The sequence below is a fragment of the Silene latifolia genome, unplaced genomic scaffold, assembly GCF_048544455.1.
Source record: "Silene latifolia isolate original U9 population unplaced genomic scaffold, ASM4854445v1 scaffold_259, whole genome shotgun sequence".
NCBI lineage: Eukaryota > Viridiplantae > Streptophyta > Magnoliopsida > Caryophyllales > Caryophyllaceae > Silene > Silene latifolia.
The window spans coordinates 62,630-132,225 of NW_027413203.1; the positions used below are offsets into that span (position 1 = coordinate 62,630).

At 38.1% G+C, this 69,596-nt stretch overlaps 3 protein-coding genes across 6 annotated transcripts; 1 reads left to right on the plus strand and 2 right to left on the minus strand.

The window, feature by feature from the left end:
* Positions 1 to 17,192: 17,192 nt before the first annotated feature.
* Positions 17,193 to 43,552, plus strand: LOC141639033 (uncharacterized). Of its 4 annotated transcripts, none has more exons than XM_074448215.1 (6): positions 17,193 to 17,624; positions 35,479 to 35,564; positions 39,461 to 41,407; positions 41,895 to 42,116; positions 42,493 to 42,617; positions 42,722 to 43,552. In XM_074448215.1, exons 2-6 carry the CDS (start codon positions 35,479 to 35,481, stop codon positions 43,300 to 43,302), a joined length of 2,961 nt encoding a protein of 986 aa, XP_074304316.1. In that variant the 5' UTR covers positions 17,193 to 17,624; the 3' UTR covers positions 43,303 to 43,552. The 4 variants fall into 4 exon arrangements, with proteins under 4 accessions (XP_074304316.1, XP_074304318.1, XP_074304314.1 ...); XM_074448213.1 differs by lacking the exon at positions 17,193 to 17,624 and adding an exon at positions 33,686 to 33,799; XM_074448217.1 differs by lacking the exon at positions 41,895 to 42,116 and having other exon boundaries at positions 17,440 to 17,624.
* Positions 20,520 to 30,646, minus strand: LOC141639034 (uncharacterized). The gene is made up of 2 exons (XM_074448218.1): positions 30,331 to 30,646; positions 20,520 to 21,895 (listed from the first exon to the last, which is right to left on the minus strand). The coding sequence occupies exons 1-2, from the start codon at positions 30,644 to 30,646 to the stop codon at positions 20,520 to 20,522; spliced, it is 1,692 nt and encodes a 563-aa protein (XP_074304319.1).
* Positions 43,553 to 43,979: 427 nt separating the features above from the next.
* LOC141639032 (ABC transporter C family member 3-like) lies at positions 43,980 to 59,882 on the minus strand. Its single transcript, XM_074448212.1, has 10 exons — positions 58,470 to 59,882; positions 58,297 to 58,383; positions 46,334 to 46,942; positions 46,081 to 46,245; positions 45,717 to 46,008; positions 45,408 to 45,622; positions 45,007 to 45,312; positions 44,857 to 44,920; positions 44,523 to 44,762; positions 43,980 to 44,422 (listed from the first exon to the last, which is right to left on the minus strand). Exons 1-10 carry the CDS (start codon positions 59,865 to 59,867, stop codon positions 44,307 to 44,309), a joined length of 3,492 nt encoding a protein of 1,163 aa, XP_074304313.1. The 5' UTR covers positions 59,868 to 59,882; the 3' UTR covers positions 43,980 to 44,306.
* Positions 59,883 to 69,596: the final 9,714 nt, after the last annotated feature.

Genomic DNA, 69,596 nt, shown 5'->3' on the forward strand with positions numbered 1-69,596 from the left:
CAGTCGTGTAGGATGGGTAAAACAAGTCCTTTCGGTCCAAGTTAACTAGTAGCTCCTTTCGGCCTATGCTACTAGTCCCTAGGTCTCACTAATACTAACTTTCGTCCTGAAAAGTGATTCCTAAAGCCTAAATTATATTATCTCTCGATCTCAGCAATTTAGTCGTCTCAACTCGTTAATTAATGCCCTTCTCTATCTTTCGATCTACGGGCTGGTCAAAACTAAACATCTAACAAGTCTCCTCTCGGTCTCATTGTTAAATATTGCACTTAACGAATTATACAGTGCTAATCAGACACGAAGTCAGTCGATCGACTAGCTACCCCAGTCGATCGACTAACCGGCTCAGTCGATCGACCAGTTAAGCCAGTTGATCGACCAAGACCTAATGCGGGTTCACCTATTCTAATGCCATCTACGCCATAGATCCCCTACATCTTAGCAAGAGGTGTTTAGCTAGACATAATGGAATTAATAACGAAAACTAATTTGATAAAAAGCATAGAGAATTGCATAATTGAAATATTGAATGAATAAACTCGCATAAAACTATAACTAGGGCTTTGGGATTCTATCTAGCAAGAATTAATACTACGAAACGATTAAAACAGTACTGAAATTAAAGATTAGAATTACCGATGCAAAGGAACAAGATGAATCCGAAAGCAAATAAGGTACGAACGTTATTGAGAATTCTAAACTACGAATAATGAATATATGATAGGAACTGAATTAAACTAAGCTAATGAATGATGAATAATGAATAGGAAAGGAGTTACGTTATATAGGAATGTCACGTAAAACCCTTATTCCTAAACCTAATTATAATGGGCTTCCTCGTCTTTTAATTTGCGCGTCAGCTCGTGGGATGGTCGATCGACCACTGAGGCCAGTCGATCGACTGACTCTTGATGAACAGTAGCTTCTGTTAGTCTTGCTCTGGTCGATCGACCATGTAGGTCAGTCGATCGACCAAGGGTGCTGTACAGTAATGCATTCTGACGAATTCTGCAGCGCGCAACGATCTTAAAAGAGCTGTCATTTCTTCCTTACTTGGTCAAATCAGGCGTTCTACATAGCGTTGGAAAGCTAAGAGGATAAGCTTTCACCTCCAATTGGAATCACTCGATTATCAGCTCTAGAACTCGATATATTGCCATCTGAAGCAGGCTGCAATATCGTGAAGTGCTTCTTTGCTTGTTAAATTCGTATGCACCCATGCTTTTGCTATCTTTAGGCCTTGAAACGCGCACCAAGCTCATTCCTCGAGTCAATACCTTATGTCAAATCCTATGCTAAACACTTGGGAATGGATTCGGCTCATTTTCCGCTGGATTCTTCACATTTTTGCAATTTTATACAAAAACACGAAAGTAGACGGAAATAGGGAAAATAGTAGCATAAACTACATAATTGAGCTCTGAAATGCGTGTAAAATAGGGTGTAAAACATCATATAAATGACACGCATCAGCTCCGGCATTGATTAACCCAAACGGCATAACCGTGTAGCAATAAGTTCTCCATTGAGTGACAAAGGCGGTCTTATGCATGTCCTATAAGGCCATCTTGATCTGGTTATATCCTGCGTATCCATCCATGAAGGATAGTAATACGTGATCCGTCGTATTATCCACTAATATGTCGATATGTGGTAGAGGAAAGTCATCCTTAGGACTTGCTTTGTTTAAGTCTCTAAAGTCAACACAAACACGGATTCTCTCATCCTTTTTGGGTACGGGTACTATGTTAGCTACCCAGTCTGAGTACTCGGAAAATTTGATGAACCCGGCTTTGAATTGTTTATCGACTTCTTCTTTGATCTTGAGAGCCCATTCTGTCCTCATTCGACGAAGCTTCTGTTTCACGGGTTTGAAACCTGGTTTGATTGGGATTCTATACTCTGCAATGTCCTTGTCGATCCCTGGCATATCTTTGTAGGACCAAACAAAAACTTCTTTGAACTCGTGTAGGAGGTCGATGAAATTGGCCCTTTCGGTGGGGCTCAGGGTTATCCCTATCCTAAGTTCTTTGGGTTCTAGTTCAGTTCCTACGTTGATGGGTTCAGTATTCTCTATCACTGGTCCCCCTTCTCCCTCTTGTAGTATTTCTTTGGCTATGTAGGGAGGTATTTCAATTGAGTTTGGGTCTGGGTCATTCTCATTATCATTGTAAACAGAATTGCATTCAAGATAACACGAAGAGTAAGCAGAACCCAATTTATTCATATTAAGATTTGAGAAAAGTTGAAACAAAGACGCCATCTGATATGTGGTCAGTGGCGGTAAAGGGACAGCGGTTGGGATATTTCCCGAACTACTGTTACTATTTGACACTAAGCTAGGAGAAATGAGGGGAGTGGGAATGATGACAGGAGGAGACTCTCTAGGAACTTCTCTAGACTCCGACTCTGACTCTGACTCGAATTCATCATCTTTTGGTTCTCCTTTGAACATCTCTCCTTCTCCAGTAGTGAGCTTGAAGAGTCTTCCTTGATTGTTTGTCCACTTGATCGATTTTCTCCATCCTTTTTGCTGATTGGTGTTGGTTTCCATGTCCAGTGTGGTAATGATCTCATCTATGATGCTTTCGGCGCTTTTGATTAAGGGAAGATCTTGGAGGTAGACATCTTCCTCGCTATCCGTCCATATCCCATTGATCACCTCTTCTTTTGGGGAAATAAGATCTGAGCAATCTAAGGTAGATTCGTCACTTGTACTCACTAGAATTCCAAGAGGATTCTGAGTGTTGTTAGGTTTACCTCCAGGTGGTATTGGTAGGCGACCGTCTTCAATCATATCTTGAAGTACATTTTTCAATTTGTAGCATTTCTCTGTATCATGTCCCTTACCTCTATGATATTCGCAGTACGAATTCTTATCCCAGAATTTGGACTTCTTTTCTGGTTCGGGTGTAGGGCCTATGGGTTGAAGCTTGTCGAGTTTCATCAACCTTTTAAGAGCGTTGGAATATGTGTCCCTTAGATTTGTGAATTTCCTTGGAGGGGCACTCTTCTTAGATGGCTCGAGGAGGTTAACTTCATTAGTCTTTCTAGTAGAGCCGTAGGAACGACTTGTTGAGCCTTGATATCCACGACCTATCATTTTGGACAAGAGCCCTTTACGGATGTCATCTTCGATCGTTGTCCCTAGTACGGTCAAATCTTTGAAAGTCTTGATATTTTGATACCTCAAATGATTTGCATAGATATGCTTTAGGTTGTCCACGAATTTCTCCACGAGGGTAGCCTCATCCGGACGTTCAACAAGTTGAGTACTAGTCTTACTCCACCGGCTTAGGAAATCGGTGAAACCTTCTTTGTCATTTTGGGTAATAACCTCTAAAGTGTGCATGTTGACTTGGATTTCAGCATTATCCGCATATTGTTTAGCAAACTCGATTGCGGCATCGTCCCAGGTAGCGATTTTCTCGTGTTCTAGCGAATAGAACCATTGTTTTGGGATGGTGTCAAGAGATGAAGGAAAGATCCTTAAAAACATCTCGGGTTTAATGCCTTTGATAGACATGTAATCCTTGAAGGCACGGATATGGTTCAAAGGGTTTTCATGCCCCTTGAATTTAGGGATATCCGTCATGTTGAAGTTGGTTGGCAACTTGGAACTCACAGCCTCATACTTGCGATTATTCTCCCTATAAACATCATCCCCTTTGAGATACATCAATTGTTCCTCCAAGTATTGGAGTCGTTTCTCAGCTGCAGTCATACCTATGGGAGGGTTCTCGTCACTGAAGTTGTTCACGAGGTCATCAGCGATCTCACTTTCTCGAGGAGGCATCCTCGTTTCCACGGCATATATTCGGCCCTCAATGGTGTCAAGGCAATCATACACTTGGTCTTGAGTAACTTGGAGATGAGCTAGCGCGGCTAGGATTTGATCATTACCATTCTGGAGTTGGTTGAAGTTCACGTCGCTTGTTTCAGGCATCTTGGAAACTGAATAAGAGACTGACGACGAATCAAAACAGGATCGACCATTCTAGCACACTTACTTGAAATGAAATGTTTTGACTCGTGAAGTGGGAGTGTGCCACTTGTGTCAAGTGAGTTTGGAGAAAATGACAAAGTTTGAAAAATATTGGTCCTAGTCAACTTTAGTGTAGTTGTAGGAGTGGACTCGAAGTGAGGTTTTGAAATGGGTTTTGAAGCCCGAATTTTGACTCGATAATTGGACAGAGTTTCAACTTGTTTTGCGCTAATATTAGGCCCAAGTTTCGAAATTTTACATTTTAAAGAAGGATTTTGAATTTACAAAAATCGTCATGGTTTTGTTTAGAAATTGGTGATCACGTATGGTACAAACAATATACAAGCATTATAACGGGATGCTGAGTGCATTTAAATGGGTTTTGGTTTAAAGGGTGGGTTGCCATACCGAACAATCAAACCCGAGGTATGTGGAGAGGCTCGTGCCAAACAAGAGTAAGGCCGATTCCTAGTCCATTTCCTCAAGTAGTGAAGGTCCTTGATACAAACAAGAGTAAGTACCATGGTATGGATGACGTCAATCGCTATCCATCCTTAGGCCCAAATAAGAATTAGGACCGTTTAGACGGGACGATTGGTTGGGTTGGGCCTAGGAAGGCCGAATAAACGATCTAGGAAGACCGAGTTATGAAAACCGACAATTGTCTTGTACAAACTATTCCCTAACCTTGTTCAAGTTTCACCCTTTTGGCTACACGTAAGTGTATTATCCCCAACGGAGTCGCCAAACTGTGGACGCGGGCCCACGGGGGCGCTTGGGGGAGAACAAGCGTTTGCATTTGTGGAGTCGCCACCAATTTATTGTGGAAAATTGGAAACCGTTCGAATACCTTGCGCCATGTCAAGACACAAAGTAGTGACATAAACACCAAGAACTCGTTACCCTTAGCATTCTATCTGGAGTAAGGGGTGAGGGTACGTATTAGGAAGCTCTTTTGATCGAACACCTAATCCCGCCCGTCTCGATAGCGGCCTCTACTAATGATTAGGGAAGTTATTTATTCTCGATATATTGTCGATTATATGCATGCAATGCAACATCCAACGTTTTAATCCTAACATGCGAAGAATTAGCTAAGTCGGTGAACACGTAATTTAATCATACAATTGGGTCAAAGTTGGAGATTTAAGTTCAATTACATGTGAAGGCATACAATACAATACAAGAAATATATTAAATACAATAACGAAAATAAATTACAATAATTACATCGGATTTATTGATTTATGTCGAAAATATTTTTAAAACGGATAATTTGAGAAAGAATAAACAAACAAATTAACGAACAGGAATTAGGGTGATAATACGATTAATAGTTAATTAAATACGTAATTAATAAACTAAGTCAAGGCAAAACGGGAGTTCAGAGATAGAAATCAGCCAGGAACAGGCGCAGCAGAGCTGCATCCTTTGGAAGAGGCGCAGCGGTTGCTGCGTCTGTTCCTTGGCTCAGTCCTGGCTGTGAAGCCGGAATTGCAAGTTATTAACATTCATTAGTTAATTTAGTGATTGATTAATATTATTTACTCGGATGAAAGTGATTAGCAGATTATTTACATATGATTAATGGTCATGAAAGCGATAAACATGGACAAGACTAATTAGAATGAATTATTTACGAGATTAACAAGGATTAATTAACAAATTAATGAACTAACTAATTAATTAGATTAAACAGGTTATTAATGATGAATTAAAGATGGACATGATAAATAACAGGTGGGAATATGTCAATGATGAATTCCAGAGACTCAATATTGATGAATCGAACCTCCAAAACCGAATTTGATCTTAATGACGAAAACCCGCAAATATGAATTACTTGGGATTTAAGTCGGGAATTTTAATGATGAATTAAATACTAATAACGATGAATATATTACATGTTAGAATTATTATGCTTAAATTGCGTCAATGAACAATGAACAATTGAAAAAGAAATAAAACAATCGAATCATCAAAGGACGAAGGAAGAAGGAAGGAAGCAGGAACTGTGCCAGCCTCATGAAGAGGCGCAGCAGGTGCTGCGTCCCTTCGAAGAGGCGCAGCAGTTGCTGCGTCCTTTCTCGACGTCTGTCTTCTGGTAATCCGTAAAAAGGGTTTAAAGCTTAGTTTTAGAAATCGGTTTTAGAAATACTTTCGACATAAACCTTACAATATGATTACAAAAATAAAGAACAATAATAAAATAGGGATTATACACCCTCAGACTTACATGTTTGACGAAACGAGATTGACTAAGTTAACGTTTAGTGATGCTCGACTCGAATGTAGACGAAAGTGCCCTCGTAAGAGGAATTAAAGAGATTAATTAAAGTTGATTATGGTGGAGTTGGTCAAATTGGTCGATCATGCAAAACGAGGCTGGTACTCAGAAGGATCCGAGCTTACGTGGTCGAAAGTTCAAGCACGTAGACGCCAAGAAGTAAAAACGTGGTCTAGAATGCAAAGGGAGAAGAGAAGGGCGGACACTCGCATGTGAAATATGTGAGACCGAAGGTCTCTATTTATACTAATCACACGGAGAAAGTAGGGTTTTCGGAGAAACTTTGGAAGTGAATCTCGAAAAGATATGAAAAGATATGAAAAATACGCAGAAAAGGACTTGGGAAGAGGCGCAGCAGGCACTGCGTCTCTTGGAAGAGGCGCATCACCTGCTGCGTCCTTTCCTAAGTGGTTTCCTCCTGCGGAAGAAAGATTTCTGTGTTTTGATTATGGAATAACGGATTTATCTTGTTTTCCTTAATATTTTGTGTGAATATTACGGGAAATTATTTGCCAAAGATTAAAAGATTGTAAAATATGGAATAGAAATATCCGGAACATTCCAGAACATTCTGACTCGGTTTCAGAAAATGAAGACGGTTTTATGACCCGGACTCCAAATGTACTCTAATTATTGTCAAAACGACCGTATCGGCACGTAGATGACAATTAAGAGGTAGACACAAGTGTTTGAGCAATCACTTGACGATAAACTTACGAACTGTCACAAATCGTTCCGCGTACCAAACATGCGGCCCAATCATCACCGGGTGGTTTGCGGGAGGTGCAGAAATGAGGTATCTACAGGACTCTTGATAAAGACTTGAATCACAATTCACCTCATAGTAAATATATAGAATCCGTCTTATAATGTTTACTATATAGTATCAAGTCTGATATTGACTGAAAAATATAGAGAAAGTTCATAGTAAATATATAGAATCCGTCTTATAATGTCTACTATATAGTATCAAGTCTGATATTGACTTAAAAATATAGAGAAAGTTCATAAAGGGGTAGAATTTGTGAAAAATACCAAACAATAATTTTAAACATTGTCCAACCTTTGTTCCCCTTTTAAAAAATTGCCGGCATTCAAAAATATGAATCTCTCCCATAAAATTGTTCTACATGTAATACTCCATAATAAATGAGCATAGCTGTTGGGGTCTTTAGAAGACAAACCTTATTTTATATAGACTGTTAGCCTATTACTACCAAAACTACCAAAACTAATTGTATTTATATTTCCCGCCATTAAAATACAAATAATTATAATAAATATTTATTGAATTAAATGTTAACGAACCTAACTCAACCAAAGAAAGTATACATATTTCCTGCGGCTAAATACAAACATTCGAAGAAACCGTAATTTGAAGACTAAAGAACCCGATCTCGTCCTCTTGGGCAGTGGAATCTCCAAAAAAGAACATTTTTTTCCTTTTTGTCGTCCGAAAATTACTAATATCGCCTTTGTAAATTACGAAATTGCCCTTCTATAATTAACACCTTTACAAAATCACCCTTTTACATTAATCAGCCTAAAAGTATAGTAATTCATCAAACATACGGTTATCTTCCTCTTCTCCCATCATACTTTTAAATTTGCATAAGTATTAATCATTCCCATCCTATCTAAAAAATTACTTGGACCTTGAGAATTTACAACAATAACAATTAAATATGCAATTTGTGAAAACTCGATTGGATTAGTGGAAATCAATGGAATATGCAAATTCCTTTAATTCAACGTCAACAATTAAGTGCAGTGAACTCTGAAAAATTGTTCGTGCGGCGTACCTGGTTGGCTGTAAGACGACAACACAACGACGATTTCAGCTTAGCAATACTCGACACAGCCTTCGGCGCAGAAGACGGTAGCCAGTTTGGATAGTTTGTGGATTGTACTTTGTCGTGTTGATTGCACGACACTGCTGTGGGTTTGTCATGTTGGTCACACGACCCTGCCATGGGTGTGTCTTGTTGGTCATGCGACACTACCATGGGTGTGTCGTGTGTGTCACGCAACATAGCCATGGGTGTTTCATATTGGCCGCATGACATAAGCATGGTTCTATCATCTTCGCTCCAAGGATAGCGATATATATGTTTCCTTTAGTCGATCTTCTCATATGTTTCCTGAAATACAAACAAAGATTGTTGAGTAAACAACTAAACATACACCAAATAAATAAATATAAATAATAAACAATAAACAAACAAAATAAATAAAGAAACTGTAAACGATATATATTTTTTTAGGGTTGGAAGCAGCATATTGATCTATATATAGTAGTATAAAGTTTGATTGTTTGAAGCTAAAAAACCAATGTGATTAGTTTTTGTTTTAGATTAGGATTCCATATTAGTAATTTATATTGCTCCATATCTTATTTTAATAATTATTAGTTTAAATATTATCTCTTATTTCATTGGTCGAAAGTCGTTTAAGAAACTTGGACTCTCTGTAATCGCTCGAAAAAAGCTTCCTTTAATAATATAGATAGATATTGATTTATGTTGATTGATCTGCCTTTAATTACTCCTAAAATAATGGAGAATATTTTTGTTATTAGCTAGCGTTAGGGTTGTGTACACACCTTTGTAAAGAATATGGTTTTTCAATATATAGGCCCTGTTTGGCAAACGACATAAGCAGATTCATAATAGCGGATAACGTTAGCAGAATGCGGTTAGTATATTTTAATAACAGGTTTGACTATCAAATTAAATTAGCAGATTAAGAAAAAGTATTTGGTAATTAGCATATTAGAGGATTATTAGAGTGCTTTCATGTATAAATTGAATATGCTAATACAATATGCTGTTATTAACAACATATTCAAAAATGGTAGATTCCGACCAATATGCTATGAGAATATGTCGTTTACCAAACACGTGAAAATAGTAGATTGATTGACTAGTCTACTAATTAGGCCGGAATCTACTAATTTCACTCAATATGCTGTTTACCAAACAGGGGCCATGGTCATAAGGTCTTTCGTTATATGGTTTTACAAGAGACTTACTCATGGCGAAAATGGTTGTTTTTAATATTGTCGGTTCGATTTCGACTAAATGTTTTTTTATGAGTATATACTTCAATCTTTTAATTCAAATCACGAGAATACTCATCACAACAAAAGAACTCCCAAATTTTCCATATAAAAAAAGCATATTTTTAAATAAGGTAGGTATTGATAATTTAACGTATATGCTAAATCCCGCACACTTGTTTGCTAAATCCTACACATTTTACCCTAATTTCCCATATTTTACCTTTAAAAAAAACGATTAACAAAGACTACGAAAGAATAAAAAGGACTTCTCTCTCTTAACCTAATCAATCCCTTCATCGTTCGACTTCTATGGATCGTAATTCGCACATATAAAATGTAATTTCGTCGTTTTATCAATAATTATTAAGACCCCGTCTTTTAATCGATTTACTTGATGTTTTCGTTATTAAAAAATAGGGTTTTTCTAGCAATTAGGGTTTGGGGTTGCTGGTTGTCGAAGGGTGGTTGTGGGGACGTCGGGCGGAAGTAGGGTGGTTAGATAAGTCGGCGTCAAGCACCGGTCGAAAGGCGGTGGCTATAGGTTGTAACGTCGGCGTCGAGTGATGGTTGAAGGTTGGGTGGGGAGGGGGTTGTCGAACTGGTGGGTAAGGGAATGTGAACGCTGGTCGGCGCGTGAAAGTGGTTGTGACCGGGGGTCGGCGCGGGAAGAGTGTTGTGCTCGGTGCTTGGCGGCGTGGGAGAGGGGTGGGGGAAGGAGTGTCGGGGCCTGTGGGTTTGTGGGGTACTATGTGTTTTTTCAAATTTTCCTTTTTTTTTTAAAAAAATTAAGTTTTCCTTATTTCTTTGTCGGGGGTTGTGGGTTTGTGGGGTACTGGGTACTGGGTTATGTTAATTTACTAGTTTAGCACCCGTGCAAAATTGCATGGACATATATAAGTAACTATTAAAAATTCTACTGTTATGTTTTAGGGAATTATATTTTTGGTTTTCATGAAGTGAGCTAAGTATGTTCAAAGCTCTTTTAAATCCATTATAGTTGATGGTAGTGAAATTTTGATGTAAATAATTAAATAAAATGAGGTTACTCGACATTGAAGCAATTTTGAATTCATCTATTGCTCATAAAAAAAGAGAAAAAATTTCATAAAAATGTCTTAAATTAAAGGAGGAACATTATAACGAAAAAAGGGTCTAATATTAATAAATGTATAACGACTTTGAAAGTAGTTTGTAGTATAGAAAAGTATATTTACCCATAAATCAACATTAATGAATCATAGTGGACAAATAGAACAGAACACTTTGCGTTTATGACATTGTCATAGCATTTTATTGATCAGAATGAAGAATTATCTACTCCAATTAGTATGATAATCTTAATTACGATTTCTCTAAAAGTAAAGACATGTTGACATCCTTTACCTTCACGATGTTCATCCACCTAATTACTTGGATGAGATATGAATAATGATTTGGACATAAACTTCGGGTAGACATAGGTGCATATAAGGTGCACAATGAATAATAAGTCATCATCCATATATCACTCGGCAATTATCCACACTAAGTAAAAATAAATTTAAAATCAGTTTTTATACGCAATACAAAACTTTGCAATAAAAAAATTATAATTGAACTTTTAGTTCACCTGTTTAGTTACGTTGTTTGTATTCATTTTAATGCTCTCATTATTAACGTATAGCCACTTCAGCCGATTCATCCTCGTAGATTTGGATATGAACATGAAATTGACAGAAAAATACTACGGAGTAAATGATTATGAATATCGATAGATGAATGAAAATTTAATAATTCAATACAATCATTTAGATATAACTTCAACTCATCCATATCCCCCTCACTATTATTGGATAGTTTTGAAGCTATATATCATGTTTATAATCATCTCTCGCATTATATGGATGGTTCGGACGTCATTAGATTGTTCCTACAAGCTAAATTTTAAAGTTGCTTTTAAATAATATGGGTTCGCATAAATGAAGATTTATAATTATAAGAGGATGGAATAACCCTATTTAAGTTAATTTTTAGATAATCAAAAAAATAAATTTGTCTATACAACTTAGATTAGATGAATAACCCATATTTTTTTAATTTGGTGTAAACCGGGTGTCCAGTGTCCACCGTCGACAACAGTTTATAATCCCCTGGCCACGGGTGCTCTCACGAAGAAGTAAACGGCTGGTCAAAGAATTTGCTTCATTCCCATGGGCAGAGATCGCCCTTTACCTCATGGTTAAGGGATGAAGTGGGCAACCACTACACCAAACCCATTACGGAGAATAATAACCCATGTAAGATGCATGAATAATTTTGGTCTTAGTGGAAAAATACCCTATTTGTAATAAAAAGGAGAATATAATTCGCGGAGGAGTAAAATTTTGAGATGATATAATCTCTTCACAAGTTTTCATTTAACTATCCGTCTTAAATTTAAAACAGGAAGTAGTTTATTTTTTGTTGCGCCCTAGGTTGAATATTGAAATCCAAACTTCATATTTTTTTTGAGTAAAAATACAATTTCATTAATCAGAATAAATCATAAAGAAACATTCTACTTAAGCAATTAGCCTTATTTATTTATTTTTAGACTTAATTTTAACTCATTTTTGTTTTAAAAAAAAGCTTTATCGAGTTATGTTCAATTCATCTTTTCACAAATTAACCATATTATCAATAACACATCCTACAAAACATTTTATAATGAATATTTGTAGATTCATCGTAGAATCCCCTTGTCTTCGAAATAATTTATCAAATTACCAAAAATCAGAGTAAAGAGAAAGGAAAGCTCACATGGAATATCCAATGTTTAAGCGGCATGGTAAATCATCAATTAGATTAATAGAATTAAAAAGAAATCTACTATTTATTTTTTCTGGGCAAATATATCACGTGTACAATTATTTAGTTGAATTATTTGATGCTTAAATTTTTTAGAATAGTTTGGATTATTTTTGGATAGTATTATAACTAAATCAATTATTGCCAATTGCCTTATATGTTGTCGATAGTGTAAATTGTATAGAATAATTTTTTTCCCTAATGTTACTTAGGCGGGAAAAACCAATATAAGAGTGAATATGGGACTGCCACGTGTCTAGTGGTTCCTGTATTATACTTTTATATATTATATAGATTTTTTATTTTATTTTCATTTTTAAATTAAATTTTTATATATTTTATATTAATCTCTTTATTTTAATTTATGTTGCAGGAGGTGCCAAATAATGAAAATGAACCGAATAAATTGATCGATAGTGCACATATATTCAACATCCCTACCAAATTTTACGAAAATTGTCTGCAAATGATAGATGAAATAAAATCACTGGGTTTGTTACATAATATTCATGTCCGAGTTGCGCAACATTTTCCAAAACGTGGTTTGGGGGAGCAAATGCTTAGGTGTGCCCAATCTGGAAACTTCCGTATGCGCCAAAAATCCTTTGTGTCATCTAAGAGATCTTATACGGGAACCATCAAATGTCAATGCCCGTTTTGTTTGAAATGTGTTAAACAAGAGGACGGTAGATGGAAAATACTTGTTTTAAACGGGTATCACAACCATAACCTTGCTAAAACAACACGTGCTTTGAATGCAAGTACCAAGGAGGATATTGTGAGAATGACAGCCAGTAAAATTAGTGTTTCCAACATACTGATTGACTTGGGTAACAAGGGTATTAACGTTACTGCTAAGCAAGTTTACAACGTTTGTGCTATATCGAAAAACAAGGCAAGACATTATCGTACAAGAGCATAATAGTTGTTGAAACTAGCTACTGATCATGGTTATCGTGTTTTTCGCCAAACAATTCCTATAGTAACACAAAAAGGTACACATGAACTGACTGATGTGTTATTTGCTCATCCAGATTCGCTTAAACTTTTGAAGGCTTATCCCTATGTCCTTATTGCTGATTGTACGTATAAAACCAACAAATATAAGATGCCTTTGTTAGAAGTAATTGGAGTGACACCGGTTCATAAGAATTTTTCTGTTTTCTTTGCGTTTCTGCAAAATGAGCAAGAAACGGCATATGATTGGGCTTTCAAATGTTTGGCTCAGCTGTTAGACTCGAATGAGTCAATTGTGTTTGTAACTGATAGGGAGACGACATTAATCAATGCTATTGAAACGCATTTTCCAAGTGCTAGTCTTTTATTATGTAGACGTCATATAGAGAAAGATGTTGAAGCCTGGGTTAAAAGAAACTACTATGGTAATGCTATACTTGGTGAAGTTTTTGCAAAAGGGAAGTGGACACAAATGGTCAGATCAACAACTGTAGAGGAGTTTATAGAAAATGAGGAGTTAATGTATACAACTTACAGTTATATTCCTGGTTTGCGAAAAAATTGTAAGGAAACATGGATTGACAAGTATGAGGAGCGATTTGTATCAGCTTGGACAAATAACGTGCTACACTTTGGGAATGTTACCACCAACAGGTAACACTATAACGAAATAATTGCTAAATTCTAATGTTATACCTAAATAAGAGTATTGTTTTATGAATAATTTTCTTTACAGGGTTGAGAGTGCACATGCAACACTAAAACGACTTTTACGTACATCTGTGGGTGGTTTTGACACTGTCTTTGAAACAATTCATCAATTAGTCACCCTTTAGATCAGAAAAATAGATGAGGATTTAGAGACCTTCTTGAGTAAAGAGCTTCATGTTAGTCGTGCTATGAGTGTGTATCGTAGGCTGTCTTTCAATCTGACACATCATGCAATTACGACTATTGATCGACAATTCAAAAAGGGTAATTGTAATGGATGTGCTATTAAGATAACACATGGTCTTCCTTGCACATGTGACATTAGTCGTCTTCTTAACACATGTACTTTTATATTTGTTAGTACTTTCATATTCGTTAGTATGTTTCATTGTTGTAATGTTACTACTTGTCCTTGTCTAAATAAACGAATATGTGCAGATGGGTGTATTGAACTTGATTCAATTCACCCATTTTGGAAGACTCTATATATAGGGAACAGATCGGAGGACGACAACAATGATACGCTCTTGCAAGAGAAGAATAAGTTGAGTAAACTTGTAGACGTGGTGCTAAATCGTGATATTGAAATGATGAGAAAAGTTTCTGAATTTGTAGAAAACTTGTTGCATCCTATTAATATTATTGACCCGAAAGTTAAAAAGACACGCGGACGACCAAAGAAGACTTCGGTATCAAAAGAACCATCACATTGGGAACACATCGAGAAGAGATTTCCAAATTCGAAGCGTAGAAAAAAGAACCCACAAGTAATTCTATTCTTTTACAAATTTCAGATGATATTGTTATCGTAGTTTACTTAACTATCTTTTTATAAATCTACAGGTCACTAGACCCACGGCCGCAGCTACTAATGTTTCAAAAAACATTCCCGATCTAAATATACCACAACCTATGAATTGTCCACAGGTAAGCAACCTATGCTTCTACCATTATGTTGTTATCGTAGTTTGCTTAGCTATCTTTTTATAAATCTACAGGTCACTAGACCCACGGCCGCAGCTACTAATGTTTCAAAAGACATTCCTGATTTAAATATACCACATTATATGTCGTCTCCACAAGTAAGTAATACTATTTAATAAATGTTTTGTTTAAAATTGTACAAAATTTAATTGGTAAATTCGACAGGGAACCAAACATACGTCACTTTTTCCTTGTCCAAATGCGGTTCCTAATTTCATGGTGCAGTGGATAATTGATTGGGTGAATGTCGATAGCGATGGAAACTGTGGGTATCGATCAGTTGCTCAAGAGATTTATGGTGATGAACATAGGTGGCCAACAGTTAGACGTGATATGGTGGATGAGTTAGAAAAAAAATAGACATATTTATATAAGATTATATGGAGGCGAAATGGAGGTCGATAAATTGATTAAGAGAATTTCATGGTGGAAAAGAGATGAAGATGCACCAGTGATACATTGGATGGATGCCGATATGGGATTCATCATAGCTAATTGTTATGATGCAATTTTCACATGTTTGTCACCTACGAATAGTTTTACAAGCTTACCGGTGACGCGAACGAGTGCAATATCACAGGGGCAGAAACAAATAATTTCCATTGTATTTATAAGTTATGGCAGGCATTTTATATGGGTATGTTCGAATTCATTTTATTTCTTAATTAATGTGTTATATGCATTTTCCTAACAAGTTTGTTAATCCTTTTTTCTAGGTGCGTCTTAGAAATGGGTCACCATAACCAACCATGCACCCGCTTTGGAGATATCATGCTGATAAGAGTAGATTTCCCGAGTTCAAGCAAATTGAGCAAAAAATAATATCTTTTCAATCTCAAGAACCACAATTTGGAGAAGCTTCTCCGGCAAAAACCATATCATCTTCCACATAATGAATTTTAGTGGAAACTGTTTAAAACTCGTACTCGTATTTTTAAGTGGGCACTGTTTAACTATTTGTTTATGACTCTTGTCTTCAACAAGTTTTACATTATTAATTACATTATATGATTACGTTTCATAATTCCGTCTTATGCTCATCTCTTATATAGTAGTCTTACTGCCGGTAAAGAGAAGTGAAAGACCAATAAAAATTGGAGGTATACACACTATAAGAGCCTATCAATAGCTGAATTGCAGGAATCATGGAGCATCTACAATACAAACAAAAACAAGTATCTCATTAAATATGTGAAAATAGCCTATCAACAAGTAATCCCAAATGATACAATATCAGTGGTTGAATTGTTTGTTTTGTAAAACAAACAAGAACAACTCGTTTTCAACATTAGGCATCAACAGTAGACTTGTTCAGCGTGAATCGATTATTTTCAGATGAATCGATTAAATAAAGACAAACAGTAGACAAATAAAGACAAACAATAGACAACTCGTTTTCGCTTAATCGATTATTTTCAGATGACTGCAAGTTTGCTGGCAAAAATCAATACCAGTAAGAAGGAATAATGTCGAAAACGAGTGATGTTGATGCCTTTACAAACAGTAAACGAATAATGGCAAAAATAGATATCTAGCTTAGCAAAAATCGATTCAGCGAGATTCAGCGTTGTAAAGACTTGTCTTGTCCGAGCTGCCGGTCATGAATGTGGCTGTCTCCCTGTCGTAGCAAGGATGGTATGTGAGCTATCTTCTTTGATTTCTTACTGTTCCCATTTTACATGATGGGATTTTTAACAAACCATAAAAAATCAGAGAATCAGATTAAATGGTTATTTTTGCTGGTATCTGATAACAAATGTGGATATGAATTGTGGGTTGATGCTTAGGTGATGGAAGAATGTATAACAAGGTTAGATGTGGCGATGTTCAATGCTATACTACGAGATTCTGCAGAACAGATTCCAACAGATCTAGTCTCGGAGGGGTGGTCGGCTGCGGGGAGGGGACTGGCGACTCCGGGATAGTCGACTGCGGGGAGGGGACTGTCGACTCCGGGATGGTCGACTGCGGGAAAGGGGCTGTCGACGCGAGGACAAGGGTGTGATGCGATGGTCGTCGCGTGGATGAGAGTGTGGTGTGGTGGTCGGCGGCGCAGGGACGGGCGGTGAGGGAGGACGGTGGCAGTGAAATTAATATTTGGGGTTTTTTACTTCTCTTGTTTCTCTCTCTTGTTTCTCGTTTGATGAGGGGGAGAAATGAGAGGGGTAGTTTTGGAATAAGATGGAATTAAGTGCGGGATTGAGTAAAATGATGTGCGGGATTTAGCACGTCCCTAATTTAATTGTATGTACAACATAAAGAAATTAATGATTATAATATATAATTCTTTTCATTAAAATTAATCTTTTCATTATATTAATCTTTTTATTAAAATTAATCTTTTTATCAGATTATAACATACATCTAAAATAGCAAAATTTAAACATTTAAAATTTAATTGAAAAACTTTTAATTAAAATTTGGCCAAAATTCCTAAAAATTTCAGATTAATTTTGACCTAATATATGTGATTTGCTTGGATTCATTAATTGGGGACATTATTTAGTGGGAACACAAAAGAACATATGCAATTCCGCCGTCATAATAAGGAAAAAATATAAAAAAAAGGCGTCGTATTTTCAGGTAAAGGAAGGGTATATCTTATAATCAGATACACATCGTAGACCCAAACCAATTAAAAGGCACGTAATTATCAATAAAAAGAGCGCCTTGATTGAGAATTGACACCTCAAATTAATAGCAGCAGTTACTTTGAACATCAAAACGCCACTTTTTAGCCTCTCCAAATCTCCAGTTTTCTTGCTGGATTTTCGTTTGTTTCGTTTTATGTATCCCTCGCAACGGTAATACAAGTATGTATTTTTTCTCGCTTTCGTCTTTTCAATTTCATTTTACCCCCTTTTGTTGCTTTCTGAATTTGGAATCTTTCTATGTTGTATTTGATGATGAAATTAACTGTCTTTTTCCAATTTTGATGTGGGTTTTCTTTATTTTTGTTTTTATCTCATTGATGATGTGACATACAATCATTATATTCATTATTGATGTAATTTTGGGTAATTAAAACCCTCAAATATGTGAAAGAGTACATGTTTTTAGTTGTTAATCTTCTTCAAATGATTTTGAATAGTTTGCCTAATACTTTAGGTTATAACTCGATGTTTGGAGGGATTTGGAGAAATAGGATTGTGACCAATTTTGTTTGTTTGGATACCAAAATTGCGTTCTAGGAAACGGAGGGTGTGAGATTAGATTTGGAAGGAAATGATGCTATTTCTTCCTTGCCTCCGCTCCTCTCTGTTCTTCTTTGCTACCCTGTTTTCCTCTTTTTCTATCCAAATAAAGGGTAAAGGTATATTGGTGAGTAGCTATGAGTATTAGTGAATAAACTTGATTTTGAAGGTTAAGTTGTGATGTCGTGTAGAGTAATAAGAGTTTTTTGGGAATTAGAATTATTGAAACCCGGTGAAATATCCTTTGTAGGTGGTGGTATCATGTGATTGTAGAGTTTAATAGCTAACTAAAGTAGTGCAATTCCTCATATTGAATATAGGTTTAAATATGAATGCCATGTGTTCTCGGTGTGCCTTTATCCCATTATTATCGAGATATCTAAAGGAAGCTTTTCTTTGACTTTTGAATGGGTTAGATGCCAAAATCTAATTTGTTGGGTATTGTAATTTAGAAGTGGAGCTAATGTAAGTTTGATCAATTCCTTTTAAGTAAGGAATTGTTTGATAAAGTGCCATTTCGATAGGCCGATACCTGATGAGAATACCGTCATTCATAAGACTTATGATGCTTTATTTTCGAGGAAGGTGTGTTTTAAGACATTAAGTGTGTTTAACTGTTTAATTGAAGAGAAAATTCTAGAGGTTTCTTGGGGAGAATAATCAACTTAAAGTTTAGGGATGTTGGGTATAAAAAAGGAGAATGAAATCAAATTGCTAACAATGTTTTCAACAAGAATTGGAGAATAAGATGCCATTGTCATGGAGGAAGATTGAAAGAGTACTATATTTTGTGTATAAGAAGAAAGGCAATGTCCAAAATTCTGCTAAGTGTTGTATGATAAAGTTAATGGATCACATTATGAAATTAGGAAAGCTACTAATTGAAAAGAGGCTTAGAAAGCGCAAGAAGATCTAGGAGAACTAATTTGGATTTGTGTGATTGGTTGAGCTTGGACGTAATTTATCTTATGTCTCTAGTGCTACGACCAAGACTCGGCTAAGAATTTTTATTGATTTAGAAAAGACATATAATAAAGTACTAAGGGATGTATTATGATGGGTCTTAATAAAGAAATTCGTTTGCTAAGGACGTATCAACCTTGACATATGTGAATTTGAGTTAGTTTCGGGTGAACTAATAAACTAATGTTGGGAAGATCAAAGAATTTCATATTACGTTTTGGGTGCCGTGATTGTAGTCCTTTTCTCTTTGTCGTAGTCAAAAGAACGTTAAAATGGAGTCAAACCTCATAAGCGCGAGGCTTAAGGTGAGCAAATTTAAGTGTACTTGTTTTAAGGGTAGTATCAGTGGGGATGGAGGCAAAAAAGGAGGAATGGTAATTTCGGATAAGAAAGGTTGTTCAAAATTTTTATAGTTTTGGACTTTTTATTCAAAAGCAAAGAAGTGAATAAGATGGAGATGTGACACATAGAATTAAGTTAGGTTGGTTGAAGTGGAAGAGTGCAGTGAAGTTCTTTTGTGGTCTGGACACCCTCTTATAGAGGGTAAGATAAATATTCTCGCATCGTAATCAAGACTTCATTGTTATATGATATCAAGATATTATCATGTTTGTAAGATGAATGTGGTGAGATGCGCATGCTATAGTGAGTGCGTAGACATAAAGTATCAATCACAAAATGGAGCATTTAAATAAGACTTAGAAGTTTGACTTGTAGAAAATAAGATAGGAAAATCAGTCAAGATGGTAAGATGGTTCAATCATGTATGACGGATCCCGATCAAATGACATGAGAAATAAGAAGATTAAATTGTGAGGAGTAAGGTTATATGTAAGCAAAGTTGTCTGAGGTGGTTTAAGGTGATGTCAACATTATACGGAATAAAGGAAAATATGGTGTTGGACTGTTGGAGAGGACAATCTATGAAAAGGATCTATTAGACGGAGTTTGTTTTTTCTTTTGTTGTAATGTTCTTTTGCTAATATTGATATTATTGTTTTGTTAATTTCTTTTTTTATATTTCGATTTTAATATTTTTTTGTTACCTTTTTTTTTATTTGATGTGGAATTGAACGTTGAAATAAAGCTATGTCATTCGTATAAGTAGATGCCTTGTGTAATTGGCTCGCCATGACGCAATTTGACCTCTATGGTAGCCCTTTCTTTAGATGAAAGATGAAAGTTCTCGTATGTGTTAAGTTCTCATATTTTGATGGCTATACTCTTCCACGCTTTTCTGTACTCTTGAAATGCCATTTTCTTTTTCAATTTGAGAGTATTGGTTGTAGCAAGGTTACATGGTTCGGGATTCGGTCCGGTTCGAGTTCGTAGTTCGAGTTCGGAGTTCGCTACTTATGGTGAACTCGGTTCGGAAGAGTGTATTAAAGCTCAGAATTGGGTTCGCTTTCCAAAAATAACTTTCTTTAAATAACATAAAATAAATTCCAAATTCCAAAACAATGTAAAATAAAGTTTCAGCAACAAAGATTAAACATTTTAGCAAAGCAAAAAGAAACATTGTTTTCAATAACTAGCTAAAATCCTACATTCCTACCCACAACGTAACTCTTCTAATCTAACTAATGAATCATCTAAATAATCACTCTCGGGATTTATATCCCATTTCTTCGACGGTCCTTGATTATAGCTTGTAGTGTAGCGAGATAAAAGTCGGATATTTGAATGAATGAACACGAGTTTATCCGCACGTGCTCCATTTAGACGGTTTCTCTTCGTATTGTGGATAAAGGAGTATGTGCTCCACACTTTCTCAGCGGACGAACTACTAATGGGCTGTGATAAAACTCTCACCGCAATATCAGCCAACTCCGGAGTCTCGGATCCATACGCATTCCACCAAGAAATGGGATTCATAATAATAGCATCGGCAATAGCTTCACGCGTCCCGAAAATCCCTTCTCTAGATTGAAAGGCTGATAATTGTTGGCGTAGAAGTGTTTTTTCAGCCGCGTCTTCACCAATTTTGTCAAATGCCTTTAAGACTCCGTTAACGACTTCTCGGTCCGCATTTGGTGGGCGCCTCGGAAGACCACCGGGTGCAGGGGTTTTCAAATAATTGGCATCGTAAAAGTGTGGGTTAAGTGCAAACCCAAGGCAATGTAGAGGTATATTCATTTTCTCCCATCGACTAACAAGTATGTCTTCCATTTTATCCCAATCCCCTGCATGTGTGTTATTGTTCACTATATCCTTCATCTCACCAATCATGCAATCCATTTTTTCATACACTTCACCCATTTTTTGCCCTTCCCCATCAGAAAATTTTATCATCATATAAAGAGGTTTTGTTATTTTTAGGACGTTCTGTACCTCATCCCAAAAGTCACTATCATTTATGTTAGCTGCGACTCTTCTCCCTAATTCTTCATCCCCTTTGATCCAATCTTTACAACCCCTTTGAACAACAGTGATAGCAAGAGCGTCACGACACTTTAAAAGCCTTTCCAGTAGCAAATGATGAGACCCAAAACGAGTCTTTGCCACTTTTAATGATTCCAAATCGGAATGGCGCGAAAAAGCAGAACTAGCATTTTGATGATGTTTGAAGTACTTAACTATCTCCTTTCCTTTTTTGTATGTTTCACTCATCCACCCAAAGGATGAATCGAAATCTTTAAATATTAAATTTGTTGTATGCACAACACAAGGAGACCAAAAAATGTGTTTGTGTACCTTTTCAATCTCCTTTCCTGCGGCCTTGCAATTTGCAGCATTATCCGTAACTACCTGTAACACATTGGATGGCCCGATTTCATCAATTGATTTCAGTAGGTAATTCGCAATATTTTTCCCCGTCTTCTCCTGTCCGGAAAAATCATCGGCGTACATGAACATGGAGCCTCGGTTGTTTGAAGCGATAACATTGATGAGTGGCTCCCCTTTGACGTTAGTCCAACCGTCCGACACTATAGACGTTCCATAAGGACCCCACGTTTCTTTCACAACAGCCAACTCGTTGTTGTAGGGTAATATCCGTATAAGACCCTTTAAATTTAAGGATTATAACGCAAATTTACATGTGAATTATAGTCATAAAACAAAATACAAGAGAAACGATAAAAGGTAAAGAATCAACCTCGGGTCCTTGCAAATTTGGCCTAAGAACAGAAATCAAAGTAGATTTCCTCCTAATCGTTGCACCCAAGACCGTCTGAGACTATGCCCCTTGTGCTAGAAAGTACTCTCTAATTGACTTGCAATATTGAGAGAGTTTTGTGAGGTTTTCTGATGTGAGATCTAGGTTTCAGAGAGAATTTCCCCGAAACCCTAGTTTGTGTGCAAATGAATTCGCTTAGGTCAAAAAGGAGAGAAACTCTCCTTTTTGTTCCATTCGGTCGACCAAACCGTGGGTTAGGGAGGAAGTGGGCTTTCCACTTTCTCCTTATTTTAACTCGTGGTTTGACTCGAAATTGCTAAAATGTATATGACGGGTTTTCAATTATAAATCGTCATCGGTTATCGGTTATTTAACGTATCAACTAGTAACATGACTCAGTCGATATATTAATACATGTCCGACAAAGACAATATTTTATAATTAAATAAATTCAATATACATTAATTAAATATAAATCGTTTATATTTAATTTACGAATTAACCGCTTAATTCGTCTTAGCCATTATTATTTAATCCGTATTAAATAATTATCTCAACATCGCGTTTGACTAATTACTAGTCAATAACTCGACTAATCTGGTTAGTCATATTAGGCATCAACATGATTGTATTTTCATACCGTCACATCTCTCAAACGTATCCTATAGGTGTGACTTTTAGGGACCAGTTGATCACCGCCATCTGTATGACAATAACGTCAAACTTATCTAGCAAGTCAACCGTTATTGATAAACGTGGACCAACTGATTTTGATACCAAAGTATGCCCTTTGATCCTTTTAGAGATTTTATATGTTGTTGCACTAACTGTGAGGACACCAACCCCAACAAGCTCCCACTTGTCCGTACAAGTGTATGTGCAATAACGTTATCCGCACTAACTGGAGGACACAGCTCCAACAAACTCCCACTTGTCCGTACAAGTGTATGTGCGATAACCGATTCTCATATTCATTTAAAAATTTCTCCCACTCAATGTAAAACAATTTGCAGATCCGGATCCGCAAAGGTCGTATTTTACAATCGATCTGTATCAAGAGTGGTTTCCCCGACTAGAGAGTAACTTAACTGATAAAACGAATCGCATTCGAGCATGGCCATGCATTTCGATTCTGACTCCTCGAGTGGCCCCGAGAAATATCGAGTACGATAAAGGTGAATATTTCCTTCAACTCGACTCCTTCCGATCTAAGCACAGCATGAAATGACCCGGAAAAAATCTACTTGGCCCCCTGTTACGGATGACCGTGAGAAAGAAACCAAAGTCACCCAAAATCTAGTAGTCTCAAGAGACAGTCGATAGTCAAAAGAATCGACTCTTAGGATCACCATGGAGGTCCTATCCACGACCTGGCACCGAATGTTGTAAAACATTTAGGACTCCACGTCGATGTCACAATTGTGTCCTACGAGATATCCGTATACCTCGCCTCTGTGATTGGTCAGTCAACCGGTTGACTTATGGCTCGTTGAACCCACCATCAACCAACGTCACAAAATAATTGCCAGAGTTATCAGCTCATGTGGGCAATTAAGGACCAAAAATATAATGTTTGTTCAGTTCACTTTGTGGTGTTCAAAATTGTCGTACAATTCCACATGAAAAACAAAATATATATAAATATCAAAACGATGATGTCGTATGGAGTACACAAGAAAATGAATCTGATCCATAAGAGAGTACTACAACTCAGGAACACGATTTAATTCCCATGGAATTAACATGCCCTTCATGCTTATCTTGTCGTAATGGTTTAGTGAGAGAATTTGCTATATTATCATGTGTAGCAATCTTTTCTATCACTACTTCCTTTTGCTCCACGTAATTTCGGATTAGATGAGCTTTCCGTTGTACATGTGTAAACGCGACATAGTACTCGGACTCAGTCGTAGAATCTGCTGTAACATTTTGTTTGGAACTCTTCCAGCTGACTGCAGCGCCATTAAGAGTAAAAACGAATCCAGACTGAGATTTCGAGTCATCTCGATCCGTTTGGAAGCTAGCATCTGCGTAACCGGTTGCGCATAGCTTTTGCTCGCCTCCATAAGTCAATGCCCAATCTTTAGTCCTCCGTAGGTACTTAAGAATGTTCTTGACACCAACCAATGTGGTTCACCTGGTTCTTTGTTGGAATCGACTTGTCATACTCAATGCATATGCCACGTCCGGGCGTGTGCATATCATGGCATACATGATTGATCCTATAGCCGAGGCATAAGGAATCCGTGTCATGCGCTCTTTCTCTTTCGGTGTCTCGGTGCCGAGACTTGCTCAAATGCACCCCCGGAGCCATAGGAAGAAACCCCTTTTTGGAGTTAGTCATGCTGAATCTCTCTAGGATCTTGTCTATGTAAGACTCCTGACTGAGAGATAACCTCCGACGCGATCTATCTCGATAGATACGGATGCCCAAAATTCTTTGTGCCTCACCCAGATCTTTCATCTGGAAATGGTTTTTCAACCATACTTTTACCGAAGTTAAGAGAGGTGTGTCATTCCCAATCAGGAGTATGTCATCGACATACAATATTAGAAAGACAATCTTGCTCCCACTAGACTTGATATATAGACATGGTTCCTCGACCGATCGAGTAAATCCATTATCTTTTATCACTTGGTCGAATCGATGATTCCAACTCCGAGAAGCTTGCTTAAGTCCATAAATGGAGTCCATCTCGGATTTCATGGTCTCAAGCCATAGCTTTGAGTCGGAACTAGTCATGGCACCTTTATAGGTTGCGGGTTCACTACTCGTTAAGAGTAGAATGTCATCTATGTCATGTTCCTCGACCATACCAATGTATCTGTCCGGAGGAATATAGACTCTTCCCGACCTTCTAGGTTCCTCAGGAATATTAACCGCAGCCGTGATTGAAGGAACTGGTTCCTCCAATGGTTGCTCGGTACTTGGTTCTGGAATCTCCGACAGCTCGAAGGTTCTATCACTCTTTGCATTCTCGAGAAATTCCTTCTCTAAGAATGTTGCACTAGCCGCAACAAAAACACGTTGTTCGGTTGGCGAATAAAAGTAATGACCAAGCGTTCCTTTAGGATAACCTATAAAGTATGTCTTGACCGATCGCGGGCCGAGCTTATCCTCGTGTCTCCACTTGACATAAGCCTCGCAGCCCCAAACCCGTATAAAGGACAAGTTAGGGACCGTTCCCTTCCATAATTCATATGGAGTCTTGTCAACATGACTTTAGACGGACTTGGTTAAGTATTAGAGCGGTGACGAGAAGAGCATAACCCCATAGTGAGTCAGGCAACACGGTGTGACTCATCATGGATCGAACCATATCAAGTAGTGTTCGATTTCTCCGTTCGGACACACCATTCAACTGAGGTGTTTCAGGTGGAGTTAACTGTAGGGAAATCCCACAGTCTTTAAGGTGTTGATCAAACTCGTGAGAAAGATACTCGCCACCACGATCTGAACGCAGTGTTTTAATCTTTCTACCCAGTAGGTTTTGTACCCTATTCTGGTATTCTTTGAATTTCTCAAAGGATTCACTTTTGTGCTTCATTAAGTAGACATAACCATATCTACTTAAATCGTCCGTGAAAGTGATGAAATACCTATAGCCTCCTCGTGCGGTGATTGACATAGGTCCACATACATCCGTGTGTATGAGTCCTAATAGGTCAGCAGCGCGCATTCCAACACCTTCGAAGGAAATCCGAGTCATCTTACCGATGAGACATGATTCACACGTGCCAAATGATTGAAAATCAAAGGCCGAGATAGCTCCATTCTTGATGAGCTGTTTTACGCGTTTCTCATTAATGTGTCCCATACGGCAGTGCCATAGGTATGTTTGATCTTTGTCACCAACCTTTAACCTTTTATTCGTTACGTGTAATATTTCGGTGGTCTGATCTAAAACATAAATTTCATTCATGGAGACTGCCTTGCCAAAAAATCATATCGTGTAATGAGAAAATGCAATTATTATTCTCTATTACAAATGAAAAATCAAGTTTGTCAAGTGCAGAAACTGAAATAATGTTTTGGAAAGACTGGGTACATAATAGCAGTTATATAAAAATAACTCAAATCCGCTTGGTAGCTGGATCACATATGTTCCCCTCGAGTGGCGACCATTTGTGCTCCATTCCGACACGCAGTCCACCTCACCCTTTACGAGGGGTTCGATGTTCTGGAGCCCCTGCACATGATTACACAGATGAGAACCACAACCAGTATCTAGTACCCAAGTTCCGTAACTTGCGTGGTTAATCTCAATCATATGAATAAAGGTGGAAGAGGATGAAGACATACCAACAGGTTTAACGCGACCTGCCTTAATGTCCTCATGATAAACAGGACATGTACGCCTCCAATGCCCAGTCTTGTGGCAATGATGGCATTCCATGTTTTCATTCTTGCTCTTTGTCGCGCCTGATGAGTTGCTCGACTCACCAGGCCCACTCTTACCTGAACCCGACTTCTTGAACTTCAGTTTACCTACTGTTAGGTTTGCCAGAGCTTTGCCCTTACCCTTGCCCTTGTTTGTCACGACGAGAACATCTTGTTTCATGCTCCCACTGAACTTCAAGTCCTTCTCGGCCCTGTACGAGAAGGAGTGCGATTCATGGGGACTTTTCTTCAAATCATTCATATAGTAATTGGCTCTAAAGAGCGCAAAACCATCGTGGAGTGAATGAAGCATGCGGTCAATCACAATGTTCTCGCTGATCTTACAATCAAGCTCCTCCAGTCTCTCGACATTCTCAATCATGCTGAGAATGTGGGGGCTAACCGGTTGGCCCTTCTGGAGTCTCGCATCAAAGAAGCGAGTGGTATGCTCATAAGTCACGATTCTCGGTGCTTTCGAGAATTCCTTAGTGAGCGTGGTGAAAATCTTGTTTGCACCATGGGCTATGAAGCATTTCTGCAAATTGGATTCCATTGCAAAAATGAGTACGTTTTTAATCGCACCCGCTTCCATGACGAAATCGCTATACTTGGCGACCTCGTTTGCTCCAGCCGTGGGACCTGGGGCTGCCGGGATGGGCTCAGTCAAATATTTTAGCTTCCCGTCAGCAGTGGCAGCATTCCGTAATGCCGCCTCCCATTCCGCGAAGTTTGATCCATCATTCTTCAGTCTAGTAGACTGATTCATCTGATTCATGAAGATCCGAAGCCAGGACTCACGGTCCAATGTGGCACTTGGCATTGGGTCGTTCAAATGACCAGCCATATAGTTTTTAGCAGTTTAAAAATCGTGATCTACGCTGAAAAAGAAAGGAAAACCAAAACGAAATAAGCAACTCATCGAGGTGATTTAAGTCTATTTAAAATTTATTTTAACGTGTAGACTCATTGCACTTGCATAATTGATCTCCCTCAAGAATGATACAAGTGATCCCAAGACTCAATTTCCGTAAATTGATAAGCCAACTGTTTAGCTAATTCTTCCGTAAGAATTCTTGGTCGATAGATTTCCGTAAATCCTATCTATAGTCCACCATAATCACAGGATCGTACGAGTGACCATAGTGTTGAGATAAAATAGGTCAATCGGTTCCAACTTACCCGACGTAGAAGGGGTCATATTATGCCTACCGACGAAGAAGGGATTCATTGGAGTTTGACCTATAAAGACTATTCTCAATTTTTGTTTATAGAGGAAGATCCCATCAACTTAGTTTAAATTCATTTTAAGTGAACAAATAACAAGCAACTGCGTGAATGAATTAACTTAGATGATGGCTTAAAATATATCGTGTGACATGAGAATGTCAAAGAAAACTAACTCGTGACCTCTATATGTGTCAGTTTTCATGCAATAAATAGGTGGTTCGGTTTTTAGGCGGAATATGATGCATATTATCGTTACGAAAAATAAATAGAAGAATGCAATACGTAAATAAAATTCCTAGTGTGGCCTATCCTAATAAAAAGAACATAAAACAACTTTGGAATCCATCGTTGGACCCGAGAAGCTTGTCTTGATGTTCCATCTCAGTCCATGCAGCGGGAGTGAGCATCCGGTTCTCCATCTTTGGTCTTCTCAAAAATTACAATTAAAAATTACAAAATATAAACCTATTTACATTCTAATTAAAAACTGTAATTACAAGTGAAAATTCAAACGGAGATACGAGATCTCAAAATACAACCAAGACCGTGTTCCATCATTACGGTAACACGTTCTACTAAGGCCACACTAAGTTACAACTGATTGTAAAAATAAATACGTAATAAAAGGCATTCAAAAGTATTCAAAATTAACGATAAATAAATGCATCAACTAAAAACAAATTCATTCGTGACATAATTCCGTAATTATGTTAAATTTATCCAAACCACCTTTTAATGATTAAAATTCATGTGATAAAACTGCTTCTATCAATTTAATTTTAATCTAATACAATCCGTTACTTTAAATACGCTTTAAAATAACTTAATGGTACGTGTGTGAACCGTTTCACAATCATAGCGAGTGTACAATATCCGTATAAAGTACATATTAAAGCCAAAAGAAAATTTAAAGCAAAAAGAATAAATTTTCAAAGCTGCCAGAACAAAAATCCCTCGATCCAGGGACATAAGTGCTCGATCGAGGAACAAAAGGGCTCGATCGACTGAACTGCTAGTCGATCGAGAGGATTGCCAAACAGAAAGTGCTTGATCGACTAATCTTGTGGTCGATCGAGTACTTTTTTCAGCAAATCTGCTCGATCGAGTACGAGGACATCTCGATCGAGCAGTCAGGGTTTTAAAAGTGGTCGATCGAGTGCAGCAAGGACTCGATCGAGTAAAAACAAGACAGAAAAACCACTCGATCGATTAAAAACTTGCTCGATCGAGTACAAAAGTTTCTGGAAATGTAAAACCCTCGTAAAACAGTTTGTCAAAACAAAACTTATTGCAATTATGATCAAAACCTTGTAAAATTAAATCAACAAATTGCAAAACATTAACATATTGCTATAATGATCGTGTAAAATAACAATATGCATCGGACAAAAAACGTGTCAGCCGTGTAAACACTAGACACGGTTTATAAAAACACTAAAACGCAACAGCCGCAAAAAAAAATTTCTGCCGTGGGAAAAAGCTGATGCCGCACGGTTTTTAAGACAAACACAAAATCGTTTCAAATCGATTTATGAAAAATCACAATGAAAATTTACGTGGCCTCGCTCTGATACCACTTGTAGGGTAATATCCGTATAAGACCCTTTAAATTTAAGGATTATAACGCAAATTTACATGTGAATTATAGTCATAAAACAAAATACAAGAGAAACGATAAAAGGTAAAGAATCAACCTCGGGTCCTTGCAAATTTGGCCTAAGAACAGAAATCAAAGTAGATTTCCTCCTAATCGTTGCACCCAAGACCGTCTGAGACTATGCCCCTTGTGCTAGAAAGTACTCTCTAATTGACTTGCAATATTGAGAGAGTTTTGTGAGGTTTTCTGATGTGAGATCTAGGTTTCAGAGAGAATTTCCCCGAAACCCTAGTTTGTGTGCAAATGAATTCGCTTAGGTCAAAAAGGAGAGAAACTCTCCTTTTTGTTCCATTCGGTCGACCAAACCGTGGGTTAGGGAGGAAGTGGGCTTTCCACTTTCTCCTTATTTTAACTCGTGGTTTGACTCGAAATTGCTAAAATGTATATGACGGGTTTTCAATTATAAATCGTCATCGGTTATCGGTTATTTAACGTATCAACTAGTAACATGACTCAGTCGATATATTAATACATGTCCGACAAAGACAATATTTTATAATTAAATAAATTCAATATACATTAATTAAATATAAATCGTTTATATTTAATTTACGAATTAACCGCTTAATTCGTCTTAGCCATTATTATTTAATCCGTATTAAATAATTATCTCAACATCGCGTTTGACTAATTACTAGTCAATAACTCTGACTAACTGGTTAGTCATATTAGGCATCAACATGACTGTATTTTCATACCGTCACATCTCTCAAACGTATCCTATAGGTGTGACTTTTAGGGACCAGTTGATCACCGCCATCTGTATGACAATAACGTCAAACTTATCTAGCAAGCCAACCGTTATTGATAAACGTGGACCAACTGATTTTGATACCAAAGTATGCCCTTTGATCCTTTTAGAGATTTTATATGTTGTTGCACTAACTGTGAGGACACCAACCCCAACAAGCTCCCACTTGTCCGTACAAGTGTATGTGCAATAACGTTATCCGCACTAACTGGAGGACACAGCTCCAACAGTTGTCCACTTGACGGTATACTTCATCTAATACGCTTGTTCTTGATCTATCAAAAGAAGGTGGTTTGTAATCAGAAGGAGCATTAGATAATGCTTTTATCATGTTAGTAAAATCTGGATTCCTTAGCACATTGAAAGGAATGCCATTGGCGCACAATGCTCGAACAATAAGAACATCGAGTTGTTGTCGCTCAACTGTACGAAATGATTCCGCAATAGGATTCTTTTGAGTTCTTGATTTTCCCACGTTACTGTTTTTAATGGTTGATTTGGTTAATGATTGGGAACCACCACTAGACTCTGCTTGCTCAACCATTGCTCGGATTCTTTGAAATTCGACTGTTTGCGAGCGAACGCTACAACGAATGATTTTGATTTTTCGCCTGGTTGAGGACCAAAAAAATGATGATGAACTCTTGTATAGGAACTCGTGAAACTTCTTTTACAATGATTGCAGGACCATTTTTTCTTACCGATTTTGGTGATTTCCGAATACAAAGGTAATGGATTTCGGTGGTTTGTTGTTGTTTGAGGTTGTGTGGGTTCAGTTTCCATATCATCTTCATTTATCACAATAGTTTCATTGTGATCTTCATGTTCAACTTCAGTTGGATTTTCTTCTGCATCCAACCGTCGTTTGGTTCCTCTTCTTCCAAAAGCCATTTTATTTATTGAATTTTTAATTGTGTAGAAGACTAAGATGAGGGAGATGGTTGTGAGCGTGTGTTTAGTGCGGTGCAATTGACGGCTATATAATATTTGATAGGCTTAGTATTCAATGTTGTTGTTGGGCCTTATTCTATGTGTAAACTTTTGATGCTTCGTATTCATATTCTAGAATAATCTTCTTTCAATTTATTATTAATTATTTAATTAATTAAAAACTAAAAAAATCTCCTTTTAAATTTTTGATGTCTTATTTGATTAAAAATAAAATGGTATTCTAATAATGGTATTAGTGAATCGACGTAACTTGTAACTTATACCATTCACTCGTTGATCATCTTTATAGATCAATACTGCTATTAGTGAACTGATATAATAACTCGTAACTTATATAATTCACTCGTTGATCATCTTTATAGATCAATACTACTATAAGTACTATTAGTGAACTGATATAATAAGTCGTAACTTATATAATTCACTCGTTGATCATCTTTATAGATCAATACTACTATTAGTGAACTGATATAATAACTCGTAACTTATATAATTCACTCGTTGATCATCTTTATAGATCAATACTACTATTAGTGAACTGATATAATAACTCGTAACTTATATAATTCACTCGTTGATCATCTTTATAGATCAATACTACTATTAGTGAACTGATATAATAACTCGTAACTTGATCATCTTTATAGATCAATACTACTATTAGTGAACTGATATAATAACTCTTAACTTATATAATTCACTTGTTGATCATCTTTATAGATCAATACTACTATTATTGATCTATAAAGATGATCAACGAGTGAATTATATAAGTTACGAGTTATTATATCAGTTATTATTAGTGTAACTCTTGTAATCATATACATTGATAACTCTTAAGTTCATCTTGAGTGTAACCCGCAATGTTAAATTGAGTATGATTATCGAGTTATAGTCTAACTCGTACAAGTTATATGCTGTTATAACTCATAAGTTCATCTCGACTTCTCGAGTGTAACTCTTGTAATCATATACATTGATAACTCTTAAGTTCATCTTGAGTGTAACCCGCAATGTTAAATTGAGTATGATTATCGAGTTATAGTCTAACTCGTACAAGTTATATGCTGTTATAACTCATAAGTTCATCTCGACGTCTCGAGTGTAACTCTTGTAATCATATACATTGATAACTCTTAAGTTCATCTTGAGTGTAACCCGCAATGTTAAATTGAGTATGATTATCGAGTTATAGTTTAACTCGTACAAGTTATATGCTGTTATAACTCATAAGTTCATCTCTGAATATACATTGATAACTCATAAGTTCATCTTGAGTGTAACTCGCAATGTTTATTGTTTGTTATTGATTGACCAATCAATCTAATTATTGTATTACTCAAATTCCAAATTCGAATCGAACCGAATTCGAATCTTATTGTTTGGCACTTTGGCTTTTGATCAATCTAAGAATAATACTTCGTATTAACATATATACATATATGTGATAATTGATCATTAATTAAGTCAATTGCTTATGGTATTGATCAATTAAACAACTTATTTATCAACTAAGTCACTTTGACATTATTTTTATATAACTATTGCACTATACTTTGTCATTACAAAAATCTTTATCGGCATAAAAATTTAATAGGTCGAGTCGTAAAGAGGTGGAGACGTGGAGTATAATCAACTTATACATCGGATTATAAATACGATCACTCGTTGATTATTTATATCTTACACAATAAAGTAATGACAAATAATTTAAATAAAATAACATAAACATTATCACAACAATATTTATAATTGTAACAATTCATTTATTGATTAGTAATTTTATACTAAGCCATCACTGTTTTATTGATACAATATGATGTTATATTTGCTGATATTGCTCTTCAACTTTTGCTCTTATCCTTTCAAATTCCTGTCTATTAGCCATCATTTCCGTACAACGTAATATATTAGCCCTCTTTCCTGTTGGAGCGCCGAAAAAATGTTGATGAATTATTGTATACGAGCAACAAAAATTTTTGTTGCAATGTTTGCATGTCCAATACCGTCCTTCTCCTCGGATTACTTCATCGTAGAGTGGAAAGCGGGTAGCCATTTTTTATGTTAATATTTTTAGTACAATATATGAGAACTTATTAAGAGAAAATATAAATTTATATGAAATGTTTATATGAAATGTTTTACAAAAACACATATTTATAGTAAACTTGTCTTGCTCATATTCCATGTTTTTCAGATAAATTTATATAGATGTTAGTGTTGAGTTGTTGACTAAAGTTTTGGAAAAAAATGCAAACCTAAATGTATCCATTTAAGAAAATGATACGGAATATTAATGAGTCAGTCGTTATTATATAAGATCGTCTTATCATGTGAAACAGTTTTATTATACGGAGTACAAAATAATACGGAGTAATCTATTTATTATTGTTTAGTGAACTTGCAAATGGGGAATGAAAGAGTTGTATTAGGACTTGTTAACAAAATAAATAAAAAATAAAAACACTTTGACTAGGTCATAACTTATCCTAACTTTACAGTTTTCCATGATATGCAACGCCGCTTCTTCTTCTTCACCTTCCTTCGTCGTCTTCTTCTTCCAAACTTTCACCTTCCTTCGTCATTAAATCCAAACCCAAGGCCAAAATCCACCACTGAATTCTCTCCGGCGCCGGCACGGCCGGCCTTCTTCTTCTTCTTTACTATAACCCAGATCTCCGTCAAGTTTCCGTCACTAAATCCACTAACCCAAGCCAAAAATCCACCGTAATCCCCGTCTCGACCTGTAAGTTCCAGTTTTCATTTTTGTTTGCCTTTTTCATTTTTGTTTGCGTTTTATCCCACTTTGCTTCGCTTGGGCTTGTTTCTTCTTCCGACAAGGGTTCGCCGGAAAGACCGACCTGGTCCACGAATTCCGCCGGACCGTTCGCGAACGAACCCAGATTCGGTTCGACCGAACTGGGTCGTGGCTCGTGGGGGCGAACCCCGAACCTGGTATCCTTGGGTTGTAGCTTGATTGTTGTATGGAAGTAATTGTCCACGAGAAAAATTGAAGTTTGCCTTTGGAGCATTGTTGTTAAAATCGTCATAGGATCGTTTTGGTGGTAGGATTGGGGTAGTATCGTTCTGTTTTAATTTTTTAAGGTGGTTGTTCTTTTATACTCCAAAACTCTAAATTAAAGGTACATGTATAATATTGATACAATTATTAACACTTTTGTGTCATTAAATAGATTTTTAACATTATATTTCACAAATTATATCGATTTTTTGACATAAACTTCTTTATCTAAGCTATTTGCGATCTTATACTACGACCCCCTCTTCGATCCGAAGTAGGATCCGGATTCGGACAACCTTGCTTTGGAGAACTTAAGCTTGGATAAGGTATTTTGGGGTACCTCATAATGTCATCGTATTGAGGACCATTGTTCTACAACCTAAGAAGCACATAAACTTCTACCTCAAAGCGTGTCCGTGTGTGCTCGTGAGACGCGGACGCTAAGACGACACTCGAACACACACTCGGAAGTCTGAAATATGTGTCCGTTACGGGGTGTTTGGATTGGTGAGTTGGATTGGAAAGGAATGGATTTGAGTCATTCTTGTGTTTGGTTCGGGCATTTTGGAACCCTTACCCCTTGTAATCTCATACCCACCTTCCCCCTCAAGTTTGTAACTCCATTCCCCCCTCTATACAATTCTACAGTGAACCAAACAATAATTAGTATTATAATTAGTATTATGAGGTTCTAAATCCATTCTCCCATGGTATCTCATTCTATTCCAATCCATTCCGACCTTTTGAACCAAACGCCCCCTTAATAATTTTTCAATTTTTTAATATTGTTTTTTAAGTTAAAGATATTCCTGGACATGGGAGGACACTTAAACTCAACAAATATCATATGATGTAATATAATTTCTGTTAAAGATAAAAAATATGATTATCTTTTACATAAGCAACTTTATTTTTGTATATGTTAGGAATATGAGTTATTGTTAATCAAACCATTAGGTTTCAATTAATTAGCATTTACTATATAATTTGAACTATATTTTAAAATTTAATGTTAAATCCTTTAACAAAAGTAATATTGTACTTCTATAACTATAAAACATATATTTTATTAAATTTAGAAAAATTGTCTCCGTGTCCTTCCTTGCATGGTATGTTGCCACGTGTTTGTGTCTGTTTTGGTGTTTCGGTAGCACCGAGTATACAACATATCTTTATAGAGATATATAGAGAATCCTTCTCAGAAAAGGGAAATAGTCCACACGAAAGTTCTAGTAGTTGTATAGTTTTTGCTTGCTCTTTCAAGCCGAGGATTACCTTCTAAGATGCACATAAATGTCTTCATTTACAATCTTTTCTTCGTTCTTTGTCGTTTGCCATTTTTTCGCAGGGGATTGCTCCCTATTTTGGAGGCTCAAATTGACGTTTATCTTGTATTTTTTCAGATGGCTATTTGTCAGATATGTGGTGATGAAGGTTACGTGAAGCTTCTTACTCACTGTGTGCAATGTCAGAATGTGGCTGCCCATCGGTACGTCATGTGTTTATTCTAAATAGTGTAGCTAATTTTTGTCTTGTTACGTGTGTAGCTATTGTTTCTTCATTTCCTTAGGGCCCAAAGACTTGTTATTCTTTGGGTTTGGATTATGATGGAGCAAAACAAAATAGCTTACTAAATAATCTAGTGTCATTTGTTGGAATTCTTGACGCAATTATCATTTAAGGTCATTCCAAAGTAGCGTTTAGGATCTTACCTCCGCAATTTGCGGAGGTAATGTCGTGTAGGTGTAGTGACTGTTTTCTTTATCTTTATGTTTTTCCCTATTGCTATTGATTTTGTCTTCTTCACCAATTGATTTGGTACTTTTGCTCAGCATTTTTATTTCTATCCTTGGTTAAGAAAGTATACTATTTGGCGGGAATTTGATGGACATTATCCTTTTGTTTGGGTGTAACCTATTAGGGATTTGGAGGAAAGTGGAGGGGAGGAAAGGGAAGGTTATTCCTTGGATGATTAACATATTGAGTTGGAGAGAATAGATGATTAAGGTTATTCCTTGTATGATTAACATATTCCTTGTATGATTAACATATTGAGTTGGAGAGAATAGATGATTAAAGGTATTCCTTATATGATTTAACATATTGAGTTTCGGAGAATACATGATCTATTTTTTCGTGCTTCAACGCAAATCAAAACCTTCCAACATGGAAAGATTTGGAAGGAAAATGAATATATGCTATATGTTATATACCCCTCTTTCTCTCGTAGTACAGTTTTAATGTAATGCTAGGAGGGACATGTGGGAAGGGGGGAGATACTTTTTTCCTATGTTTAGGGATTATTATAATGTGTCTATTAGGATTGAAAATGTATCTCTCCATTTGCTTGTCTTCCGTTTCCCTCCAACTTGAGTCCGCTAAAGTGGAGAGAGAAGAGTGAAGAGAACTATTAGTTTTCTCTTCCAATTCTATGCCGAGGGATTGCAGGACTTCAAATGTGGAGGCGGTGAAGCAATATCATGTTCAAAACACGAATGTGACGCGATGTGTTGCCATAAAGAATCGATTTCAAAATGAGGTGTTTACAAAGAAGGGAGAAGGTGAGAGTGGCTCTAAAAGAGGATAAGATAATGAATCATCGGATAAGTTGGTTTGGGCGTTTAGCCACTTAAGACGGAGACTTAATGCGTCAGATAAAAGATAGGAGCAAGTTGATTTATCGAAAACCGGAGAACTAAGTAGTAAAACTTTGATGAAGGAACGATCCCAATTCGAAATCTATGGCGACCAAGAGAGCATTATGAAGTGAGAGGGAGTATATTATATATTAATTAAATTAATTATATATTTTTGAATATTACTCAATACGTTTCATTATTTTTGTCATTCTAGTACCAGAGCTTTTTTTTTTTTCGTTTTATTAGTCATTTTACATTTTCGAGGCCAGAAGAAGATTTCATGCAAATTTAGTGACTCTTTTTCAATTTTGAGGGGTAATTATTATACTAAATCATTATTTTAACCTTTTCCATGAATTTTCTTAATTTTTGTGCAAAAGCATAAAACGACAAAAAAACGATGGGAGGAGTATTTATTTACTTGTGAGAATACCTTTTTTCCCCTACTTATAAATTCTTATATCATCATAATGCTTTATAAGAATCACCACTTTTTAGAGTTAATTCGACTTTTTTACACTATATTTCCACATTCATTTACTATTATAATTAATTTTTATTTTCATTTTTTTTATAAAAAATTAACTATTTTAGTTTTTATTTTGTATCTATGTTTTGCTAAAAGAAAAACAAGTTTTGATTTTTATTTCCTATAGATTTAGATCATGTGTTTTTTTTTTTTACTTTTCACCCTTTTCTTTATTTATCTCATGATATGCTGTTTTTTGCAATCATTCAAAAATGATTTCAAAGAATGATTCATGTGAGCCGAACCCAAGTCATTATGAGAGGGAATTAAATCTCTCTTGTTGTTGATAAGAGATTGTAATTTGGCTTATAGATGGAAAATATATCTTTCCTTCTCTCTCTCTAGCTCATGTTATTTTGAGAATATATCCACGATGACTTATTTCCTACAATTATGATAATGGTACAATGATGTGTATTTAGATATTGGTATTCTAAACGAAGAATTGATTCAAAATGTGAAATATAGTGTTTTTGAAGTAAAATGGAGCCATAATTGAGATTTTAGTTAAAAACCGTCAAAAATCATATTATATGCTTCATATACCCCTCTCATCTTCTAGTAATGATGCAAGACTTTTAGTGCCCGTTAAGATTCCATGAGGCTTAGTGCCTGTTAAGATTCCTTCCCTTCCATACTTATTCCCGAGTGTTATGTCTCCAAAATCTGGGAGTCAAAGTAACAGATTCAAACAAAGGGTAATAATTTTACTTTTAAAAAGCGCGCCTAAGACGCGCCATGGACGAGGCACTAGCCAAACGACTCAGTGCATTTTAGGTGCGCCTTTTAAATAAGGCTCACCTAACAAGGCTAACTAGTACGCACTTTTCATATCTTTTAGACATGACCCACCATTTCTTTTCGCCATTATCCTGCACATGTTAGCCAACTTGAAAACTTAGTTTAAAAAAGTGCGCATGAGGCGTAGGCGAGGCGCCAGTTACTATAAGAAGGCGCATGGGATACAAAAGGCGCATCTAAGGCGCATGAGGCACACCCAAGGCGTACAAGGCCAAGTAGTGTGAGGCGCACCAAGGCGCATTAGTGTGCAATTCCATATTTTTTTTTCTAAATTCTTTGCCTTGCGCTTTCTCAAACTAAGATGCTTGAAAACCCCTAAGGTGGCGTTTGTTTCGCGCATGGGTATGACTTTGGAATTAGGAATTATACTTATGGCCTTATGGGGTTGGAACTTCATTTCTCATACCTTGTGTTTGTTTTATGCCTCCATGAGTTTGAAACTTAGTTAATGTTAAAATATGTACAATATAATATTTTAAATAGTATTTAACCAAATAATTATATAAAAAATTTTATTTACAATGCCAAAATATTTTTTTTTCACATTTTTGTTTATTATAATTTGATAACCATGATCCCCTCCTTGGTATGAAAAATCCACACCTCATACCTTTAGTGGATGAACCAAACACTCCCTAAAAAGTCCATTGTTGCCAAAATTTTAATTTGGAAATACAAATTTCTTATCAAAAATAGCGCGCGCCTTTGCCTTTCGTTTTGCGTCTCATCGCCTCGGCCCCTTGGTGCCTTGCTCATTTTCAAACTTAAGTAATTTAGGAGTTTTATGAACATTTATTCATTCTCTTTTGACTGAATACTTGTGATTAAGGCCCTGTTCTTTTGGATTTAATTTTGCCGAATTTTATAGGATTTGAATTTTTTTGAACTGAACTTATAGGAGCTGAACTTTTCTGAACTGAACTTATAGGATATAAACTAAATTTATAAGAGCTTAACTTGTGAGAAAATGGGTATGAATTGAACTAAACTTTTCTGAACTGAACTTAAAGGATCTAAATTGAACTTAAGGATCTGAACTTCTGAACTGAACTTAAAAGGGGTGACTTTAAGTCCAAAAGAACAGGGTCTTTGCGAATTATTCGAAGAGCTATTGTAGTATAACTGTAACCGGAACTTTGGAAACGTTTGTACTTGGTGCCTCTACACCAACTACAACTGCCCTCACCCAAACGGCTCCTGCAAAATGTGTAGCCTTGCCCCATGTTGGTGATTTGTTGCCTTTAAATATTGAAAATGAAAGCTTTGGTACTCGAAGGTATATTCTTACTAAGATATGTGTGCGCATGTTCATAGGAGAATGCAAAGGACATGATTATGGGTTTATACACTTTCACAATTTGTGGATTCTTTAGTTTCTAGATCATTAATCTTTTGATCTTTTACTTCGTATTTTAGGTATTGTGTTCTTAACCCATCGATATTTGAAGAAACAATTAAGTGGTTGTGTGAGTTCTGTGATCCTGGTAATACTAAACCCACCACACCTATTAGGAAGGGTCAAGATATAAACTCAACTGTACAACAAGTGGTCCAACCGAAAACTGATCAGGCAAAATTGGGGAACAATTTGTGCCTCTCCGAGTCCGAAAAGCCAAATAATGGGCAGAAGGAAATTCCTAGGGAGTCTACTGATATATTTATTTTAGATCAAAACAAGGACAACAGTTCCAAAAGAAAACAAGTGAAGCGATCAGATGATGTAAAGAAAGACAAGATAAACTATGACAGTGGTATAAAGGACAGCTGTCAAGCTGTTCAGGTAAAAGAACAGAGTGTTACGAATGTGAGTCAGTCGAATACAAATGCTCAACGACAAGTGAATCTAGGAAGTATTGTGTGCGCTCTGTTAGCCAAGGAAGATGAAGTTATCATGGGAGGCACCAAGTTAGTGAAACGACAAAACGTTACAAGGAGTTTGTTGCCCAAGAAAGGTGGTGGAGCAGCTAATTTGGATAAATCATCATGCGAAGTTTATTCCAAACAAATGGAATTAAATAAGAGTCAACCTGACACTGAGCTGGCGTATCCTGCAGAAGATAGAAAGTCTGAAGTTGAGGAAACAATTGCTGAATTTGTCAAAAGAAAACAAGCGAAGCAGTTAGTTGGTGTAAAGAAGATAAAACAGTCGAATTATGACAATGGTGTTGAGAAGGAAGGTTCTGTAGTTGGTCAGGTAAAAGAAAAGAACACTAAGAATGTGTCTCTGTCAGTTACAAATGGTCACCAACAGGTGAATAAAGAAAAGAATGCGGGTCCTCTGCTATCCAAGGTGGAAGATGCTATCACTGAAAGCACATGTAAGGCTGGACACAGTATACAGGGAGGCACCAAGTTGGTGAACCAGCAAAAGCCTACAAATCGTTTGGTGGCTAAAAAATGTGATGGAGAAACTACTTTTGATAAATCATCAAGCGAATTTTCTTCCAAACAAATGCAGAAATTGCATATAAATAAAAGTCAATCTGATGCTAAGCTGGCAGATCATGCAGATGACAGTAAGTCTGAAGGTAAGGAAATAGCAGCTAAATTTGTCCAAAGAAAACAAGTCAAGCCATTAGTTGATGTAACGAAAGTAAAGAAGATAAAGCAGTCAAACTATGACAATGGGGTCAAGAAGGATAGTTTTGAAGCTCATCAGGTAAAAGAACAGAGCGTTAAGAATGCGAGTCTGTCAGATACAAATGGTCACCGACAGGTGAATCTAGGAAAGAATTTGGGCCCGCTGTTAACCAAGGTGAAAGACAATGTTATCACTGAAGGCACATGTAAGGCTGGACACTGTATCCAGGGAGGCACCAAGTTACTGGAACAGAAAAAGCCTACGAGCGGTTTAGCGACCAAAAAAGGCGATGGGGCATCTAGTTTGGATAAATCATCATGCCAAGTTTCTCCTAAACAAATGAAAGAAGTTCATATGAATGAAAGTCAACCTGATGCTGAGGAGGCAGACTATGCCAATAAGAAAAAGTCAGAATTTAAGGAAATAACAGCTGAATTTGTTAAGCGTCAAGCTCCAAGAAAGAAACGGAAGTTCATTATTGAAATGGAGTATTCTGATGAAGACCCAGTTTTTGTTGTAGCTAAACATTCTCAGGTTGTAGCACATGTTGGTCAAGATCACTTGAGTAAGTCAACCAGTGAGGCTCTTTCTAAGTTGAGCGATGATGGCCTTGCTCAGCTGTCTTCTATAGATTCAGTTCCTCCTCGACCGTCTCCTGTGATGGCTGATGAACGTGGTCTTACCCTAGAATCTTCCGTGGTGTTTGACAATCGTATCCCTGTTGAAACTCAAAATTTGGTCCACAATGTCCCTGCTCTGCCATTAAATGAAGTAGCTTGGAGGTATAGTGCTTTGATGACTCATTCTTCTGTTATGCTTTTGTTTTTGAGTTTTCTGATGCTGTGGCAGAGTTGACCCGATCGGAACGACTGGCATGATTAATCCAATCTATAAGGCCCTACTCAAACCCAAACCCAAACCCGAATAAAACTACCTGAATATGGCCCAATTTGACTCGTAGCTAGCCTTAACTTTGTTGGACATGATATTTACGCGTTCCGAAATAACCGAACTAGAACCACATACTCAATAAGTGGCCTGTTCTGTAATTGCCTAAAAAAACTAATACTCGAATTGACACCTACTTTCAGTACGTTCTCATTTGCTTTTCACTTTTCTCTATCTATCTCCTTGCATTTTGAGGTGTGCGATCACCCAGGGACGGTTCTAAAGGATTATTCATGTCAACCGACCCTAAACTATTTTGGGATTAAGGTTCTGATGTTGTTGTTGTGGTCTCTTATATTCTGATCTCTACTGATTTGGCAGCGGATATTGTAGCATTCCCGATAATGAATATCCTATGTCCTTAGCACTTGGAGCCCACTTATCTAACAAAGCTCATGAGAATGTCAAAGGTGCTGTTTGTGCACTGCCCGAGTCACTCGAATTTTATTTGGTGTCTAAGACATATGCATGGCCCAAGACTTTTGAGAGTTCACCTCCTACTGCCGATGTTATTGGTCTCTATTTCTTTCCAATCGATGACAGGTAGGTCACATAATTTGAGACATGCTGATGTTGTGGTAGTCAATCTCCCTCTTATTTTACCCGGTCTTGGGTACGGGTGGCCAACATTGCGACATATCTGGCGCAGAACTCTTCATGATTCAATTAAGTCACGGAGACTGTCCTAAACATTTCGAGTATTTTAAAGTTAAAGTGAGATGATTGAGAGAAAACATAGATTGGTCTCTTACTCTACACATGTCATGTGACCCACTATTTCCGTTGTACTATGGAGGACTGCTAGTAGGCAAGTCTTCGGTGTAAATTTTAGACCCATATTCTTAGCATCCTGTCTTTCATATGGCCCCGAAAAACATGTGTCGAAGTTACAGAGCTCACCTCTTACCAATCTATGCAGGTCCGAAAAATTGTATGATTATCTGGTGGATAAGATGATTGAAGATAGCCTAGTGCTCAAGGCGCTTCTCAACTATGTGGAGCTATTGGTTTTTTGCTCACTAGAACTTCCCCCAGAAGAGCGGAGTGAGTTGATCAAACTCGATTCAATCTTCTGTCTCTTTAATATATCTAGTTTCTAGTTGGTATAAAAGGGCACTCTTACAATATCTGTTGAACTTATCTAACAGGTCTGCGGAGGAAATACTATCTTTGGGGTGTGTTTAAACCAAGGAAAGATTATGCTATTCCCAATAACCAACCTAATGCTCACATTAGCAAAAAAGACTCGATCTACCAACAAGAGGACGCGTCAACTCTAACCCATCCAGAATATCGTTCTACAAGGTGTTTTTCAGAAACCCATTTCCCTCGAGAAGCTTTGGCAGAATCAGTTGAAACGACTCTGCCAGAGTCTCCTTACCCAGCCTATAATAACTCTTCGAGGACGTTTTCAAATACCCATTTCCGTCAAGAAGCCATGGTAGAATCAGTTGAATTGACTCGGCCATACACGGAGTCTCTTTACCAGTCTGATGATAAGCAAGGGCACGATATCCATGATGGAGGTACTAGGATATTCCAGAAACCCCAAGAACTTGAGCGCCGGAATCGCTTTGAACACCGGAAATATGCAGAGCGGAATCAAAAATATCGAAAGAGTGATGCTAGATGGAACCAGGGGTCGAGGAAAAGGAAGGATCGGGACTGGAGGAGTTCGAGATACCATTCAAAGAGATCGTACAATAGGATTGATCTAACTAACAGGTAGAGGTAGAGCACAGGTGTAATGTTTGGTGAATAAGCTTTTGCAGTTAGAACTTGTAACTACTGGGACATGAAATTTTTGTCCACATAACGTTGATTTTACATTCTCACATGTGAGTTTGTAAAGTTCATGTCCCATCGGGTCGTTTTCTGTAAAAAAACGTGTAGCTTAACCACCACAAATACTAATGGACTAAAATTAGTACTAATCAATTAAGTATCTAAGCCTAGCAAGAATTGCTATGATCAATTTTGAACTATCACCATGAATTAATTACTTAAAACAGTTGAACACTACTTTGAACTCTTGCATTTAACTCGATCATTCACTGCACTACAGTGTAACCCATGTTTTTGCGAGGGTAACTCCGTCACTAATGATACAGATGATTGATTGATGAGCGCTTTTTAAGAATGATATTTCCTGCTCATTGAAGGTTGCATGAATCGGTGCTGTTATAGTTGCCACTATTATTAAACCCTGTTTTCGTTACAGTATTTCGTTACCATTATCAATATTAAGCGATTTTTACTGATACAAACACGCTTAAAACAAATGAGAGAATTCTAACGAATATGCCAAATATGGAAATATGAAAATATCGAGCGCTAAAATTCCAATACCCCTCAAATCCTCGCATGTAATTGTAAGTATAAACTAATTAAGGGGTGTTTGGTTGACTCTCTTGGAATGGATTGGAGTCTTTTGGATTCCAATGTTTGGTTGGAATCTTTTGGAATGGAGTCGTAGAATTTCATACCCAACTTTCCCCCCTTGGTATCAAACTCCATTACTCCCTTCTACAATTTTGAGATGAACCAAACAAGTTTATGAAGGAATGGATTCATATTCCAATCCATTCCATATTATTGAATCAAACTTCCATTGCAGTCTGACCTACAACATCAAATTTCAAAGCCGATGCATCATCTATACCCACACGTGCGCACTCGAGTGTGTGCAATGTCATGGGCACGCACGATGCGATCAATCGCATGTAACCCATCTTATTCATCATCCGGTTTATTAGAATGAGAGGTCGACCACGCTGCTACAAGTTTTGCGAACGAGGATGACTTGTTTTCTAACAGCTTTCTTCGGGAATCGAATTCCTGTACATGCCCTGCAGCCACAAATTCCACATACAATACTTGTAATCGCATGTTTCACCAGATTATGCTTCTTTTATAAGAACAAAGTTGTAGCTAGGGAGAATTAAGTACCATTATTTAGGACCAAAATCATGTCACTATCAAGAACTGAACTCATCCTGTGCGCGATGGTAATGATTGTACACTCTGAGAAATTCCCCTTTAAAGTTTGTTGTATAAGATGATCCGTGTTTGTGTCGACTGAGGCTGTAGCTTCATCAAGGACCAAAACTTTACTTTTCTTAACTAGTATACGCCCGAGACAGACGAGTTGTCTTTCCCCCATACTCCAGTTTTCTCCATTTTCTACGACTGCAACATATAATACATAGGCATACTACTTTTAAGCATTGGTGTGCATACAATGTGAAAACAGGTGAACGGGCGAGTAGTGATGATCACTAACCTTCCGAATCCAATTTTTTCTCCGTCTTCCTGATTTTGTCTCCAAGTTGACATTTATCCAATGTCTAAAGTTAACAATCTCCAGTTAGTCCTCCGATACAAACAAGAACAATCTGAACATGCTAAATTTTTGGACCAAAATATTACAAACCTCCCAAATTTGTTCATCTGTGTAGAGTTCTAGTGGATCCAAATTGCTTCGAATGGTGCCTTGAAACATGATTGGATCCTGAGGAATGATGCCTAGTCTCGACCTTAAATCTTGAATTCCAATCCTTGAGATGTCGATGCCATCAATCAAGATTCGGCCTGTAGTAGGTTCAACTATTCGAAACAATGTCTGTATGAGAGTCGATTTACCACTTCCAGTTCTTCCAACAATGCCAGTTTTCATCCTTTTAGGGAAAGTACATGTAATCCCATGCAGCACAATTGGCAAATATGGAGCGTAACGGACCTGTACCGCAACACCATGATTACAAAAGAAGTAAACGTAAACAAATGACTGGGACGGAGGGAGTAGCTAACCTTGACAAGTAAAGAGCAACATACCTGCAAATTGTTAATGGAAATTTCACCACATGATGGCCAAGAATGATCTGGCCTGTTACTTTCTATTAAAAGAGGAGCCTCGCTAGGAATCGACATATACTGAAGAATTCTTTCGACTGATATCATGTTTGTTTCACAGTTACATAAACTCCATATCAAGCCAGAAAATGTATTGTTTAATGTGAGTCCATATGTCACAGCTATGCCTGCCATGGCTGTAAATAAAACAATCGGAAAAGTATAACTTTGGTTATTCAGGAGTTGCAATCTAGACCTGGCATAAGGACACTGGCAATAGAAACAACATACCGGGATCAATTTGTTCAGAAAAGAAGACTAGGAGGACCAAAAGGGAAGCAAATATAAGAGAGGAGAAAGCATCTAGGCGTAACATTAGCCATTTCATGGCTGCAGCATTACAAAATTGAGGCGCGGAATATGTATCTAATATCTTCATATATGTTGCTTGAAATCTTGACTGCAGATCAAAGCTTCTGATTGTTATTGCTCCTGATATCGCTTCAGAAAAGTATTGAACAACTGGAGCTGCGCAAACTCCACTCAGTCGAGCCAGTTCTCTAGCTGAAGGTATATAATACCGCTGCATGCATCAGAACACGGAGGTGAATAGAATAAATATTAATCATACAGAGAAATAAGATTATATTATTACCTGATACCAGATGCAAACGAAAACAACAGGAATGGAAATGATCAAAACTTGCCACGCTACTGCAGCCATCACAGCAAGGATCCCCACAAGTATGATTATTGCTGTCACAACTACCTGAATATGTGTCGGAATTTGATTCTCTAATGAACTTTGATCTTCTGAACACTATCCAAAGTGAATCAAACATGTTAGTTAAGTTTTCTTGATTAATACTGTAGAAGATATCAGTCACTAGTAAACAGAATTCACTTACTCGGTTGAGAATTCTACCACTCGGTGTGGCATCAAAAAACGACATGGGGGCTCGGAAAATGCACTCATGCATTTTTCGGAAAAATAAGGTGCCAGTTGTATACCCGATAGTTGCTCCAAGCATGTTTGCAACAAGGGTACTGAGTGATACTCCAGCACCCAAACTTACATAGACAATCATGAGTGTTGATCCACTAACAGGAGGTTCGATGTCTTTCGACATAGGAGTTGCCCAAGCCAACCAAAAGTTGCTCCCAATCTGAAGAACCTCACACAAAATCAGGCCAAACAATGTCAGGAGTGCCAGTCTTCCAGCAAATGCTGTTGTAATGTATTTCCAATAAACTGAAATTTCAACACTGCCCTTCTCTCGTTCTTCATCTTGTATAATTTGAGTTGGTGGCAAGCCAGTGTCCTCATCGGTTTCTCTCTTCTCGATGATATTAGTGTTATTGCTGTCACCACCTTCGACAGGTGTTAGGTTGTCTATACTTGAATCAAGTCTTGATAGAGCCGCGTTGTCTGCAGCCACAAGTTCTGCAAAATCAGAACCTGAAATGAAAATATCACTGTAGTTTCCTTGCTGTACAATCCTTCCATCTTTCATCACCTAACAAACAAGAAACAATAGTGTGATTAAATAATGTTAACATTCTATGTGGAGTCTATTGATCGAATACGAAAGAGGGGGGTGAATTGAGTATTAAAAACGATGACCGCTTTTTCGAAATATATGATATAAATTAATTACTTGATTTTATTAATTAAAATCAACTAATTAAATTATTAACAATAAATGCAAAATCGAAATAACAATAATAAAGAGAGAGAGAAAGAGAGACACACAGGATTTTGAAGTGGTTCAGTTTCACAAGTCGAAACCTACGTCCACTATTCTCGATTAATAATTTTAGTACCTTTCTAGGATTACAAAAATTACCAATCCACTCGTATAATCAACTATATGATTATAACTCAGATTGAGTATCGCTAAATACTCTAGGTTGCTCTTACGTTAATAAGAAAAATACAACGACAAATACTAATCTCACGTTATGCGAGTGAGTATACTATCCTTGTGTATTTAATATCCAATAACGATTTTCTTCGAGTGATTGACAAATTTGATGCGTGATTTTTGTATAAGCAAATATGAAAATAAGAATTAAAGCTCAAATGAATTTGCTTAAAATATTTTTCTCTCTTTGAAATTTGTAGATGTGTGTGTCAACAATTAATGTTGAATGAATGAGAGTATTTATAGTAGAGAGGATTAGGGTTTGGAATGTTCTGGAATTAGGGCATAGGAATGTTCTGGAAACAAATGACTTGAAGAACAAGAAAGAAACAAGAGGAAGGAGTTTGGCCTCCCTAGGGATTCGGCCACCCTAGGGTTTCGGCCTCCTAGGGGTTCGGCCCACCTAGGGTTTCGGCCTCTAGGGTTTGGCCGGCCTCTAGGCCTCCATCGGTCCAATACTTGCTTCTTTAGCCCGCAACAAATCGAGATAGAATTTAGTTAAAGCCCTAGGTTGCATGACGATATAAAATATCGTGTTACAAACCAATAGTTTATTTAACTTAAATTCTAATTAATTAATTCCAACCAAATAAATACTCTCTTATTTTTATAAACCATTAAAAATATATTTTCCAAAAATTAACGCATCATTTTTGTCTAGCAATGAAGTTATGTCTATTAGGTCATAACTTCACTAACCTTTAAATCAAACAAAGTAAAACCATTACCGAATGACGACCTATACTATCTAATCTTCAGTAGATCTTGAGACACGAATCGTCTCTTCACAAGTCTCTCATCTTGAGTCTCGTGGTTGTTGTTTGGTCTTGATCTTGCTTGAATACATCGATCAAGTGTATTTGAAGTTGTACCTCCTTGGTCCAAACTTCAAACTTGCGTCTTGTAATTGTCCCTTTCTAAATTAAAACTTAAGCACACAATTACACGCATATGTTTATATATTAAGTCCACATACAAATCATTCTTTGTCATTATCAAAACAATTAATTAGGACTAAAGGTCCAACAAATTCCCCCTTTTTGATGATGACAAGTCTCCTATGATTTGTGTCTAAGTCTAGTTCCCCCTCAACATAATACTTCCCAAATTATAGAACAGTTGAGCGTAGAAACTAATGATCTCTTCAAAGTTATAACTATAGAACGCCATGAGAGAATTACCTTGAGACGGTCGCAAATCATAAAAACAATTCCCCCTCTTGGCATCATTGAAAAGATAAGAACAAACATAAAACGACCAGAATAATATATTATGAAACAAGAAATAATCATGAAAACATATTATATTAAACGTAATCTAGTTCTTAATTAGCATAATAATAATATAAACTGGAATCACACAAGGAATAATGCGGAAATGAAAAAGCTAATATCCATTAGAATGGATTTTTATTTTGAGCAAGGATTTAAAAGATAAGGCTAAGGTGAATGGATTAGGGCAAATTGATCAAGGATAGCGAGGGCTCGGTGGGTTCGACCTAGGACGGGTACGGTACTCCAAGTCCTCGAGTCGCGCATGACAATGGTCTAGAAGTGCAGCTTGAGCAGTTAATCGAGTATCAAAGTTACCAATCCTCAAAGTCATTGCTTTAACTGCTTCATATATTGTTTGCATCTCAGACCTCATCTCCTTCCCAGATTGCATAAGATCATCCCCAAATTTAACCAAACTAGCCATACCTTCCTTTATTTGAACAGACTCAGAGTGAGTTCTTACCGCGGCCTTACAAACACTGTCGAGGCGCGTTTCAAACCGTGACAACACGGTCTTGATGTGAGCATTGCTAACTTCACTTGGTCCACTAGTATCAATTCTCCTTTGCTTTGTAATTAGGTCAAACAATTCTTCCAATTTCTTGTCTTGTTCATTAATTCGTCCAAGAATAGAAGTAAAGTTTGAATCCATCTTTGAATCCAACATATCAAAATTCACATTGCTTTTTCCTTCTTTTTCTCCTTTTTCTCCTTTTACCTCAAAACCTAATTCATTGCCATTAATAACGAGCTTCATATAAGATAAATAAAGATCGCTCATCTCGTCATTAGTGATAACTCCATAACTCTGCTTCCCAATTACTCCTTTCTTCTCTAAAATTCGTGAGATCCAATTCCCATAAGGCAAACTTAAAGTAGAAGCAAAATCTTCCATCTTTAGTCACACTAGCTTGTATAATTTTATGAAACACAAGCAAGGGTAGACTAACCTTTTCTCCTTCAAGCCAAGCCTTCATAATAATCATCTCATGTGCCCCGAACTTATCTCTACCTTCTTTTCTAGGGACAATAGTACTCCAAAGAAAGTTCAAAAAGAACCTCAATTTAGGTGACAACTTCGCAGCTAGGATAGTCTCAGACGAAGTAGCATCTTGTTTGAAATACCGTTTCACTATCAACCTTTTTTCAGGTAACAAACCTCCCCATTCTACGCTTGGATTGATCTCAGTTCCTCCTTCAGGAACTCGAGCCAAGTCGCGAGAAATCACCAGTGAGACTTTTATGGAAGTCTCATTGACCACAGCAAATAAATTTCCTTCCTTAAGATGAACAGAAGCATAAAATTGATATACCTCAATAGGAAAGACAGGACCACTTACAGCAACAATATTTTCCCATCCTTGATCCTTGAGAAAATTTCTGAAAAACCCAAGTGCTTTGTATTTCTTTAACCAATCAATCGAATATACTCGTCCTGCGTGAATGCGATATTGAGCAACTTGATTGACATCTCTTCTTTCTCCTTGAGTTAGTCTAAGATTATTTAGTCCATTGTTGGTGTAATCATCCATATCTTTGTGCGTAAAGGATACGTGAAGAACCATCTTGAAGTTTATAGTTCTCAGTCTTTGAACTTACCTCAATTTCCGAAACCATCTTCCCCTTACCTTTAAACAATTTCCGACGCTTGGTGAGGTTGGCCGGTTGGTCGGCATTGGACCGTGGGGAACGGAGGTGGTCGGCCGGTGAGGTGGAGCGTGTGCGAGGTGGTGATTGGCTTACCTTCTTTCTAATGACAACATGTTTCTTTGATTGAAAACGGGTTGTAGGTTGATTAGTCATTATGAAAATAAAAGATAGAAGGTAATTAGGGTTTAGAGATTATAATTGATGAGAATTATGGTGAGATTAAAGGGGTATATATAGTATAAGGAATTTGAGTTAAGGTAAGATTAGGTTTCCTTAATAGATAGAGAATAATACCAATTTCCTTATTTCTTTAATGCCTTTTTTTTTCGGCATCTTTCTCTCTTTTTTTTTGTTTCGTGCGTTTTTTTTTTTTTTTTTTTTTTCGCACTTCCTTTTTTTTTTGTTTTTGGCATTATCTCCTATTTGATATAAGATTAGGAAAGAAAATCTTTGATGGAGTTTAGGTAGGATTTGTGGAGGAATATAATAAGATAGAATTATCTTTATTATATTAAGGCAATTTATTGTAGATTTTGTCGATTTTTGTAAGGAAATGTGATTATGCAGAATATAAAATATTACCATACACATAAGCAAGATATAACACGTAAAATAAATATTATTTAACATAATTAAACTTGCAACAAAAATATACGGACACAATCGTACAATCTTATCTTCCTAGCTGATCATTCGGGTTCCCGGACATAATTATGACGGATTTAATTATCACTAATTAAACCAATCTCAAGTCTCAATAACTCAAAGCGTTTTCTAGCTAATGCCTTAGTCAAGATATCAGCCCATTGCCTTTCAGTACTACAAAATTCAAGTGAAATGTTGCCTTTCTCTACATGATCCCGTAGAAAATGGTGTCGAATATCTATATGTTTGGTCCTCGAGTGCTGGGCAGGGTTCTTAGAAATTACTATAGCACTCGTATTGTCACACATAATAGGCATACGACCTACATTTATACCATAATCACATAGTTGTTGCTTTAACCAAAGTAATTGAGAACATACCAGTCCTGCAGACACATACTCGGCTTCAGCAGTAGACATTGCAACTGAATTTTGCTTCTTTGATCCCCATGTGATAATACAAGGTCCAACAAACGTTGCATACCCAGAAGTGCTTTTCCTATCTAAAGAACATCCAGCATAATCTGCATCTAATATCCTACTAGATCGAAATTACACTCAAGTGGATACCATAAATATAAATTAGATGTACCAATTAAATATCTCAAGATACGTTTAACTGCAATCATATGTGATTCTTTAGGGCACGATTGAAATCGAGCACAGACACATACACTAAACATTATATCAGGACGACTTGCAGTTAAATATAAAAGTGAACCAATCATACCTCGATATGTAGTCTCATCGACACACTTACCATGTTCATCTATAGTCATCTTCTTTTCTGGTACCATAGGTGTATCGTATGATTTTGCATTTTCCATACCGAACTTTCGGATTAGTTCCTTGATATATTTCTGTTGGTGTATCTTTATACCATCCTTTGTTTGTTGAATTTGTAAGCCTAGAAAGTACTTCAGTTCTCCCATCATGCTCATTTCAAACTCAGAAGTCATTAGATCAGAAAAATACTTGCACAATTTTTCATTAGTAGAACCGAATATAATATCGTCTACATAAATTTGTACAACAAGTAAATTTGAACCCTCGGATTTTAGGAACAAGGTTTTATCGACAGATCCTCTTGTAAAATTATTTTGTAACAAAAACTTGGATAATCTGTCATACCATGCCCTTGGAGCTTGTTTCAAACCATATAAAGCTTTGTCTAATTTATAGACATGGTTTTGAAACTTGCTATCTAAAAATCCGGGAGGTTGTTCTACATAGACTTCTTCCTCCAAATAACCATTAAGAAATCTTTGTCTTAACGTCCATTTGGAACAGTTTCATTCCTTTATGAGCAAAGAAAGGCAATAATGAGACGTATAGCCTCAAGTCTCGCTACAGATGCAAAGGTCTCGTCATAATCGATCCCTTCCTGTTGATTGTAGCCTTGGACAACTAGTCGTGCCTTGTTTCTTGTAATAAGTCTGTATCGTCAATTTGTTTCTAAACACCCATCTAGTACCAATAACGGTTCGATCACTAGGTCGTGGCACTAAGTGCCATACCTTATTGCGTTCGAATTGTTGAAGCTCTTCTTGCATAGCGGTTATCCAATCAGGTTCAGCAAGAGCTTCTTTGATATTGGTAGGTTCAATGGTTGATAGAAACGAAAAGAACAGCGAGAAATTATTCAAGGACCTTCTAGTTTTAATGCCTTGCTCTAGATCCCCTAGGATTTTGTCCAAAGGGTGGGAGCTTTGATGTTTCCACTTTTTGAGAACTCTAGGCTCATTATCATTTGATGGACTAGCTTCATCTGCAGACGAAGAATCATGATTTGTTCCCCCTGAGTTGGACTCGGGATTTTCTTCAGAAGCATCACTAACTTCATTAGTCATATCATGATTTGGATCGGAAGTTACAACATCATTAGGTATAACTTCAAGATCTCTTTCTTTATCCAAGGAAGGGTCGATAGTATCATTAACTATGGACTCATCACTTCTCTTAGGATTGTTTGCGAGAATTCTCTAGTTCATCATTGATACCTTGAATATCTTCTTCTTCATTTAGAGGCTCATTTCTTGCTAAAAAGAAATCGGGCTCATCTGGATCCTCTTCTTCCTGTTCAGCTTTATCAAGCACATTATCTTCGTCAAAGCGAACATGAACACTTTCTTCTATGCGCAAGGTTCTTTTGTTGAACACTTTGTAAGCTTTACTATGATCCGAATATCCCGGAAAAACGACTTCATCACTTCGGGGGTCAAATTTTCCTAAATTTTCTTTTCCATTATTATGAACAAAGCATTTGCTCCCGAAGCAACGGAGATGTGATATATTGGGTTTTCTCCCTCTTAAAAGTTCATAGGGAGTCTTTTTCAAAACAGGTCGGATCATAGCTCTATTATGCACATAGCATGCGGTACTAACGACTTTCCGCCCCAAAAGCTTCTAGGAAGGCCACTACACAAAAGCATAGTACGAGCCATATCCTCTAGGGTTCGATTCATACGTTCCACGACACCATTTTGTTGTGGGGGTACGTGGTGCGGAGAAGTTATGCCCCACACCATTTTCCCGACAATATTCTATAAATGATTGATTGTCAAATTCCGTGCCGTGATCCGTCCGAATCGAAATAAGCTTATTATTATATCTATTTTGGGCAAGCTTCATTAATACCACAAACTCATCGAAAGTTTCATCTTTAGAAGAAAGAAAGATTGGCCAGACGTACCTTGAGTAATCATCGACTAGAACAAATACATACTTTGATCCACCACGGCTTCTAACTCTCATAGGTCCACATAAATCCATGTGTACCATCTCAAGTGGTCGTTTAGTGCTAACTATTCTCTTAGGTTTAAAAGAGGATTTAACATGCTTGCAGCGGGCACATGAGTCACACATTGTCTCTTGCTCGAAATTAATTGAGGGCAAGCCTTCAACCAAATCCATGGACTTAAGTTTCTTTAAAATAGTTGGACTAACGTGTGCAAACCTCTTGTGCCACAAGCAAGACTCATCTGAAGTTACTTTCATACACGTAAAGGAATTTGTATTGTGACATTTAAGTCAATCATATACACATTCCTCATACGGTGACCCTCAAGTAAAACATTACTAGTACCTTCAATTATGATACGACAAACATCGGCATGAAAGACAACTCTATTTCCTTTGTCACATAATTGAGAAATGCTAAGTAAATTGTGTTTAAGACCACTTACCAGATATACTTTATCGATTGAGTGAGAGGTTGAAATTCCAATTTTTCCTACTCCAATAATCATACCCTTCTTGTTATCTCCAAAGGTAACCTTGCCACCAAAGAAGGGCTCTAGTGAAAGAAAAGGACTTTGTCTCTGTCATGTGTCTCGAGCATCCCTTTGTCGAGATACCATAAATTATTTTCTTTCACTTCTTCCTGCAAGTGAATCAAATACAACTTTTAGGTACCCAAGCTAAGTTGGGTCCTTTATGGTTAGTAATTCTATATATTTGATCCTTTCTAACCCATACTTGTCTTGTTATTCTTTTGGCTTTGACATTGGGTTGTCTAACAATCGGAACATAAGGTACTTTAGGTTTAGCTCTAACAAAAGTAGCTCTAGGTCTAGTACCTTCATGAGACGCTCTAGGTTTAGGGTTTTGAACTTTGGGCTTGAATGTATGCTTTCGATTCTCATTTATTTTGTTTGATTTTGAAGGAACAGATGAGTAATCAAAAGCCATATCATAAGTCCATCTAAACTCATTATTGCGTTCTTCATTGTCGTTGGGTTCATCTATAGTAGAGACATCATCTTCTACTATGAAATCACAAGTCTTAGCAGTTTCGACATTCTTTTTCTTATCCCAAGCAAGTTTGACACAATTGACTTGTATATGTCCAGTAGAGCCACAGTAATTGCAAATCAAGTATTCTGGAAGATTAACGTATTTTCTTTTTCTGAAATCATTTTCAGAAGGATTCGATTTGCATTTATCATGGTCTCTACGACTATAGCATTCATGACCAAGTCCCATCTTCATGTTGTTATCAGATTGTTCAGTAAGGAAGTTTAAAACCTTTGTGCTACCTTCCCACTTATCATGAACTTTTCGAGCATGTAAAAGTAATTCTTTCAAGGACTCAATTTCTTTTTCACATTTTGAATGATCTTCTTTTGAATCCTTGGAAGAGCTACCTTTCTCAAAGTTATCACGAAATTTATCAAAACGTTCATTTAAGACACGTTTCTCAATTTCATGTTGTTCCTTAAGTTTGGACATGCTATTACTAGTTTCTTCTAATTGCTTAGTGAGAAATACAATTTCTCTCTTGTGTTCGGAAACCACACTATCTTTCCCATTAAGCTCATCTTTTAAGATCTCATTGACTTTCTTCAACTCAGAGGTTATAGCATCACTAGCTGTAACTTTAGCTTGAAGATGCTTAATGTTGAGTTTGAGCTCTGAAGTTATAGCATCACTAGCCTTAACTTTTGATTCAAGAGCTTTCTTCTCAACATTTGTCATGTCTGAAGTTGCAGCTGGAGTAGCCATAACTTTAGATTTGAGCTTTTTGGCGTTGGCTTTCAGAAGTTGGTTTTCCTCAGCAATATCTAAAATCTGTTCCCTAAGGTCTTTTAACTCTAGACTTTGTTCATGACAGTGATCAAGGGTATGTTCACAACACTTAAGTAAATTTTCCTTAGAAAGTTTCCTAACACGCTTTTTAAGGTCAGGATAATTTACCTCATCATCCTCTCGAATCGAATCTGAATTTCCGACAAGACATCTCTCAAAGATTGCTTTCATTGTCGCTTTCGGAGAATAGGTCAAGACTGACGTTACTTAGACAAACGTTGGCAGTTTCTTCTTCATCTTCGGATTCGCCATCTTCAAAGTCCAAGTCTCCCCAACAATATGCCATCATAACTTGCCTGAATTCCTTCTTTGTTTTGTCACGCAGATTTTTGTCTTTTATTTTCTTCCATGTAGGGCAATCTTTGATCATATGATCATTTTCACCACATTTGAAGCATCCACGATTAGAGAAAGACCCTTTTGACTCAAAATTTTTCTTGGGAGTTTGCTTTGATTTGTTATTGGTCTTATTTTGATTTCGAAAGAAGGGGTTTTTCCTAAGACGTTTAACAAACAAACTAGTTTCTTCTTCAATATCTGAAGAATCATCAACTTTGCTAGACTCAGCTTGTAAGGCCATCTTTTTGCTTGTGCCAACTTCCTCCTCATCCTGATTAAGAGTAATCTCGTGAGCCATTAAGGTTCCGAGTAGCTCCTGATAGGATAATGAAGTTAGGTCCTTACATTCTTCTATGACAGATACTTTATGTCTCCATCTGCGAGACATACTTCTGAGTATTTTTCTAGCAATTTCCTCGGAGTCAAAAGTTTTTCCTAAATTCTTTAGCTCATTGATGATGCTAGAAAAGCGAGAGGACATGCTATCAACTGACTCGTTTTGCTCCATGGCAAACAGCTCGTATTTTCGCATTAGTAATGCCATACGTTGCTTTTTGACAACAGTGGTTCCCTCATAGGCTAATTCTAGACCATCCCATATTTCCTTGGCAGATGAACTGGTTGAGAAACGATCGAATTCGGTAGCAATCATACCATTTTGCAATAAGCTTATTGCTTTTGAATTCTTCTCAGCCTTTTTATAATCCGCCTCAATATAGTCTTCTTCTTTCTTTTCGACGGTAGTGCCATTACTGGTTGCAAGTAAGATCTTATTCGGACCATTCTTGATAATCAACCAACACTCCCAGTCGTTTCCCTTAATGAAGTGGGTCATCATATTTTTCCATAAACCATAGTTCTTCCCATTGAATATAGGACACTTTAGGTGTTTGGAATCCATTTGATAAAAAATAAATGCAAATGAAAAACGATAAATAGACTACAAAAAAATCGATCAACTCTAGCTGTTAGGCGATCAAGAGCACGAGGCTCTGATACCAATTGTGGAGTCTATTGATCGAATACGAAAGAGGGGGGGGGGTGAATTGAGTATTAAAAACGATGACCGCTTTTTCGAAATATATGATATAAATTAATTACTTGATTTTATTAATTAAAATCAACTAATTAAATTATTAACAATAAATGCAAAATCGAAATAACAATAATAAAGAGAGAGAGAAAGAGAGACACACAGGATTTTGAAGTGGTTCAGTTTCACAAGTCGAAACCTACGTCCACTATTCTCGATTAATAATTTTTAGTACCTTTCTCCGGATTACAAAAATTACCAATCCACTCGTATAATCAACTATATGATTATAACTCAGATTGAGTATCGCTAAATACTCTAGGTTGCTCTTACGTTAATAAGAAAAATACAACGACAAATACTAATCTCACGTTATGCGAGTGAGTATACTATCCTTGTGTATTTAATATCCAATAACGATTTTCTTCGAGTGATTGACAAATTTGATGCGTGATTTTTGTATAAGCAAATATGAAAATAAGAATTAAAGCTCAAATGAATTTGCTTAAAATATTTTTCTCTCTTTGAAATTTGTAGATGTGTGTGTCAACAATTAATGTTGAATGAATGAGAGTATTTATAGTAGAGAGGATTAGGGTTTGGAATGTTTTGGAATTAGGGCATAGGAATGTTCTGGAAACAAATGACTTGAAGAACAAGAAAGAAACAAGAGGAAGGAGTTTGGCCTCCCTAGGGATTCGGCCACCCTAGGGTTTCGGCCTCCTAGGGGTTCGGCCCACCTAGGGTTTCGGCCTCTAGGGTTTGGCCGGCCTCTAGGCCTCCATCGGTCCAATACTTGCTTCTTTAGCCCGCAACAAATCGAGATAGAATTTAGTTAAAGCCCTAGGTTGCATGACGATATAAAATATCGTGTTACAAACCAATAGTTTATTTAACTTAAATTCTAATTAATTAATTCCAACCAAATAAATACTCTCTTATTTTTATAAACCATTAAAAATATATTTTCCAAAAATTAACGCATCATTTTTGTCTAGCAATGAAGTTATGTCTATTAGGTCATAACTTCACTAACCTTTAAATCAAACAAAGTAAAACCATTACCGAATGACGACCTATACTATCTAATCTTGATGTAGATCTTTGATACACGAATCGTCTCTTCACAAGTCTCTCATCTTGAGTCTCGTGGTTGTTGTTTGGTCTTGATCTTGCTTGAATACATCGATCAAGTGTATTTGAAGTTGTACCTCCTTGGTCCAAACTTCAAACTTGCGTCTTGTAATTGTCCCTTTCTAAATTAAAACTTAAGCACACAATTACACGCATATGTTTATATATTAAGTCCACATACAAATCATTACTGTCATTATCAAAACAATTAATTAGGACTAAAGGTCCAACATTCTAGTAGCCAAAATAAATTCTACAAAAATCAACAGAGATTGCATTTCTCACCAAAATTAGATCAGCTCCATTTAAGAACTCGAGTTGATGAGTAACATAAACCACCGTCTTTCTGCGTAGTAGACCCAATAAAATTTCCTATCATCCAACATAACAAGCCATCACAGACCTATCTGCATCAAAATCATCATCTTTTATATAAATCAGAAAAGTTAAAAATGCACCTTGTATAAATGAGTGCCAGTATGAGCATCAACAGCGCTAAAAGGGTCGTCAAATAGGTATATATCAGCATCATGGTAGAGAGCACGCGCAATTTGTATCCGTTGCTTCTGTCCACCACTTAAGTTGTTGATACCCCTCTCTCCGATAACTGTTTGATCACCAAAGGCCAGGATTTCCAGATCCATCTTCAAACAACAAGCTTCAATTACACAATCATATCGGACTAAATCAATCTCCTTGCCTAGTAATATGTTGTCTTGAATCGTACCACTTTGTATCCAAGGTGTTTGAGAAACATAGGCCTTCATACCACACAACTTGACTAACCCAGAAATCTTAGGCATTTCTCCTAAAATAGTTGATAATAAGCTTGACTTACCTGAACCAACTCTCCCACAAATGGCAACCTTCATACCATGATGAACTTTAAGATTTACGTTTTTCAATGTCGGGGTAGGGGAGAACATATCCCAACTGAACTCTCCATCAACAATCTCAATTGCTATGTTCATCAGTGATTCCACTCGTACTTCATCCCGACTCAAAAACGAGGCAATTCTTCCAAAAGAAACCTTGGCTTGGATCATAACGGAAATGGTCTGGGGAAGCATGTATATCGGTTGTTGAAGAACTCGAAATGTAGCTAGTGAAGACAAGATCTTTCCCGTCTCAAGCGGTATTTCGATAAAGATACATGAACCGAAAGTTACAAGTGCCACAAAAGTAGTAGCAATCTCAAAAACAAAATTCATAACAACAGAACTATACAAATACTTTCTCAACCATAAAGCCTCGACATTTCGAAGTTGAAAAATCTTTGATAAAAAACTCATTTCCCATCCATGAAGCTTTAAAATTCTCATGTTTTTCAGTGTCTCAGTAGTCATCTTGGTTCTATTATCTCTCGATTCCATGAGATTTACCTGATATTTCTCTTGAAATTTACCAATCACGGAGTTAAACACCAAAACACTTACGGTCGCACCCAAAGCAACAAATGATGCAAGTCCCAAGTTTTTAAATAGTAAGAGCAAGCCTAACAAAACCTGCAAGATGATCAACCAGGGATTGTGTATGAAACGAGCAAAGCGATCGATGTTCTTCACATCAACACCAACAAGGTTTATAAGTTCACCACTCCCCTGACCTTGCTTAGACTGCGATGAAAGTGTCAAACTCTTATAAAAAATCATAGCACTCGCTGCTGCACGATGCCTCATTCCGATTTGTTGCAGCTTAAAATGCAAGTGCCTATAAATGAAGCCTTCGAGAAGAGTTGAAACGGAAAAGATGAAAGCCAAAGTGTAACCGTGATTCTTGAACTCGACTTCCCCATTAAGACAGTTGACAAAAGCGTCGATAAGATAGGGACACACATATTGGGCTAAGGCATACATTACTGATAACAATGCAGTCCATAGTATTCCACTCCTATCTGATAAGAAGAACTGTTTTGCGAGCATGTAATTAGTAACATTATTATTATTATTATTATTATTATTATTATTATTATTATTATTATTATTATTATTATTATTATTATTATTATTATTATTATTATTATTATTATTATTATTATTATTATTATTATTATTATTATTATTATTATTATTATTATTATTATTATTATTATTATTATTATTATTATTATTATTATTATTATTATTATTATTATTATTATTATTATTATTATTATTATTATTATTATTATTATTATTATTATTATTATTATTATTATTATTATTATTATTATTATTATTATTATTATTATTATTATTATTATTATTATTATTATTATTATTATTATTATTATTATTATTATTATTATTATTATTATTATTATTATTATTATTATTATTATTATTATTATTATTATTATTATTATTATTATTATTATTATTATTATTATTATTATTATTATTATTATTATTATTATTATTATTATTATTATTATTATTATTATTATTATTATTATTATTATTATTATTATTATTATTATTATTATTATTATTATTATTATTATTATTATTATTATTATTATTATTATTATTATTATTATTATTATTATTATTATTATTATTATTATTATTATTATTATTATTATTATTATTATTATTATTATTATTATTATTATTATTATTATTATTATTATTATTATTATTATTATTATTATTATTATTATTATTATTATTATTATTATTATTATTATTATTATTATTATTATTATTATTATTATTATTATTATTATTATTATTATTATTATTATTATTATTATTATTATTATTATTATTATTATTATTATTATTATTATTATTATTATTATTATTATTATTATTATTATTATTATTATTATTATTATTATTATTATTATTATTATTATTATTATTATTATTATTATAATTATTATAATTATTATTATAATTATTATTATAATTATTATTATTATTATAATTATTATAATTATTATTATTATAATTATTATTATTATTATTATTATTATTATTATTATTATTATTATTATTATTATTATTATTATTATTATTATTATTATTATTATTATTATTATTATTATTATTATTATTATTATTATTATTATTATTATTATTATTATTATTATTATTATTATTATTATTAATTATTATTATTAATTATTATTATTAATTATTATTATTAATTATTATTATTAATTATTATTATTATTATTATTAATTATTATTATTATTAATTATTATTATTATTAATTATTTATTATTTTAATTATTTATTATTATTATTTATTATTATTATTATTATTATTATTATTATTATTATTATTATTATTATTATTATTATTATTATTATTATTATTATTATTATTATTATTATTATTATTATTATTATTATTATTGTTCCGGGTGTAATTCCAGAGCAAGTATTGTTACCACCCGTGGCTTGTAGAATGATGTCTCGAGTTGGATTCCTCACGTCTCTATCGTTCCTCTCGGCCTCTCCTGCAACAATGAACGAACTGAGGGCTTGGCTTTGTGCCAAGCGTACTCACTCCGACGCTCAAGTCAGTGAACTTTGTGGGATAAGTTGTTATTACTCGGCTAAGGAGGTGTTGTAGAGAGATAAGGAAGATATTACCAGATGAATAGTGATTCTTAGGTTAATTTTTTGGGATCCTTTCCTCAATGAGGGTTGAGGAGTATTTATAGACTTTCACCTTTTGTCACGTAGTGGCCAAGTGGCCAAGTGGCTAGCAGGTGGAAAGACCGTTCTACCCTCGGCCGCTGGACCCATGGCAGGCCGGGCGAGGGTCTTGGATATGAGTACGCGGATATGTGTCCGATCAGTTGCCAGGCCGAGACCCAGGTGACAGGCCGATGGGTTGCATCGGCTAGACTGTCTGAGTCGTTGACTTGTTGTGGATATCCTTGACCTTGCTCAATATGTTGACTTGGTCAGCGGTGCAGAATATGCCCCATCAATTTGCCCCCAGCGTAGTCTATGCCGTGGTATGGGCTCCGATGTATGCTGAGCGTATATTCTGCGAAAGTAATTTTTGAAACTTTTCAGACGGCTTCTTCTATCTCGGCCTGGTTCTTATCGGGCCGTACCATATATATCCCCCCTCCGCATGGATGTGTAAAGGGCATCCGATGTGGAAAAGGAAGTGACGCTGGCCGAGACCAGGGTTGGGAGTGCCGGTTGCTTTTGATTGCCCCCAGGCCGGTGCTCCATAGCATGGTTGATTGTGTGGCCGGCGGAGAGCAGATACCTAGGAATTTGTTGAGGAAGATGAATAGGCAGAGATATGAAAGGGCGTGTTGAAGACGCTTGATCACTGTTGCGTTGATTGACGTTTAACTGTTGCGACGATTGACATTCCGTGGTTGCATGTCCGACACGTGTCTGCTCGCTGATTGGCTGACGCTTCATGGGCTGTTCCCTGATTGGTCCTTCTTTATGGGCTTTTTCCTATAAATAGGGCAGTTATCCCGTGAATTTGGCCACCAATTTCATTCTCCAAAATTTTCTTCTCTCTAAACTTCCAAGGCCTTCTTTGTCTTCTAATTTTCAGGGTTGCTACTCCGGCGAGTGTTTTTCTTCAAGGTAAACAAACAAAATTCCTTTCTTATTTTGTTAAATAATCATTGCCATTATGTCTTCTGCTGACGCTGGAACTAGCACTCCTGCGCCGGGGGGATCCCCGTCGCGTCCTGATGAGGAGGAGAAACCAGACGCCATCCCGATAAGGTCTGGGGGCCCTAGGTCTCCTTCTCCTGAAGTTGATCCTCGATTTTTGGAGGAATGGGAGGATGACGATGACGTCGATGATGACGCAAACGATTTTGGTGATGCTGCTGAAAGGGCTCGTCCTAAGGGGAGGGAGCACGTTATGGATCACGGCGACGCCTGTAAGGTCCGTCTTGACCGTGCTTGGACCCATAAGCTCGCCAGTTGTTCTGGCGAGAGATTTTTCGAGGGTCATTTTTTCTTTGGCAGGGGATACAAAATTGTTATCCCTGAGGAGGGTCAGGCCGTCTGTTGCCCTCCGCCGGGCTACACCGGCGTATACATGCGACACTTGGAGTACGGGCTCCGGTTTCCGCTGAATGAGTACGTTATGGCCATTATTAGGGCCATGAACGTCGCTGTTGCCCAACTGCACCCGTTGGCTGTGAGGACCATAGTCGGCTTTGTCTGGCTTTGTCTCTTCAAGGGAGAGGCCCCAACGGTGAATTTATTCCGCCGGCTTCACTCACTCCGGCCATCAATCTCTCGGCCGCGTCGGATGGTACGATGTGCAAACGGAGCAGGTTATGTCTCTGTTGACAAGCTTTCTTCCTGCAAAGGCTGGCAAGGTCGGTGGGTGTATGTTAAGGTGCCGGATGACTACCCGCTGCCCCGCTCCTTTCAGCACCAAGTTAATTTGCGGTGTGAAACTAAGGCGGAGCACGACAGATGGGTCACCCGGAAGAAGCTCAAGATGGATGCCGGCAAGGTCCTTCTTAAGGAGGATGAGAAGCTGGCGATGAGGCTCTTTGAGGCGGACAAGAGTGGGGTGCCGAAAAGATGGATTCCCCCAACGCAGATCATCCTCCAGGATGAGCCGCTCTGTCATGTCGGCCTCATACCGGCCCTAGCACAGGGTGAGTGGGGTCGGTGCGAGGCCTATCGCCGCTCTCAATGTTCCTGTTTCTCGAGTTTCGATTTATTTCTTCTATTTAATTCTTGCTTTGTTTCCTTCGCAGACCACTTTGGACCGGACCTGTCTGAGGATATTCTCCGGAGAATGGGGCTGCACAAAGATAAAACCGTTGCTAACTTGCACCCCAAGGCTCTTGCCCATGATCGCAGGACGTCGCCGAATGATCTCATGGATCAGCGGCTGAGGAGCTTGAATGTGGTGGAGGCCCAGGCGAAGGTTGTTAGTAACATGCCGCGCCATACGCGAAAAACAAAGTCTTCGGCGGCGATGGCGTCGACATCAGTTCCACCTCCTACTCCCCCTGTTCAGAAGGCAACGGTGGAGATCGTTGATATCACCAATGGGGAGGACTCTGACGAGGAGGGGCCTCCCCTTGTCCGTAAGAGAAAGGGGACAGCCTCTACCGCTGTCGCTGCTTCTGCTACTGGCGAGGAAATGCGTCCTTCGGCCAAGAAGGCCAAGCATGGTACTGATCTACTCTGTGGCTCAGATTCGGCCGGTTCATTAGGCGCTGCTGATGACGGGTTTTTCGGCATGTCTGTATGTTGATACTGATGCTTTCGTTAAATTTTGCAGATCAGCCGCTGTCGGCCGTCGCTCTTAATGAGCAGCAAGTGGAGGAGAGACCCGCGCAGGCTGGTGATCATAACGTCACCGTTGACTCTTCATCCCAGAAGGCTTCCCCCTCCCGACTGCAGGCTGGTGATCGAAACGTCACCACCGACTCTTCATCCCAGAAGGTTTCCCCTTCCCGGCTGCAGGCTGGTGATCGAAACGTCACCAATGACCCTTCATCCCAGAAGGCTTCCCCCACCCGGCTTGTAGCGGAAGGCGTGAGGTTGGTCGAGGAGCTGGCGAGATGGAACGAGCTGACCGGTGCTCGTATTATAGAGCAGGAGAAGGCCGTGGCTCAGTCCGCTTTTGAGCTTGATGCTACTAGGAAGGTGGCCACGAAGGCGGCCGGATCTCCTCAATGAGCGAGGCTTAGGGAGATCCGAGAAAGCGCTCTTGGTCGAGAGAAAGCTCGGGGAGGACGTTGAAAAGGAGGTCCTTGCTGAAAGAGCCAAGGCCGAGGCTGCTGCGGCCGAAGTTGCAAAGCTGCTGGCGAAGTGTGACCTTGTTCAGAGGCACGCCGACCTTTATCTCCAGCAGAGGAATGAATTTAGAGGCAAATTTCAGATCCAGGGGAAGGTGATTCGGAGCAAGGAGGCCATTATTAGGCAAAAGGAGGAGGACATTGAGATGCTCCAAACCGACTTGCTCCCTAACATGTGCACCGAATTCCGGGATCTGGCCGAAGAAGCTGCCAGGGAAGTGATTGAGGAGCTCTTCCCTCTTGCTGGTTCCTTTCCGTGGGGCAAATTTGACGAGCTGTTTGATGATAAGCTCGAGGCTAAGGAGAAAGCCGTGGAGGAGAAGGCCAAGGAGGCGGTGACGGTGAAGATAGAGAAAGAGGCGGCCGCGGAGAGTGCAGCCCTTGCTGAGAAGACTAAGACGGCCAAGGAGGAAGCCGTGAGGGCAAGGGCAGCTGAGGCTGCCGAGGCTCAGGCTGAGGCTGCTGAAGCTGAGGCTGCTAAGAACGCCGCTGGGTTGCCCATCGAAGAAGATGCTGCTACCGCTGCTGATGGCGAGCAGCAACAGGCATAGGGAGACGGGCGGTCGTCACCAGGCTCACCCGACGTCTCGGATAGCTTCAGCTGTTCGGGAGTTAATTATTAAGCCTTCCCTCCCTGCCACTTTTGGCGCTTCAAATGATACCTGTAATCTTTTGTTTTTCTTTTCCTTGTGTTTTGTACAACTTTGGTAGGTTGTGTTTTGGCTTATCCTTATGGGGACGGCCGTCGTCTGTATTCTCCTCACTTGTAACTTATCATTTTTAATAAGAGTTCGTTTCCTTTTTCTTCGGCTTGACCCAGGTCTTTACTTCACTTTGAGTTTCCTTGCGCTAATAGTTGAGCGTATCAACTGTACTTAGCGTCTAGAGTGCGCATCCCGACTTTGTTTAAACGCTTTTAAGGCGTTTTGATCGTTTCTGCGAGTATCAACTGCGCTGGCCGTAACTGCCGCGGCGTCCGCTTTCTGAGGGTGATTGCCGCTCTTGTCGGTGTGACAGTGTGAGCCAGCGTCTGCTTATTGGTAATGACGGCCGCTCTTATCGGTGTGACAGTGTGAGCTGGCGTCTTATTTCTTGATGACGGCCGTGGCGTCTACCACTTGGAGTGACTGCGAGGGCGTCTACCTCTTGGGGTGACTGCCGTGGCGTCTACTACTTGGGGTGACTGCGACGGCGCCTGCTTCTTCATGGAGACTACCGCTCTTGTCGGTGTGACAGTGTGAGCTGGCGTCTTATTTCTTGATGACGGCCGTGGCGTCAACCACTTGGAGTGACTGCGACGGCGTCTACCTCTTGGGGTGACTGCCGTGGCGTCTACTACTTGGGGTGACTGTGACGGCGCCTGCTTCTTCATGGAGACTACCGCTCTTGTCGGTGTGACAGTGTGAGCTGGCGTCTTATTTCTTGATGACGGCCGTGGCGTCTACCACTTGGAGTGACTGCGACGGCGTCTACCTCTTGGGGTGACTGCCGTGGCGTCTACTACTTGGGGTGACTGCGACGGCGCCTGCTTCTTCATGGAGACTACCGCTCTTGTCGGTGTGACAGTGTGAGACGGCGTCTTATTTCTTGATGACGGCCGTGGCGTCTACCACTTGGAGTGACTGCGACGGCGTCTACCTCTTGAGGTGACTGCCGTGGCGTCTACTACTTGGGGTGACTGCGACGGCGCCTGCTTCTTCATGGAGACTACCTCTCTTGTCGGTGTGACAGTGTGAGACGGCGTCTTCTTCCTCTAAATAACTGATGGGAAAGAAAAAAGTGGACACTTTGATGGAAGACTTGGATGATTTTTCATTAGGTATAGACATGCGTTGGGGTGCCCACAGCTATTTTGGACACCTCCGCCGCTACATAAATTTTTCTCGAGATTACCAACGTCCTAATGGCTCATCACAGGCACACCCTCCCAGTCAGCCACTAGTTGCATCCATGAGGTCGCCCTCCTGCTGTAAGGACGGACTTTTTCCTTTCTCTGACTTCTTCGCCACTTTGAGGGATTGCATGTTGCATCCTCTGGCAGCTATCTGGACGTTGACCACCTCGTCCTTCTCGTCTTTGGAGATGAGCTTATGCGCTCCCCCCCAGTCCGAGACATACATCAGTGTTAGGGCCCGGATGGACATTACTGCGTCGGCCTCACTCAGAGTGATTCGGCCTATGAGGACGTTGTAGGCGGACGAGCCGTCAATGACCACGAACTCGGCTAGGACATTCTTAGCCGCATTCCCTTCGCCGAACATCATAGGGGTACCGACCGACCCGGTGGTACCAGGCCGGCCCCGGAGAAGCTGTATAGTGGGTTGGTGCAGGGGCTTAAATCCTTGACTTTCAGACCGAGGCTGAGGAAGCACTCCCTGAACATGATGTTCGTGTAGGCGCCTGTGTCAATCAGACACCTCTTGACCAGGTGGTTGGATATGTCCAAATTGACTACGAGTGGGTCGCTGTGAGGAGCGATGACTCCTTCGTAGTCCTTCCTTCCAATAGTCATATCGGGGATGTTGGAAGCGGGGATCGCTGTGTTGGGCACAAAGTTGATGGCCTGATATAGCTCGTTCAGGTGCCGTTTGTGCCCATGAGCGGACCCTCCGTTCTCGTTGCCCCCGATGACAACGTGAATCACTCCTATCCGTTCGAAGACGGATTTCTTATCTGAACTGCCGGCCTCAGCCTTTTGGCTTTTAGCAACGTACTTGCCGAGGCTCCCCTTCCGGATCAGCTCTTCAATGGCATTCTTCAGATGCCGGCAGTTGTCAGTAAGGTGACCGGTGTGGCCGTGGTACTCACGATCGGCTCGTGTCACCGTCTCCCTTCGGCTTGGGGGGCCTTTCCCACTTCTGGCCCTCGCTTTTGCTCAGGGTGAAGACCTCGGCGGCCGATACGACGAGGGGGGTCTTATCACTATACCGCCTCTGGCGGTACGATCCCGAACTCCACCCGGCGCCCGTCGAGTCCTGTTTCCTACCAGGTTTATCGGGCCGTGACTTATTATTGTCACGGCGTCTTTCACTAGACCGTGATCGATTGTTGTCGCGGCGTTCTTCATCCGGGTTGTCCTCCCGGCGGCTCCTCTTTTCTGAGGGTTTGGCCTCGCTAGGGCCTACCCAGGTTTTGTGGTAGTCTTCCACTTTAATGGCTTGATCAGCCAATTGTCTGGCGGCGTCAAAGGTCAGGCCGCCGCATTTGATAAGCTCGTTTTTTAGGTCCCCCCTTGGGAGGCCTTTCATCGCGAAGGTCGCTAGTTATTGTTCAGCTCACGAATTTGCTGAACCTTGGCGTCGAACCTCTTCACATAACTCCGGAGAGACTCGCCTCCCTCCTGTCTGATAGTCAGGAGGTCCGATGTCTCCACGGCCCTCCTCTTGTTGCAGGAATACTGGGCTAGGAATGCGTCCTTTAGGTCGGCGTAATAAAGATACCGACCCGTCGGGCACCCCTTGTACCAACTCGTGCCATCCCATGCGGTGTCGTTGGGAAGATTCGGCACCAAATCTCATCGAGTTGCTCCCATGCGACATGTTAGACTCGTAAGCCTCGACGTGGTCGGTCGGGTCACCTTCCCCTTTGTATACTATAGGTGGTAACTTCAGCTTAGTCGGCACCGGAGTATCTAGGACGTAGGCGCGAGGGGTTGTCGACCACATGTCGGACGACACGCGGCGATCGGCTCCTCGCATTCTGGTCCGGCTTCTCTCCTCGTAGCGAGAAGGACTTCTCCTCCGACTCGGCGAGTCGGGCTTCTTCTCCAACTCGACGAGTTGGGCTTCTCTCGCTCCCCGGGGGTGTGCCTCGTTCGTGCCGCGGCGCGCAGTCTTCTCACGAGTGCGAGAAGGACTTAGGTCTACCACGACCACTTTGGGCTCCCCGGTGTCTTGACAGGGTCAGCTTCTCCTAATGCTCCGTTCAAGTTTCTTGGGGTCACATTTTGGGCCCTGGTCTCTTGGACGGTTTCCGCCGCTCTTGTCGGCGTGACAGTGTGAGCCGGCGTACTCCCAATTAGGTCCAGGAGCATCTTCAGTTTTGCTACGTCAACCACATGTCCCATGATGGTGACACGGTCGGGACGTGAGTGTCCGTATTGTTGGCATCCGTACTCGGTTGAATCACTTGACCGGTGGAGGGTTGCACAACTCCAGATTTGTGGACGGTATCATCTTGGTAGAATTCGGTTTCGTCGGTCACGAATGCCTCTTGTTCTTTCGACATCTACTTGGCTTTGGGGGTGGGTTTTTTGTGTGTTTTTTTTGTTTGGGAATGAGTGTGACTAGCTTCTAGTGTCTTTCCCCACAGACGGCGCCAATTGTTCCGGGTGTAATTCCAGAGCAAGTATTGTTACCACCCGTGGCTTGTAGAATGATGTCTAGAGTTGGATTCCTCACGTCTCTATCGTTCCTCTCGGCCTCTCCGCAACAATGAAGCAGGCGAGGGCTTGGCTTTGTGCAGCGTACTCACTCCGACGCTCAAGTCGGTGAACTTAGTGGGATAAGTTGTTATTACTCGGCTAAGGAGGTGTTGTAGAGAGATAAGGAAGATATTACCAGATGAATAGTGATTCTTAGGTTAATTTTTTGGGATCCTTTCCTCAATGAGGGTTGAGAAGTATTTATAGACTTTCACCTTTTGTCACGTAGTGGCCAAGTGGCCAAGTGGCTAGCGGGTGGAAAGACCGTTCTACCCTCGGCCGCTGGACCCATGGCAGGCCGGCCGAGGGTCTTGGATATGAGTCCGCGGATATGTGTCCGGTGATCGGTTGCCAGGCGAGACCAGTGTGAGTAGATGGGTTGCATCGGCTAGATGTCTGAGTCGTTGACTTGT

Coding starts and splice junctions, on each gene's coding strand:
- LOC141639032 (XM_074448212.1), bottom strand. CDS start 59,867: ATGTATGCCTTAGCCCAATATGTGTGTCCCTATCTTATCGACGCTTTT. Junction 46,943..58,296: donor ATGGAGCTGATCTAATTTTG/GTGAGAAATGCA, acceptor CTTGTTTGTTAG/GTGATGAAAGATGGAAGGAT. Junction 44,763..44,856: donor GAAAAAATTGGATTCGGAAG/GTTAGTGATCAT, acceptor TATATGTTGCAG/TCGTAGAAAATGGAGAAAAC.
- LOC141639034 (XM_074448218.1), bottom strand. CDS start 30,646: ATGGTTGAGCAAGCAGAGTCTAGTGGTGGTTCCCAATCATTAACCAAA. Junction 21,896..30,330: donor ATACCGTCAAGTGGACAACT/GTTGGAGCTGTG, acceptor GAACGTCTATAG/TGTCGGACGGTTGGACTAAC.
- LOC141639033 (XM_074448215.1), top strand. CDS start 35,479: ATGGCTATTTGTCAGATATGTGGTGATGAAGGTTACGTGAAGCTTCTT. Junction 42,117..42,492: donor TTCTTTCCAATCGATGACAG/GTAGGTCACATA, acceptor CAATCTATGCAG/GTCCGAAAAATTGTATGATT. Junction 42,618..42,721: donor ACTTCCCCCAGAAGAGCGGA/GTGAGTTGATCA, acceptor CTTATCTAACAG/GTCTGCGGAGGAAATACTAT.